The 72,089-nt window shown below is 38.2% G+C and overlaps 4 protein-coding genes and 1 pseudogene across 8 annotated transcripts; 4 read left to right on the top strand and 1 right to left on the bottom strand.

Annotated features, from left to right (window-relative positions):
* The first annotated feature begins 38,211 nt into the window (after positions 1-38,211).
* Positions 38,212-39,020, top strand: LOC145139996 (uncharacterized). The gene is made up of 2 exons (XM_079073625.1): positions 38,212-38,237; positions 38,327-39,020. The coding sequence occupies exons 1-2, from the start codon at positions 38,212-38,214 to the stop codon at positions 39,018-39,020; spliced, it is 720 nt and encodes a 239-aa protein (XP_078929751.1).
* A 965-nt stretch (positions 39,021-39,985) lies between these two features.
* LOC145136772 (eugenol synthase 1-like) lies at positions 39,986-41,792 on the top strand. Its single transcript, XM_079070886.1, has 5 exons — positions 39,986-40,305; positions 40,421-40,555; positions 40,845-41,082; positions 41,147-41,350; positions 41,457-41,792. Exons 1-5 carry the CDS (start codon positions 40,054-40,056, stop codon positions 41,621-41,623), a joined length of 996 nt encoding a protein of 331 aa, XP_078927012.1. The 5' UTR covers positions 39,986-40,053; the 3' UTR covers positions 41,624-41,792.
* A 1,290-nt stretch (positions 41,793-43,082) lies between these two features.
* On the top strand, positions 43,083-47,623 carry LOC145135527 (protein FAR1-RELATED SEQUENCE 6-like). 5 transcript variants are annotated; one of them, XM_079069792.1, is made up of 7 exons: positions 43,084-44,257; positions 44,334-44,507; positions 44,584-44,648; positions 44,740-46,006; positions 46,084-46,236; positions 46,315-46,564; positions 46,647-47,623. In XM_079069792.1, the coding sequence occupies exons 4-7, from the start codon at positions 45,710-45,712 to the stop codon at positions 46,895-46,897; spliced, it is 951 nt and encodes a 316-aa protein (XP_078925918.1). In that variant the 5' UTR covers positions 43,084-44,257; positions 44,334-44,507; positions 44,584-44,648; positions 44,740-45,709; the 3' UTR covers positions 46,898-47,623. The 5 variants fall into 5 exon arrangements, 4 of the variants coding, with proteins under 4 accessions (XP_078925918.1, XP_078925917.1, XP_078925916.1 ...); XM_079069791.1 differs by having other exon boundaries at positions 44,334-44,648; XM_079069790.1 differs by having other exon boundaries at positions 44,584-46,006.
* Positions 47,624-65,652: 18,029 nt separating this feature from the next.
* LOC145137158 (phenylcoumaran benzylic ether reductase POP1-like) lies at positions 65,653-67,384 on the top strand. Its single transcript, XM_079071298.1, has 5 exons — positions 65,653-65,856; positions 65,976-66,110; positions 66,339-66,576; positions 66,659-66,862; positions 67,004-67,384. Exons 1-5 carry the CDS (start codon positions 65,674-65,676, stop codon positions 67,168-67,170), a joined length of 927 nt encoding a protein of 308 aa, XP_078927424.1. The 5' UTR covers positions 65,653-65,673; the 3' UTR covers positions 67,171-67,384.
* Positions 67,385-69,998: 2,614 nt separating this feature from the next.
* On the bottom strand, positions 69,999-71,000 carry LOC145136265 (uncharacterized; annotated as a pseudogene).
* Between the last annotated feature and the right edge of the window lie 1,089 nt (positions 71,001-72,089).

Genomic DNA, 72,089 nt, shown 5'->3' on the forward strand with positions numbered 1-72,089 from the left:
CGCATTTCATAGCAGCCAACGGGAAATGGTCTATGGATAAACTTGCGAATTCTTACGTGAAGGGAATTATGAGGCTTCACGGTGTTCTGATAATGATTGTATCTGATCGTGATAGCCGTTTTACCTCAAGGTTGTGGAGGAGTTTATAAGAGGAATTAGGTACCAAGTTGTGTTTGAATACAGCTTACCATCCGCAAACCGATGGTCAGAGCAAATGAACAATTCAAACCTGGGAGGATATGCTGAGAGCATGTACCCTGGAATTCCAAGGTAACTGGGGTAAACACTTACCTCTTTTAGAATTTTCCTATAATGATAGTTTCCACTCGAACATCTAGATGGCACCTTATTACGCTTTGTATGGGGAAAAGTGTCGAACGCCGTCATGTTGGCTGGAAGCTGGGGAAAAGCAGTTTATGGGACTTGAAATAGTCCATCAGACTGCTGAAAAGTTGAAAGTGATTAGGGAAAGGATGTTAGCTGCTCAAGAGAGCCATGCTGACAATAAAAGACAACCAATATCATTCGAAGTTGGAGATTCGGTTTTACTTAAAGTCTCGCCGTAGAAGGGACTTATAAGATTTGGTAGAAGGGTAAAGTTGAGTCCAAGGTTTTATTGGACCATTTAAAGTTCTTCTGAGGATCGGGAATCAAGCTTACAAGCTAGAATTACCGGAAGAACTAAAGGGTATTCATAACACCTTTCGTGTGTGTTATTTGAGAAAATTCACGGGAGGAGTGCCCGACATAATTCCCATTTCTGAATTAAGGTTGGATGAAAACAGGAGGTTAATGGAAGAACTTGAGGCAATCGTTAACCGTAAGACTAAAAAGTTGTGACGCAAGATGGTCGATTTAGTGCTTGTGCGTTGGAAACATACGAATGGGCCAAATCTCACCTGGGGAAAAACGGAGAGTGACATGATGAGTCGCTACCCGTATTTGTTTGCCGATGTGTGATTCCGGGGACGGAATCATCCTAAGGGGGAGAGAATTGTAATGCCCGTGTTTCTAGGCTAGGCATTAATATTGACATTATAGTCTAGGTTAACCTTTGTAACTCATTTTGAAGAAATGAAAAGGAATTATGTGAATATTATGTGAATTATGTGTTTTATGCTTAATTATTAGGGTTTAATTAATTAAGAATAAAAATGAGCGTCAAAAATTAAATTTTAGATAAAGCCTATATCTATTAAGAAACTTGTAGTGGGCGTGACAAGGATTACAGATATATAAAGAATGCCGAAATCCGAGTTATAACGAAGAAGTTATGACCTGTCGAAGTTTCACGATAAACCGGCACGGTGCCGAATGTCGTAAAAAGTGAGTTTTTGATAAACCACTTTTTAGCCTTAGTAATCTAAATGAAACTCGTAGTGTTCGTTAAACCGAGAGTAGGTATAAAAAGAACGCCCAAATCTGACTTCGTATGAGGAAGTTATGATTTTTCGAAGTTTCAGCTTAGCAGTTGACAGCTAAAAACTCGAATTTTAAATCGAGTGATTTTTAGCCGACACGACCTAAACAAGAATCGAAGGTCTCGTTATTAGTAGCACAACGGTAAAAAGTCTGACGAAAACGAACGTCGGATGAAGAAGTTATGATTTTTTAACGGATTTCCTGTCCCGGTCTGTTAAAAATAATAATATAAAAATTAAATTCAAAATTAGCCGACGAAGTCTAAACGAAAGTTGTAGCGCGTAATTTTACCTACGCGTGCATATAAAGAACGTAAAAAACGGAGCTCGTATGCGAAAGTTATGGATTTTAGAAGTTTTGGCGCGAAAATCGAGGAATAATGACAAAACCGGGAATTTTCGCACACGTGGACTTCGGCCACGTGTCCTCGCCTCGCATGTGCCACGTGTCCGAAATGAGGCTGAGTCATCCAAGCTGCTGAAGCGGTCGAATACCTGTCCGACGCGTGCCCTTATCACGTGTCCGAAGCCCTCGCAGCGAGCCACGAACCCTCTACCTCGGACCACTAGGCCTCGGTCCAATCAGGAGCTGCCAGCAGCCACTTCGCACGTGCAGCCCATGTGCGAGCACCTGCGCACCCTCGCCTGGGGACCCCACCTCCCTAGCCGACTTCGGACCCTATAAATAGAAGGGGTATGCGAGCCTTCTCAGGTAGTTTTGGAGTTTTGCCACTTTTAACCCCTTTTTCCATATTTTCTTCATCTTAACATTCCCCAAAGCCCCGATATCGATTATAACCCCCGGAATACGCCACGAAGTGCCCGAGAAGCCCAAAAAATTTATCTTTTCGGTTTCGAAGCCCGACCCTCGCAGAGCCCGGTTTCTCAATAAAACTCCCGGTTTTATTAGAAACGATCGTTTTAGGAAACGAATTGCTGCCCGATTTTCATTAAATCAAGTGAGTGTGTAGTTACTTTCACCTTACACATAGATATGAAGTATTTTACATAAAATACGTGCTGTGTGAATATATATTGTCTGTTTATTTGAGATGGATGTTGAAGAAATGATTTATACAGGTTTTTAAATAATTTAAACTGTATATGTATTTTTATCTACGAAATATGTTGGGTAAAACATGGGTAGATGAAATAGTGGGTGTGATGAAAGGTGAGTTGGATAGATGAGATGATCAGTGATAGAGATCATGAGTTGAGAGTGAGTGGTGAAATGAGATCATGAGTTGATAGTAAGGGGTGAAATATGAGAAAAGCCCTTACCCAAACGTTGGCGTGAGTGGTGCAATATGAGAAAAGCCCTTACCCAAACGTGGGCCCCCGTCATTCAGCAGAGTATGGATGACAACCATGGACTATTCTAGACAGTCTGTGGAACACTAGACGACCCGCAACCTGTAGGTGTAATGAACTATATGTTCATTTACTGTACTCTAAAAACCCATTGACATGTATTGCAGGGGGGGGGGGGGGGAATACCTGTAAATAATACTGTCGATAAATAAGAGCTATGGACTTAGCATATGTTGAATAAACCTTGGCAGCTATCGACTTAGTGCCCATTGTATAAACCTCGGTGACGAGGTGACTTTGTGTCTATTCCTTAGGATGAATCCTAAGGAAGGAGTGATAGTTGATTCTTAGGGTAAACCCTTAAGAAATAAATAAGATAATGGGGTTGGGGTAATTCGGTTGATTGATTGATGTTTAAGCATATTAAATTATGTATTGTGGGTTGAAAACCCTATATGCTCACCAGGCTTCCAAGCCTGACCCACTCAGCTGTTTATATTACAGGTAGAGGACCCCGAGCATAGTCGGATGATGATGATGAGTGATTTTTGGATTATAGGCCAGTAGTTATAAATAACTGTTGTAAGGCTTATAACGTCTTGTTTATGCTTTTGATCTGTATCGGAACATGACATCCCGAGGTTTTGATATAAAAGGAAATTATATATTTCTTAAAGAAAGGTTTTGACAAACTTTTATCATGTATTGTTTTGGGGACCAATTCCGCAACATCTTTTAAAAAGATTTCTCTGATTTTATTTTAAAAAGCATAAATTAAATCGGTCTTTTCTGGTCGAGAAATTAGGGGATGTCACAGTTGGTATCAGAGAATTAGTTTAAGCGAACTAAGAAATTGTAGGATTTCTAGACTTAAACTTAGAATGCTAAGTGATGATTGGGAGATGAGTGTCTACCATAATTTAGACACGAGCACTAGTTTATTTTAGGAAAGATGCCTAAAATGCTTTTATGTGCTAAATGCTATATGTTTGCCATATATGCCTTATTTGTTCGGATCTATGGTCTGTTGCCGACCGGATCTGGAAACCTTATGTGTGTAGGATTCTAAACGTATGATTACGATATTAGAACTAACATATAAACGTTTCGGAGTAATAACGAAGATTTAACGTCTATCGAAATAAAGATTTAAATTCACCTACGATTGGTGTATAGATCGAAATGGAGAGTACGCAAAGTGAATTTGGAAACGATAATCCGCAGCCTGAGCCAATCACGATGACTGGGGTGCAGGTAATGGTGCGTACGATGTTAGATGAACAGATGGAAGAAACTAAACCTTTACTTCAACAAAGTAAGGATGAACTTACTGTGCCAGTATGTCAGGCATCTGTTCTTGAGGAAACTATTAGGGTTGCTAAGTCTATTGAAGAAATGATCAATGACAGAACCGCCAACAAGGTTGAAGTTGACAAAAAGAGGAAACTTGAGGGGTCTTTAAGGCCCAAAAAGAGCAACATATCCTCAAAGTCTGGCAAAAGAAGAGATAAAGGAAAATGGTGCGGGAAGTGCAAAAATAAACACTCTGGGAATTGTGACGGGAAGGTGAAGTGCTTTAGGTGTGGAGAAATAGGGCATTACGCCAATCAGTGTACGATTCTCAAGGGGGTGTGTTATATATGTAAAGAAGAAGGCCATATTTCTAAGAACTGTCCGAAGAACAATGAAGTAACAAGGCCAAGTGCACCGCCAACGCCAAGGGAATTTCAGAATATCCTTGACGAAGCGATTAATAACGCTAGGAAGTAGAAGTAAAGACTTGATACCCGAAGATCAAGTTACGAAGTAGTAATGTAAATAGTAACAAGTGGTTTAGCCTATTAGAGGCATAGTATAGGGTAAACTTGAACCTTTGTGTAATCGTTTCAAGGAAATAATATAAACCCTGGTTTTGTCATCTGATGAATGGAATGATTGGTGTAATTCTTGAAGTTGTCCCATCGTCTGGAATTTCCATCACCAACCAAGTTGAAGTAGAGTTGATCATTGAAGATACGCATGGAAGAAGTCCTAGTAGAGTCTAGGAAAATTTTATGATTAATTGGACACATTCGTATGTGTTAAATTGTTTTGTGATTTTAGGACTTGGGGACTGCGAGACAGTACTTGGGACGAGTATGAGTAGGTGTGAATAGTAGTAGAGATCTATACTACTGGAAGCACAAGACTCACACTTGGATCAGGGAAAGTCACAAGGTTACCAAGGAACTAGTAATTGACTCCGTCTGATTCTAGTCTGTTGTTACCATCATTTCGGTAAGGACTAAGAAGATGATTGTTATTCCGACCTTAGAGGTCATATCGAATCGAGTCCGACTAAGATGAGTGTGACACGTGGTTCCGAGAACCAAGTTCGATGTAGCATTTGACTTAAGCCAAATGATTGAAGTGAAAGATGATCAAAGCGATCAATAGAAGTATCACACTCATTGTTGAAGAAGTTGATAGTTAGAAATGATACATGTTGAACTGTGATTGTATCACATTAGAACATGAAGGTAGGTATAGTTTGTTCTGAAATTTGTCCCTAAGAGATCTGAGTCTAAGTAGTGCATTATACAATGAGAGATCATTAGAACATGACCTATCGGTCTGTTACAATAAACGAAGGAAAATACTTATTCTAAGAAGAAGAAAGAGTCCTCAATAAGGATTTATTTTGTAACTCGAATGTTACAATTGAAAGTCCTACGGAGATCTGAAGCTTTTTAAGATTCGTCAGATATTACCGAAGGTTTATCCAAGGCTTTTCTTCGATCGCGACTCCATTAACAGCTTTGACCCACAAAGGAGTTGTTTATACTTGGAATGAGAAGCATAAGGAAGTTTTGAGAAGTTAAAGAAGATGTTGTGCGAGGCACCGATTCTTTCTTTACCTGAAGGAGTTGATGACTTCACATTTTATAGTGATGCCTCTGGAGTTGGGTTAGGTTGTGTTCTGACCCAAAGGGATAAAATGATAGCAAATTCATCGAGGCAATTGAAGGAGTATGAAAAGAACTACCCTACTCATGATCTGGAGTTGGCAGCAATAGTATTCGCCTTTAAGATATGGAGGCATTATCTTTATGGTACTAAGTGTAAACTTCTCACTGATCATAAGAGTCTTCAATATCTCTTTAATCAGAAGGAGTTGAACATGAGACAACGGCGTTGGCTGGAACTACTCAAGGACTACGACTGTGAGATACTTTACCACCCTGGCAAAGAAAATGTTGTTGCTGATGCTCTCAGTTGGAAGGTAAATCTTGAAAAGAGAAGGCCAAGAGCGCTGAGAATTGAAGTCGTCTCAACAATTGTGGAAAGTATAAAGAAAGCTCAGGAGGAAGCTTTAGAAAAGAATGACCGAAAGGAGGAACGTTTGGGAAAAACGTTGGTGTTTGATACAAACGGTCATGGATTGAAGGTATTCAAAGATAGGATTTGGGTACCTAAGACGGGAGGAGTAAGAGGTCTTCTGATGGAAGAAGCTCACAAAACCATGTACTCGATTCATCCCGGCAGTACGAAAATGTATAGGGATCTAAAAACCCTATTACTGGTGGCTGACGATGAACCTCGATGTTATTAAGTATGTGGCTGAGTGTGTAACTTGTGCTAGGGTTAAGGCACAACATCAGAAACCGTATGAGAGTTTAGAACCTTTACCTGTACCCATGGGTAAATGGGAGGACATTACCATGGATTTTGTGACTAAACTGCCCAAAATAAGGAACGGTCACCACATGATTTGGGTGGTCGTTGATCGCTTCACTAAGAGTGCGCATTTCATAGCAGCCAACGGGAAATGGTCTATGGATAAACTTGCGAATTCTTACGTGAAGGGAATTATGAGGCTTCACGGTGTTCTGATAATGATTGTATCTGATCGTGATAGCCGTTTTACCTCAAGGTTGTGGAGGAGTTTATAAGAGGAATTGGGTACCAAGTTGTGTTTGAATACAGCTTACCATCCGCAAACCGATGGTCAGAGCAAATGAACAATTCAAACCTGGGAGGATATGCTGAGAGCATGTACCCTGGAATTCCAAGGTAACTGGGGTAAACACTTACCTCTGGTAGAATTTTCCTATAATGATAGTTTCCACTCGAACATCTAGATGGCACCTTATTACGCTTTGTATGGGGAAAAGTGTCGAACGCCGTCATGTTGGCTGGAAGCTGGGGAAAAGCAGTTTATGGGACTTGAAATAGTCCATCAGACTGCTGAAAAGTTGAAAGTGATTAGGGAAAGGATGTTAGCTGCTCAAGAGAGCCATGCTGACAATAAAAGACAACCAATATCATTCGAAGTTGGAGATTCGGTTTTACTTAAAGTCTCGCCGTAGAAGGGACTTATAAGATTTGGTAGAAGGGTAAAGTTGAGTCCAAGGTTTTATTGGACCATTTAAAGTTCTTCTGAGGATCGGGAATCAAGCTTACAAGCTAGAATTACCGGAAGAACTAAAGGGTATTCATAACACCTTTCGTGTGTGTTATTTGAGAAAATTCACGGGAGGAGTGCCTGACATAATTCCCATTTCTGAATTAAGGTTGGATGAAAACAGGAGGTTAATGGAAGAACTTGAGGCAATCGTTAACCGTAAGACTAAAAAGTTGTGACGCAAGATGGTCGATTTAGTGCTTGTGCGTTGGAAACATACGAATGGGCCAAATCTCACCTGGGGAAAAACGGAGAGTGACATGATGAGTCGCTACCCGTATTTGTTTGCCGATGTGTGATTCCGGGGACGGAATCATCCTAAGGGGGAGAGAATTGTAATGCCCGTGTTTCTAGGCTAGGCATTAATATTGACATTATAGTCTAGGTTAACCTTTGTAACTCATTTTGAAGAAATGAAAAGGAATTATATGAATATTATGTGAATTATGTGTTTTATGCTTAATTATTAGGGTTTAATTAATTAAGAATAAAAATGAGCGTCAAAAATTAAATTTTAGATAAAGCCTATATCTATTAAGAAACTTGTAGTGGGCGTGACAAGGATTACAGATATATAAAGAATGCCGAAATCCGAGTTATAACGAAGAAGTTATGACCTGTCGAAGTTTCACGATAAACCGGCACGGTGCCGAATGTCGTAAAAAGTGAGTTTTTGATAAACCACTTTTTAGCCTTAGTAATCTAAATGAAACTCGTAGTGTTCGTTAAACCGAGAGTAGGTATAAAAAGAACGCCCAAATCTGACTTCGTATGAGGAAGTTATGATTTTTCGAAGTTTCAGCTTAGCAGTTGACAGCTAAAAACTCGAATTTTAAATCGAGTGATTTTTAGCCGACACGACCTAAACAAGAATCGAAGGTCTCGTTATTAGTAGCACAACGGTAAAAAGTCTGACGAAAACGAACGTCGGATGAAGAAGTTATGATTTTTTAACGGATTTCCTGTCCCGGTCTGTTAAAAATAATAATATAAAAATTAAATTCAAAATTAGCCGACGAAGTCTAAACGAAAGTTGTAGCGCGTAATTTTACCTACGCGTGCATATAAAGAACGTAAAAAACGGAGCTCGTATGCGAAAGTTATGGATTTTAGAAGTTTTGGCGCGAAAATCGAGGAATAATGACAAAACCGGGAATTTTCGCACACGTGGACTTCGGCCACGTGTCCTCGCCTCGCATGTGCCACGTGTCCGAAATGAGGCTGAGTCATCCAAGCTGCTGAAGCGGTCGAATACCTGTCCGACGCGTGCCCTTATCACGTGTCCGAAGCCCTCGCAGCGAGCCACGAACCCTCTACCTCGGACCACTAGGCCTCGGTCCAATCAGGAGCTGCCAGCAGCCACTTCGCACGTGCAGCCCATGTGCGAGCACCTGCGCACCCTCGCCTGGGGACCCCACCTCCCTAGCCGACTTCGGACCCTATAAATAGAAGGGGTATGCGAGCCTTCTCAGGTAGTTTTGGAGTTTTGCCACTTTTAACCCCTTTTTCCATATTTTCTTCACTATAAACAATGCTCTGCTACCAATCTGTCACACCCCAAAACCGGAACGGCGGAAACGTTCGAGGGTGGAGGACGTCATGTTTAGTATCACAAGGCATGCATCATAGTAATCAAAGTAGTAAGCAACCATTTCATTAGAAAGAAAGTGTTTACAAAGTATGTGGTTCACATAACATAGACTACAAAGTAAATAACAAAACAAGACATGAAGCTATACTACTCCATCTTCTGAATCCCAGTGCGCGTACCTGTCTACTGGTCTCCTGAGAATACAAGTTATTTTGAAAGAGTAGATCAGCATTTAAGCTGGTGAGTTCATAAGAATTTAGTGATGTAAGTAAGTTGTAAGAAAGTTGTAGTAAGTTGTAAGTTCTGTTTAGAAAACTTCGCCTGTTCCTCCAGAAAATCCTATATTTCCTGCTTTGATGAAAGATAAGTAAAAATGACTCTACAATCCTTTCTATGAGTACTAAATGGATACAAGTTATATAAAACCCAGATTAAACAAACAATCGGTTGAGTGTATCTGCCCTAAGCCCACAACCAAACAAGGAACAGGAAATGAAGCGGAAAGCACACATCCCATTGGTTGTTAGATCATCGTTATATATAACCCTTGCATATTCACTTGGTACTCACGGAGTTAACTGTAATAGTTCCTTTGTATTTTATGAAAAGTTTCTTTAAGAAAACACTTATTTCTTTTAGTAAAAATGGTAACCACAATAGTTCCTTCTATAATCACTTAGTTTATACTAGCTATATATAATCTAATATCGAACAGATAGTTAGTTGTGTGAATCTGCCCTAAGCACACAACCAAACAAGGAACAGGAAGTAAGGCGGAAAGCACACATCCAACTACCTATCGGATATTAATTATATATAACCCTGATGTATAAACTAAGGTATTATAGAATTAACCACCTAAGGTCCTTTAAGTTATACCGGTTTAATAAAATGGATTAAACTTTTACTGGTATGTTTCTAGTTTTGACTACCGAATGTTCTATTTGAAAAGTATGTTTTGTACTAGAAAACTGTGCATTGAATTAGTGTCCTATGACCTGACCTATACCTGGTACCCCTTATGATTACTTGGTGTATACGAAATATATATATATATATATATATATATATATATATATATATATATATATATATATACACAAAGTATAATGCTTCTAAAGTTGTGCTACCATGAGTCAGTAGCTGCGACTGTATGACTTAGTCTTATACCTCTTATTATTATTACAAGAATCACAAACTGCGGTAGTACAAGGATTACACCTTGCGGTAGTACAAGGATTACACCTTGCGGTAGTAGAAGGATCACACCTTGCAGTAGTACAAGGATTTAACCTTGCGGTAGTACAAGGATTACACATTACGGTAGTACAAGGATCACACCTTGCGGTAGTACAACAGCTATAATTAGAATTAAAACCAGTTTTTATCTTGACATAAAACCAATAACAACAACATATAACATACCTGGTTTTATCTTGACATAAAACCAACAATAACAACATACTTATCAATTAACATATAGAACTTCCGAGTATAACTCTGGAACTATATCGCACACAACACATATATATATATAGAATCCTAAGTATAACTCAAGATCTACATCACTATACTACTATAACAATAACACGCTAACAACTTTACGATAGTTGTATAATTTCAGATACGAAATAACTATATCCCGGTTATTATAACTATCTACGTTGATACTAATATATTATCATATAGATATAATAATAACGTATATATAATATTTAGCATGCGTTTTCCCCCGAAAATATTAGAAAGTGGGGCCGTGAAACTCACCTTATTAGCGTGATTATAGAATCTAAACGGTCAGAGGCTCGTCGTTGTCAGGCTCGAGAAGGGAAAACGGCCTTCGGAAACGAGAGAGAATGAAAGGAGAAGGTGTAAGGATTGAATGAGCTTTGATCGCTATTTATAGGGTGTTCTGGGGCCATTCACGTCGTGAACATGATAGGTTCACGTCGTGAACTTCCATGAGTCACCCCATAGCCTTAACGCGTGTTTTCTAGCTCCGATTAGTGTCTGTTGACTCCTCACATCGTGAATTTTTGATGCTCACGTCGTGAGTTCAGTCAAATTAGGGTTTCTGACAGCTGCATCTTCGGAAGGCCATAAGTTTTGCATACGAACTCCGTTTTCGGCGTTCTTTATATGCACGTGTAGGTAATTCCGAGTACTACGACTTTCTTTTAGACTCTAATAGCTAATTCTAAGTCTATTTTAAATCCCTCTTGTTATAAGGCATTATAGTGTTAGAATTTATCATAACTTCTTCACGCGAAGTCAGATTTAGATGTTCTCTATATTTTTCGAATCGTATGGACGTATACTTTGAGTTGTATCATGAAAGTTAATACTTTAGCATGAATTACATAGTAAGTTTATCACATTACTAGTTTAACAAAATCACATTACATGATTGGCATAATCACATGTGATTGTTATTGACCTAATTTTGACGGGTGTTACAATATATATATATATATATATATATATATATATATATATATATATATATATATATAAATCATGGCATATTGTAGATGCACCATATATATATATATATATATATATATATATATATATATATATATATATATATAACCATTATACTACTTTTATTATCACCTTTTATTTAGAACAATGAGTTAGTGATACGTTCCCTTCCTAGGTTACCAGGAATCCTTAGTATAATTAATTTAATCATGATTTGTTCTTCTGTTATAGTATCTTAGTATGTTCTCTTTGTATGGTGTATAGTATGTCTCTCTGTTGTATTGTATCTACCTCCCTGATTCTCTTTATAGTATGATCTAGCATCTAGTATGAACTGAACCCCTAAACTATACCTACTATAGTTTACTAGCATGTTTACTTGAACTGTTATTGATAAGACTCATTTATCTACTAAGTTATGATTGTACTTTAAAAACGGAGTTTTATTAACTATAAAGTAACATAACTTAAAAAGAGTTTTTGAAATGTTTTGATCACTTATAAAAGAAATAAGTAATCTTTTGAAAGATGTTTATAACAAATATTTACACAATTATAATTGTGTTCAACTTGTATTCCTCCCCTTAAAAGCATTTAAAACAGTTTAAAAGATTGATTATAGGGGTATGAACTCACCTTATGTGGGTGATTCAAACGAATGTGCGCGTAAGGATGACAAGTTCCACGAATGAAGTCCCGAGATACAAACGAGTCCTAAATGACATATATGGAATGTATTTGCATGAATATAGTGTTTATAAGCAACTAACATGCAAGGAAACACCCTTAGGGACTAGGAAACACTTGGACCAAGTGTTAGAATCACATGTGTTGGGATTAAAACCCTAATTGTGATTTGATGAACAAGATGCGGAAAATAAGAACAAACACAAATAAAGAAGATATGTCGAATGATCACTTGATTTATTCAAAACATGAGGAATAAATTACACTTTCAGCATAGACTAAAGAATCTAACACTACATAAGAAACCTCACAGCGTGGCGGCTACATTTTGCCTCACTCTTTTCCCTAATTATGAATAATACATGACTATTTATAGGGAGGAGACAAGTCTTGGGCTTTTAAACTACACTTCATCAAGGGACCCATTGCCATCATCCATGGAGTGCTTTGAAACCCTACAATCTCCCCCTCAAAGTATGGAATGGATGACAATACTTTAACTTCCAAAACAAGCATCTAGCAAATAAAAAGATCTTGCAACGAGGAATAGATGAAGCAATCCACGAATCTTGATTCTTCAATAGTCTTTAAACACGGGCTCTAGGATATATAAATCAAGCACTGAAGTAATGTCTTTAAACTTCATTTTCGAATGTAATCCTAAAAAAAATCTTCATGAAAACCAAACCCGCCATAAAAACCCATTTCAGAACAAAGAAACCAAATCACTTCTTGTCTTTGAAGAGCTCCCCCTCCAAGTCACAATGATCTTCAAATAAGCTAATGATATAAGCCACCAAAAATTATCATGTAACAACCCAAATTTTAAGATTCGTAACGCCACTTGATCGAGAAAATACTAGAAGTCGGAGACATAACAAGTCCTTAGCCGAGCTCGATTAAGAACTTCTACTGTAAAGGATACTTCTCTGTAAAAGCTTTAGCAGAGCTCGATGAAGAACTTCCACTGTAAAAGCTACCTTCATAATTCTACTACAAGCTTTATCAAAAATCTTCAAATTTGGAAAGTCACAAATCCAATTAAGTCACAAATCCAATTTCGAATGGCCATACCAAATTCTCCCCCGATTTATAATCGAAAACGTGATTATAAAGCCTTCAAATGGTCATGAGAATGGTCTTGAATGGATAAAAAATTAATGTGCTCCCCAGCGACAAAATGATATATACAATGAAGTATAAAATCCGAAAAGTCGTGAAATTTTGACATTATCACGAAAAACGACTTTCCGAACCGCCAAGACTTGATGGAATCTTTAGTTTTTCTGTTCACGAAAAAATATGTGCGTTAAAAAATCCAAAACTGTTCACCAGCCCTTAAAATTGCAAACTTTTTCGAAAAATGGGCTGAAATTGTCACTTGCTGAAATTCAGGGGCTGGAATGGTAATTCTGCATAAATATACCCCTTTATTTGTTACAAAATCTGGAAATGGTCCAAAACTGCCAAGGCATGAAAGGTATAGGGACCAAAAGAGTCAATTCGCTGAAGTTGCAGGGACCATTAATGTAACATAAGCTTTCTTCTCCACTTTACCCCTGATTATAAGAACGCAACGACTGATTAAACGAACAAACGGTGACTGGAATGGCGACTTCAAACGGATGTTCGCATACGAGACCACAAATCCAAATAATCAACACCCACGAATTACACTTTCGTTCCAAGAATGAAGATGCAAATCCGAGCATTTCGTAGTCGATTCCAAGCCGGATCACCACAAAGAACAGGTGCCAAATTGTTACAGTCTCGGTGCGAAACCCAGTCAATAGGTTCGCTTTCGGTCCTCCCCTCTTTCGTTCCAAGCTCAAGAATAATTCACCTGAAGCGAACCCAACCGAAGGTTGGTTCCTTTCGTTTCTATTTCCATTTCAAGAGCCTTCAGGTGAATCACCCTTTCGCTTTCGGTTCATCCTTCGTTCGCTCCAACCATTAACAAGAGAACCCAAGTTCATTGATACAAAAGCGAAACCGAGCATCACGATGAGAATAAGGAGCAAAACCTTAGCCAAGCCGAACCATAGGGTCGCTTTCGGTCCTCCCCTCTTTTGTTCCAAGTGCTTTCGTTCCAATGTTCACAGTCAATTTTAACTTTTCGTTTTGACCCTTGTTCATCCCAGTTGAGATAAGATTTCATTTGTTCGTAGGTAAAGGCTTTCACAGCAATTTTGACTTTTCTTGTTTGACAATTCAAATCGAGATACGGAAAATGTATTTGTTCCGATTCCTTCATTTTGATTGCGTTCGTAATCCATTCCTTCCGATCACAAATAGACACCCTTCGTTCAGATCGCCTGCGTTCCAATTCCAAGCATTCAATTTCATTATCGTTGCGAATTCAAACAAAATTTTCACAATTTCGATTTAGTCTCCAAATCGTAAATCAAATCAGATTCCTTTATTGAATCTTGAAAAACGTTGGCCATCGGAACCCAATACTTGAGAAACACCAAATTGATTTTCACAAATCGATTTAAAGATCAAACATCACTTCAATCGAATTTATCACCATCTTCATCTGTTCTTGACAGTACTTCATCTGTTCTTTAAACTCAAAAACATCGGATGACAATTCTGGACCCCAAAATCACAATCGATCTTAACAATAACAAGAGATGATTCACGTTTAATAACATCCAGAAAAATCATTATCAATTAGAAAACAAAATCGATGTTAAGACAGGGTTGATTGAATCAGATCTAAAATCTCGAATGTGAACAATTCATGATCAGATAGATACATGAAACCAGAATTAAGAACAAATCAATTGGTCAATCGAACAAGATTCGTGAACATGTTATCAAGCAGGAGAATCGCTTGATTTGAACAAAGGATTTTGAGATGTCTTGACTTGCGTGATTCAGAACTAACGATTTCAAAGAACAATAGATGGGCTTAAACATATGAACAGTACAGCGACAATAATGGGCTCATGAATCAATATAGGATCGGCTGAATAAATATGAATAAAAAATTGGGCTAGATGATTTGGTTTAGGGTACGAATTCAGATTAGATCCAAAGACAAATGAAAAATAACAGGAGAATTGGATCGAAATTATACCCAGATGAACAGTAGATGAACAGCATAAATCCCCATGAACAGTAAGTTGAACAGAAATCTTGATTCCAAACAACCAAAACACCAAAAATCTTCAATAACTTGTGAAGAAAATCATCAAATCAAGAACCGATACTTCAAAAATCAATAGATCTTCAAAGACCCGCTCTGATACCACTTGTTGGGAATAAAACCCTAATTGTGATTTGATGAACAAGATGCGGAAAATAAGAACAAACACAAATAAAGAAGATATGTCGAATGATCACTCGATTTATTCAAAACATGAGGAATAAATTACACTTTCAGCATAGACTAAAGAATCTAACACTACATAAGAAACCTCACAGCGTGGCGGCTACATTTTTTTTTAGGCTAGTGATTCTACTAGGTGGCAAGTGTCTTGGGCTTTTAACCTACACTTCATCAAGGGGCCCATTGCCATCATCCATGGAGTGCTTTGAAACCCTACAACATGTGATACCACTTGTTGGGATTAAAACCCTATTTGAGATTTGATGAACAAGATGCGGAAAATAAGAACAAACACAAATAAAGAAGATATGTCGAATGATCACTCGATTTATTCAAAACATGAGGAATAAATTACACTTTCAGCATAGACTAAAGAATCTAACACTACATAAGAAACCTCACAGCGTGGCGGCTACATTTTGCCTCACTCTTTTCCCTAATTATGAATAATACATGACTATTTATAGGGAGGAGACAAGTCTTGGGCTTTTAACCTACACTTCATCAAGGGGCCCATTTCCATCATACATGGAGTGCTTTGAAACCCTACAACATGTGATTCATCAAAGGGGTGTTTACGGCCAAAATGAAGAGTATACGGCCATGGGTTTACGGTCTAGGGAGTTTACGGCCAAGGGGTTTACGACCCTATGTGTTTACGGCCAAGGGAGTTTACGACCGTAAAATCCTGGAGATCATACTCAAATCGATTGTTCCAGGTGTTTAGGCTAGTGATTCTACTAGGTGGCAAGTGTATGGAAGGAATACTCACCTTTGGGAGGATTTATGGAGTTCACAGCTACCAAGAACAAGTGGGTGTTCTTGGTGTTCTTGGTCAAAGATGAAGATCTTGAAGATCTACCCAAAAAGATGATTTCCATGGATGAAATCAAAGGGTGATACTAGATTAAGAAGGATAACAACAAACAGATGGAAGAAACACCTACGTTTTTGAAGATCAAAGTGAAGAACTCGATGACACTTGAGAGAGAATGGGAGTTTGCGGCTAGGACTTGAAGAAATGAAGAAAAAATGAAGTAGACTCTCATATATGGAGGATAGTTTATGGCCACCAAGAGTTTACGGCTGTAAACTCCTAGTTTGTGGCCGTAAACTCCTTGTCATGTAGTTTCCAGCTTGATTTCAACTCGAAGAACTTAAGCTGATACAATCCTACACCCAATCCTTAAGTGTACTAGGCTTAGAACCCTTAAACAGACTCTAAACAATGCTAACTGATAGCAGAAACGGGTCTGACACTCGGTTGAATTGAATGGCTGGACTTACGAGGCCATAATTTTTCGGATTGTCACACATCACTAGCTGAGTATGTACGGGGTTCCATGACTCATCAGTAGCAGGACAGGGCAGGGCCCAACTTAGGCGAGGCCTTAGGACATGAAATACATTTAGAGTATGTTTTCTTTATGTGCTAGTATGATTATATGATATTGTTGTATGTGTATTACGGGCAAGGCCCAGAGACAGGTGGGGCCTAAGATAAACAAATATGTATACCGAGCGGGGCTCGATGTCAGGCGGGGCCTGATGCCGGGCGGGGCCCGATGCCGGATTCGTCCGATGCCGGGCGGGGTCCGATGTAGCGGGCAGGGGCCCAATATAGGTGCTTATGTGTATGGTATGTGGTAGCCTGGTAGGTTGGGGAACTCACTAAGCTTCGTGCTTACGGTTTTCAGTTTTGGTTTCAGGTACTTCCAGTTGCAAAGAGAAGAGCTCGGGATGGCTGCATTTCACACTCCAAGATGTTTTAGCCTGGGATGTTTACTCTGATGTTTTGAAACTCTGGTAACAATGTTTGAGATATTATAACTTATGTTTTGATGAAATGGGTTGATAACTGTGGTTTTATTAATGATTTAAAACGAAATTATTTGGACCGTATTTTTGGGATGTTTCAACTGATATGCAAGCTTTTCCATCCAAGGGCTAATTCTGCCAATAACTTCAAAATGCCATAACTCACTCATCCTAAGTCCCTTTCCAACGAACCTTATATCCAAGAAAAGGTGGCGAGAAGCCCTACACTCCTAGAAATACCCCCAATCCTTAAAACCTCCCAAACAAAACCCACACTCCATAAAAGGTCGGGATATCAGATTACGATTATACCCTTGGCCTCTGAAGACACAATCGAACACTAGGACCACTCGTACAATGACACCCACATCCAAAATGGGCTAGATCCTTCCTTTCCCGAAGCCCTAAACCCCATGACAACTGATGATTGGGTCGCAGCCCCAAGCAACGAGGCAAATCCGAAACCGAGTGTTACAACTCTCCCCTACTTAAATTAGATTTCGTCCTCGAAATCGCTCCTTATTCACACCCCTAACAAAAAACCAATCTGAGGAACGCAACCGAAGATCCTGCGCATAGGACAACTTTCTCGAGACAACCGAAACCCCAACCGAAATTCCATCCTGAAGAAAAACAAACTGTGAGCCTCCGAAGGAAACCACATCTACCACTCTGAAAACAGAAATCCACATTTTCCTGAATTCCTGATAGACCACCCACACTGAACTTTACCATGCTTAGCCCTCATCGAATGACCGACCAAACACACACTTCCACCCTGATTATCTCGATGCTACCAACAGAACCAAGTCAATGACCAGAAACAGCTGTAGAACACTTATACTTAACAGAAGGCTCAAATAATCCTTCGAGTAGAAGATTCGTCCCTGCAATGGTTAGACTCAAACAAGAGCTGCACAACAGGGTCAAATCAATCACTCTGAGATTATTTAATCCAAGTGCAAGCGACTTAGCAATTTCGACCCACACGCTACTCCACACACACAATACTCCAATCACTACTTTTGCCCGAAACATCATGCTACCTCTTAGCTACTTTCCAAGTGAACCGAGACCTCCATGGTCTCAACTTATCTACCAACTATCTGGAATACCATATTCCCACCCGGCTTCCGAGCCAACGAACACCCTCACAGTCGCCCCACACAACTTCCGAAAGAAAACTTTGGCCGAAAATAGCTACCCGAACCCTCTCAGCACCAAACCCGATACTAAGCTGAACGCTTATAGGACCAACTGTGGTCTTACCTCATACCCGGTCTCGCACGACCTATCAATCCATGATTCCAAACACGTTGTGGCCCTCCCACAACCTTGCGAACAGATTCGCCTTGGCCTAAATCGTCTGAAGAAATCCATGATCAAGTCACAGATTTACTGAAATCTCACCGCTGAACCGAGACCGGTGAATGCTACGGCCACCCCGCAGTCTTACAACACTCCCATACTAACTGAACACTAGTGAATGCTATGGCTACCCTGCAGTCTTATTGTTGGAGATAGTGTCTAAGTCCATAACTATATTTGGTATGTACTTGACCCGACCCGACATGGTCCATTTGGGTTGCACTTCACCCGAACAATTTACGGATAATCTTTTGAGAATAGTATAAGTTATGATTTATTAATATATTATAAGTTCTAATATATTAATATAAAATCATATTATTTAATTAGTGTTGATCTATAATTAATTTAGAATTAATTTAGAGATCAAAAGTATGACTAATTAAATATGAGCTCTTGTATTTATATAGTGTGGGATAATGTTTATTTGGAATGGGCTAGGCTTGCATGGAAAGTCCATGGATACTCCATGGAGCTTTAACCCATGGATCTCATGGAAATGAAAAGACATGGGTATTAGGGTTTACATGGATGTAACCCTAATCCACCACACTATATAAAGGAGGCTTTGGTTCTTGAAATAACACTAGTTGATGTGTGTAAACTAAGAGGGTTGATTTCAAGAAGTTTGTGACTATTCTCTCAAGTTTCCAAGTTTGTGGTGATTTGTGACTTCCATTTGAGGCATCCACATTATTGGTGCTAGGCTCTCAAACTCCAAGAAATCAACTACTACTACAAGGTAAGTAATTCTACTAGTTTTATTTGATTCAAGTACCCCATGCCATGCTAGTTAGGATAAGAACCTTGAAAAAATAATTATTTGCATGTATCTTAGTCAAACATAGATCCAAGGTTTCTAGGGTTGCATGTACACCATAGGAGTGTTAGAATGCTCAAAACCCATCAGTGGTATCAGAGCCTGGTTTGTTTATTTGATACTTGATGCAAAAAAAAAAAAAAACTTGAAAATCGAAGTTTTGTTCAAAAGCTCGTATCAAAATTTCAAGTTTTGTATATGTACTTACGATTCTTGAAATTTTTGATATGAACGTTCATAAACATATGAGTTTAGAAGATCATAGAAATTATGTGCTAATAATTGATTAGATTAATTCTTGATCTTTATGTGTTTAATGGAGTCCATAACTAGTTCTTAAGTTATGGATAACCAAAAGTCACATTTATAAATAACCATTAAAAGAACACATAGGTTACAAAAAATGAAGAGTCTTCATTTTTAATAACCATTAACTCATAAGTTATGAGAAATGAAAAGTTTTGAAAGTTTACAAAACTTGCCCTCAAGTTTTGGAACATGTAAAGTCATATTAAAAACTTTAGTTCCAACCCCTAGAATTTTAAAAGTTAAAATTCAACCCTTATACTTTATAATATTATAAGTTTAATAATATTTATATATGTATAAGATCAAGTCGTCTTACCGCTAGTACGCCTCATTCACGAAGCCGGTCTATAAGAGAGGTATAAGGTTGTTGCCTATAAAATGGCAACTTAATGGGTGTCCACTCTCACCCACCGCTTCCTTGATCGGTGGAGGGTCGTTAGCCGAACGGGTAGGACAAGGACTTATAAATTCTCATTAAAAGTATAATGATAATACTAAAATTACTAAACTTTATTGAATTCCCAATCTTAGTTATTTTAGGAAAATGTGAATAAGGTGCTAATCCATGAAATTACACTTTACACTTTGTTTAAGTCGTTAGTGGAGTGTGTGTGGTTAACCGGCACACTAACTTGAACTTAACAAGGTAGGTAAAGGGTGACTTAATGTTTATCATAGTATCGACGGAGCGTGTGTGGTTAACCGGCACATCGATTGAGGGGTAATACATTAAGGGTACCAAGTAATTTGCATGGTTACTTCACACCTTGTTTTGTGATCCTCGGCATCCCAGTCACAAAACTTGAAGGGCACACTCGAGATTGAAACATGTCATTGAAGAAAGTTCAATGAATCTCAAAGAATCTAGGAGTTTCTAAACCAATTAAAACCTAATTAAATATTTTGTTTTTCATGGTGGAAATTGGTGAATCGTCATTCACCTACCTTCAAATATCTTATAGCTTAGATTATGGCATCCCTCTTCTAAGTTATAAAATATTGTGTTGGGTCCTAGCCTTAATATTACATTTGGGTCTTTTGTTAAGGACTATCTCTATATCTCTATATCTAATCTAATCTAATCTATTCCCTCTTCTTTTCAGATGTCTTCCAATAACAATGCTTCTGGCTCAAACCCTACTAGCTCCTTCTCTCTCATGAATCTTTGTGGGAGAGTCATCTTTGATGGGTCCAACTTTACAGATTGGATCAGAAACATCAGGATGGTCACTCGGTATGAGAACAAAGAATATGTTCTCGACAAGGAGCTGAAGGTACCCGAGCCAACTGCTACTCCTGAAGAGCTTGCTGAATATGAGGTACATGAAAGAGATGCTACAAAAGTGGCATGCATCATGATGGCCACCATGACAGCCGAGCTCCAAAAGTCCTATGAGGACTATTATCCTTTTGAGATGCACCAGGACTTGATGGACCGCTACCATCAAAGTGCTCGTCAAGAGCGATATGAAATAATCTCCTCCATGATAACAAACCGAATGAAGGATGGTGAACCCATCACGGGCCACATGCAGAAAATGCAAAGGTATGTGGACCGTTTACTGAAGTTGAATGTGAACTTCCCTGAGGAGTTAGCAATAGACATCATTTTGCACTCCTTGTCATCGTGTTATGATCAATTCCGCATGACATATCACATGAACAAGGAAGAAGACACCCTCAGCAAACTTCAAGGACTCTTGAAGACCGCCGAAAGTGGTCTAAAGGGTAAGTTGGTTGTTACAACTCCTACTCCTACTCCAACTGCGGCCAATGTCTTGGCAATCGGGCATGGCAGAGGGAAGAAGAGAAAGAACCCTTCTAAGGGTACCAAGGGTAAGACCCTTGAAGGCTCCTCTTCAAGCAAAACCAATAAAGGTTTTGTCACTCCTTTTGCTAACCCTAATGAGGCTGAATGCTTCTATTGCCATGAAAAGTCGCACTGGAAGCGAAACTGCCCAAAGTACCAGCAAGATTTGAAGGATGGGAAAGTAAAACCCAACCATGCAGGTATATACACTATATTGTCTAATAACTCACCTCATTCTAAGTCTTGGGTCCTTGATACAGGTTGTGGTATTCACATATGTTGTGATTTGCAGGGACTAAAAAGAAGTGAGAATGTGGAGCAGGGAAAGATAAACTTGATCATGGGAAACAGGAAAGCTTCACCTGTCACCAAGATAGGAGTTTATTCCTTAGTGCTAAATAGCGGGTTTACATTAGATTTGAATAAACGTTATTATTCGCCAGAAATGGCAAGAAATGTTATTTCCTTTCATGCATTGTATAAACAAGGTTTTACCTTTTATTTTGATAATAATAATGGTAGTATTGATGCTTTCTTTAATAATGTTCTTTATTTTAAAGCATTACCTTGTGACGGCGTGTATGAAACTGTATCTGTTGTAGATAATCTAGGAAATAATGTATTGTGTATTAACTCTTCCACTAGCTTAGATAAAGCATCCTTATGGCATTGTCGTCTTGGACATGTAAGCAAGAAACGCATAGGCCAACTCCAAAAGGATGGAGTCTTGGAGTCATTTGACCTAAAGTCAGATGATAGTTGTGAATCTTGTTTGCTTGGTAAAATAACAAAGTTACCTTTTACTGGCACTTGTGCTAGGGGTGAAGGTTTGTTGGACCTCATACACACGGATGTGTGTGGACCCTTCAGAACCGCCACAAGAGATGCTAATCGGTTCTATGTGACTTTTACTGATGATTTTAGTAGATATGGATATGTCTACCTAATCAAGCATAAGTCAGAAACCTTTGAGAAATTCAAAGAGTTTATGCAAGAAGTGGAGAATCAGTTGGGCAGGAACATTAAGATGCTTCGATCCGATCGTGGTGGTGAGTATCTTAGTACTGAGTTCCTTGACTATCTTAAGGAATGTGGGATTGTCTCACAATTGACACCTCCTAGGACACCACAGTTGAATGGTGTAGCTGAGAGGCGCAATCGGACCTTGTTGGACATGGTTCGTTCCATGATGAGTCGAGCTTCGCTACCAATCTCATTTTGGGGGTATGCCTTAGAGACTGCCGCCCATATCCTTAATCTAGTCCCTACAAAGAAGGTTGCCAAAACACCTCACGAGGTGTGGACTGGAAAAGTTCCCAATCTAGACCACATCAAGATTTGGGATTGCGAGGCTTTCGTGAGACGTGAGACTCACGATAAGCTCGAACCCCGAAGCGAAACGTGTATTTTCATCGGCTACCCACAGAAATCCTTTGGTTACATCTTCTACAGACCCAGTGATAATGTGGTCTTTGTAGCAAGAAGAGGATTCTTTCGAGAGAGAGAATTCATGAGCCAGGGAGACAGTGGGAGGAAAATTGACCTTGAGGAAATTCAAGAGTCAAGTGGTGAAGGAACCTCAAACCCTAGCCCTCAACCTGAGGAGGAAACTCCTGTTGAGCCGACTGAAGAATCTATACCTCTGAGGCGTTCCACCAGAGTTAGGAATGCACCTGAGCATTATTATGGTTTTCATATTACTGCAGAAGGTGAGACACTTATCAGTGATAACACACTGGTAAATCTGGATGAGCCTAACAGCTACACAGAAGCTATGGCAGGCCCTGAGGCTGCTAAATGGAAAGAGGCTATGGATAGCGAGATACAGTCCATGTATGACAATCAAGTTTGGAACTTGGTTGACAATGTACCTGATCGTAAGATAGTTGGGTGCAAATGGATCTTCAAGAAGAAGACCGACATGGATGGTAATGTACACACTTATAAGGCACGACTGGTTGCAAAGGGTTATTTTCAAACTCCGGGAGTTGATTATGATGAGACCTTTTCACCAGTGGCCAAGATTAAGTCTATTAGGGTTCTGTTAGCCATTGCTGCATTTCATGATTATGAAATATGGCAAATGGATGTCAAAACCGCTTTCCTTAATGGAAAGTTGGCTGAAGATGTTTACATGGTTCAGCCAGAGGGTTTTGTCAGTACAGAGTACCCCAGTAGAGTGTGTAAGCTCGAGAAATCCATTTATGGATTAAAACAGGCACCTCGCAGATGGAATCTTTGCTTTGATGAGAAAGTCAAAGAATTTGGCTTTTCAAGGAGTGAAGATGAATCTTGTGTCTATATCAAGGCTAGTGGGAGTATAGTCAGCTTTTTGGTACTATATGTGGATGACATACTACTCATAGGAAATGACATCCCAACCCTGCAGGAAGTAAAGTCCTGGCATGGGAAGTGTTTCACTATGAAGGACCTTGGAGAAGCTGCCTATATCCTAGGGATAAGGATTTTGAGAAACAGGAGTAAAAGACTAATTGGACTTAGTCAAAGCACCTATGTGGACAAAGTGTTGAAAAGGTTCAACATGCATAACTCCAAGAAAGGAGAGTTACCCATCCAGAGTAACGCCAGATTGAGTAAGACACAAAGCCCTAGTACTGAGGCTGAGATAGCAGAAATGAGTCGAATACCTTATGCTTCAGCTGTAGGATCGATCATGTATGCTATGACGTGTACTCGACCTAATGTAGCCTTTGCTTTGAGCATGGTTAGCAGGTATCAGGGGAACCCTGGCAAGGCACACTGGACTGCGGTAAAGAATATCCTCAAGTACCTACGGAGGACTAAGGACTGGGTCCTTACCCTCGGTGGCAGTGAGGACTTGAGAGTTGTAGGGTACAATGATGCTAGCTTTCAGACTGACAGGGATAATTTCCGCTCTCAGTCGGGCTGGGTCTTTACTCTAAACGGAGGGGCAATTACTTGGAAAAGTTCCAAGCAGGAGACAGTGGCTGATTCCACTTGTGAATCAGAGTATATAGCAGCAAGCGAGGCAGCAAAGGAGGCTATATGGCTAAAGAACTTCATCGGAGACCTTGGAGTTGTACCAGCTATAAAGGAGCCAATGGAGATTTTCTGTGACAGCAATAGTGCGATTGCCTTAGCCAAGGAACCAAGAGATCATGGGAGATCCAGACACATTGACAGAAAATATCACTTCATCAGACATCGAATAGAAGAAGGAATCCTCGTGGCAAAGAGGGTATCATCGGATGAGAACCCAGCAGATCCCCTCACGAAGGGACTGACTCGGGCTAAGCATCTCCAGCATGCTCGGAGCATAGGGCTGAAGGATGATATTAGTTTTAGTAGTTAGATAATCTTGAAATTTGTAAAATGTAATTGACATTTGATGATAAATAAAAGCTATTATTTATGAGTAAAGTGTTGCTATCTCTTGTCAATCGTTTACTATTATTTCTTTTTGCATGTTTTGACTTCCAGAATAATTATGTTATGGTTTATATCATATTATTCAAACTCTCCACAGTCGGTCATATGTTGGAAGTAGATATGAATCAAGACTGTCATGGGTTGGCTTGTAGAGGTCTAAGATGTTAGACAAAGTGGGGCTACAACACTCATGAGTGCTCATAAGTTCTGAGTACTGGATTCAACCCACGCTCACTTGTATCACTTCATGGAATTTATCTCGAGTGATCGTGAGACGGTAATATCATATAAGTCTTCAAACCTAGAGATATGATTTCTTGCTTATGAGTTGGTTATGCATTGATTGCAAGAAAACGCATTGGTAACTCGATGTTATAAACCGTGCTTTTGTGTGTAATTCAACAAGTAGTAGAGCAAACATATGAGTCGAAGTTTATCTGTTTCTTCTAGAATTAGAAGCGATATCTGGGCCCCTCGATGATTTTGTTTTGACCTATGTACCGGGCCCGGTCAGAACTAAATTGATGTGTTCAGTTAAGTTCTATGTCAAACAAATCGGAAATCGGGAAACAAATGCTGGACAATAAGCAAGACCATGTTCCATGTATTTGTCCGGCTGATATCTAGAACAGAGGATTATATGATCACTTATCTAAAATGGCGCTTCATAGTTCAACAGAGTTTTAAGAGCTACGATTGCTGATCGGTTCCTAAAGTCATACTTGCAACTATAGTTATTAGACTTATCCAAGTGGGAGACTGTTGGAGATAGTGTCTAAGTCCATAACTATATTTGGTATGTACTTGACCCGACCCGACATGGTCCATTTGGGTTGCACTTCACCCGAACAATTTACGGATAATCTTTTGAGAATAGTATAAGTTATGATTTATTAATATATTATAAGTTCTAATATATTAATATAAATTCATATTATTTAATTAGTGTTGATCTATAATTAATCTAGAATTAATTTAGAGATCAAAAGTATGACTAATTAAATATGGGCTCTTGTATTTATATAGTGTGGGCTAATGCTTATTTGGAATGGGCTATGCTTGCATGGAAAGTCCATGGATACTCCATGGAGCTTTAACCCATAGATCTCATGGAAATGAAAAGACATGGGTATTAGGGTTTACATGGATGTAACCCTAATCCACCACACTATATAAAGGAGGCTTTGGTTCTTGAAATAACACTAGTTGATGTGTGTAAACTAAGAGGGCCGATTTCAAGAAGTTTGTGACTATTCTCTCAAGTTTCCAAGTTTGTGGTGATTTGTGACTTCCATTTGAGGCATCCACATTATTGGTGCTAGGCTCTCAAACTCCAAGCAATCAACTACTACTACAAGGTAAGTAATTCTACTATTTTTATTTGATTCAAGTACCCCATGCCATGCTAGTTAGGATAAGAACCTTGGAAAAATAATTATTTGCATGTATCTTAGTCAAACATAGATCCAAGGTTTCTAGGGTTGCATGTACACCATAGGAGTGTTAGAATGCTCAAAACCCATCACTTACAACAATTCCACGCTAACTGCTAACTAGTGAATGCTACGGCTACCCCGCAGTCTTACAACACTTCCACACTAAATGAACACTAGTGAATGCTACGGCTACCCCCACAGTCTTACAACACTTCCACGATAACTGCTAACTAGTGAATGCTACGGCTACCCCGCAGTCTTACAACACTTTCGCGCTGCCACATCCGCTGCCCACTGCCGTACTGCTAATCTATTTATCCGAACACTATCCATATTCTAACACGCGCTTGACCCACTCCCAATTGAACTTTAATTATGATTAGAACCCCAACCTGGGTCCCCAAAGACTGCTATCTGATGCCAAGAAAAAGGCACGAACCAAATGTTGGAAAGTTTTCCGAACTCCCAACTCACACAATCATCAATCTAGACGGCCACTCGACCGCCTTCCTCCCTGACGGGGATGCGAAACTCATCCTAGTTTCACACCTATTTCTGCTCCTGAATACCTGATCGATTCTCCCCTCACTTGGATTCGAGTAAGTCTTCACGACACGTGAGAATTGAAGGATTCCCAATCCTTCTTACTCTCTAATAATCAAACGGTTGACAACCTGCGCTTACCAGTGCTAGCGATCCATTACTAGCAAAACTTAAAATACCATACAACCCCTGAAGACTAGATGAACACTTTTTGAATCCCAACAATACTGGTAACTCCAAATGCCTTGAAATGATACTACACTCAAATCTTGAAGTCCAATTAACTGATGCTCAGAGCAAAACTTCAATAATAGACCACTTCCCTTGGCGTTTCCAAAAACCAACCCAAGCACAATGGCTGAAATCACCGAATCCTGACGATAATGGACAACCAACCCAATGAACCCTGACCGCAGACCTTCCACATAATGCCTCTGAACCGATCTCGACCATATACCAAGATAACACTGAACACTCCAAACCTGCTTTTTGGGTCAAAAATATGGTTTATACTTTGCTTTTCTAGGAAAATGTATTTTTATGTCTAGGACCGTAAACAGCTCAGTGTTTACGGCCATATATGTGTTTACGGTCGGTGTTTACGCCCGTAAACAGGTTTACAACCGTAAACCCATTCACGGCCCATGTCTACTATATATAGGGTGAGGAGTGCATACTTTCCATAGAATAGAGGAGCTTAAGTGTGTGCATTTGAAGGTGTTCTACAGAGAGAGAAAAGAGAGTGTGTGTTAGTGTGTGTGAATCTTGTATCCGGATCTTCATTCATATCAATACATACAAGATTCATCATCTTCTTCTTCTCCTTCTCTTCTATTTGATCTGGCATCATCCGTTTGATTGGGATTCCGCACCATCAAACAGATCTGATTGATACACAACAAGATTGGGGACTTACAATTGGTATCAGAGCTTGGATTGTATCAATCATTTTTGTCAGATCTGGAGCTTATTTGATCTTATTTTTGAAGGATTCCTGCGTTTTTAGATAGATCTCTAAAAAATAAGGGGGGTTTGTTCTTCGCGTTTTTGATAAAAACGAGTTTTCGATCGAGTTTTGGAGCAAAAAGAGGTGAAAAACGCTGTTTTTCACGTAATCTGCGAAGAGTTTACGGTCGCCAGAGTTTACGGTCGGCGGCGGCAGCGGCGTTTACGGCTAGGGTTTCCCGGAGTTTGCGGTCGCCTGACTTTGCGGTCCAGATTACGGCCCTCAGAGTTTACGGCTCGCACGTGTTCGATCTCGTTTACGGTCAGCAGCATCCTCACACCTCGTCCTCGCATCGCTTCTCAGCCTCGCATAGGATACGAAGTTCGCACAGCATCTTAATTAAAAAAAACTGAAACGAAATTGAGGGTGCCGGGTATCGAACCCGGGACCTCTGGTTCATAAACTTAGCGCGTTACCCAACTCGACTAGCTGATTCCTTGTGTCACTCCTCTCACATTTAATTCATAAGGCGTCTTTCTCGGTTCATAATTTCGCAATTTTGTCATTTTCAGCCCAAAAATCAATTTCCTTTATTTTCAAAATCCATTTTTAACCAAAAATTTTAGCTTTTAAATTTTGACTTTTATTTTTGACTTTTTACTTAAAATTTTGACTTTGACTTTTAAAAAAATTTGACCTTTGATTTTAAACTTTGACTTTCTCATTTAACTTTTAAATTTTCAAATTTAGCTTTTTGGTTTGACTTTTAAGTTTGACTTTTCAAGTTTGACTTTTTAAATTTGACTTTTCAGGTTTATAGTCAAAGGGTTTGACTTTTAAGTTTGATTTTGGCTTCTAGTTGTGTTTTTAATGGCTTTTGAGGTCAACAAGGGAAATGAAGACATGAAAGAGAGTCAGGATATGTTAAGACAAAAATTCAACATGTTCAACTATATCCCTGGAGAAACCCTGGAAGCTTAGTTGCAGCAATTTACTACACTTACTACTGAGATGAGTATAGCTGGGATTTTCTTGACTAAATCTGAGATAAATAAAAAGCTGCTGAATGCACTTCCAAAGTCGTGGGATATGAACGTGGATGTCATCAAGAAGACAAAAGATCTCAATCGTCTTAGTCTTGCTACTGTAATTGAAGAACTTGACGCTTTGAAGTGTGGAAAAACAATGAGTTCCGCAAACATTCCGGTCAATGAAGTTTCATGTACTCCATCTTGTGAAGATACGATTAAATTTCTTCGGGTTCAAATTGATTTATTAAAAAGAGAAGTAGAGGATCTTAGATATGAGGGTTATCAACTTAGAAAAGGACAAAAACCCCTAAAGGCCCAGTTAGAAACAAAAATAAAGGACTTTAAGAGAATTCAGGAAGACTACAGTAACAAATGTGAACATTATGATTATATCAAGAGACAGAATGATGAGTTAATTGCTGAGCTTGATACATTAAAAGGACAATTTGAATCTGCAAATTTTGATTTTAAAAGATTTGATGTATCAAGCGAGGTAGTTGCCAACATGATTGACCATTGTCTGCAGTTCAAACGAAACCAGCAAAAGGGTTTAGGATACGATAATGTACCTCCTCCTTTTAATCATACATATCAGTATTAACCTTTGTCTAAAGAGGAGATTGCCAACGAACCATTCATGGTTTATAGCAAGCCATCTGATTTTGTTTCAGGAGGATTTATTAATGTTGAAAATACTAACGTTTCTACTTCCCCTGCAGATCAATCCTTAGATCAGTCAAAGCACGAAGTTGAAGGATCTGTTTCTGATAACAAAACTGAGTCTGAACCTAATGTTTTTGTTTCAAATGAAAAACCTTTTGTTTCCGATGTTAAAAATGACAATGTTTTTTGTGATACTTCTGCATTTGCTCCTGCTGAATTAATTTTTTTTGACATATTTGATGATTTGTTTGAAAATACTGATGTTCCTGTTTCTAGCACATCTACTTCATGTGCAGGTAAAGTAGCAGAGGATGAGAACAAGGAGAACACCATTGAACAAACCAACACCTCCTTGAGCTCTGAATCTGTTGCTACGAACTCAGCTGCTTCTGATCAACCTGCTGTTGAGAAATACAGGCCACCAATTCCAGTGAAACAGAGTGCCTGTTGTAATTGTGCTTGTGGGAACAATAAGAGACAAGGCAAGGATACGCCACCAGGGGCAGGAAGAAACAACTTCACGGTGAAGAAAAAGACATGTTTTCACTGTGGAACACCTGGACACATTGCCAGAAATTGTCCTAATCGCGCATATGTTCCCTACGATGCACAAGGGTGGCAGAACGCGCCAAGAGGGAGATACTCCAAAAGAAACCCCTCAAGGTCACGTTTAGACAATGGTGACTGGAACGCGCAAAAGGCCAAGAATCAAACCCACAAGGCCAAGAATCCGAATCCCAAAGGCAAGAAGGGAATGTCGGCCAAGAAGCCCAATCCAAGAGATGCTCCAGTGAAACAAAGACCGGTTAGGTCAAAGTCATCTCAACGGCCGACATCAAGATCAAAAGCAAGTACTGAGCCACCCATCAGATCGAAAAAGAAATGGGTTAAACCCAACTACAAATGGGTTCCAAAGGCTCACTCTCCCAAAACTTATAACGATTCTAATATTTCTTCATCTTCTGTTTGTGATAAACAGGATATGTCATGGGAGAGAGTATCGTGCAAGGATGAAAAAGGTCAACCCAGTTTCAAAATGGACTGGGTTCCAAAGACCAACTGATCCCGCTCTGTGTCGAAGCAGCTATGGAGGCATATCATCAGACTTCGGGTTGTTGGTAGTGGCTGTTCCAGGCACATGATAGGGGACATCTCTCAACTGTACAACATTCATAACTTTGTTTGGGAGTATGTGTCCTTTGCGGGAAAGGAAAAAAAGAAGGGATCACACATGGGTTTAGTGCTTAATGACATGAAGAATTTTCGGATCTGTTCTGAGATTACGCGTGTTGTTCTCAGACCTTCTGGATGCAAATTCAATCGGTGACTTACGGTTTGAGTTTTCTTCTCGATGCTCCTGAGTTTTTCTTAAGCTGATTCACTTTAAAGACTAATTTTTGTTTTAGGATAGTTTAAATTTGCGCATTTACTTTCGTTTCTCTTCTATGCACAAATTTAGGGGGAGAAATAAAAACAAAACAAAAATTAGAAAATTTTAAAAAATCCAAAAACATTAGAAAATCAGAAAATTCAAAAATATGTTGGTTATGGAATGTGCTTGCAGGTGATGTGATGGGAAGTGATATAATCATGTGATAACAGGCAATCTGAATCTGTGTAAGGGACTGAATCTGAATTGTCTAGGCTCTGTGTTCGATGCGCTGGTAGGAACGAGAGATTAAAATGGACTTGACTAGGCATTAATGAACTTAATGAATCTAGAGACTTGAAAAATCTTGACCTAGATAGATCCATTTAGCCTGACAATACGACGCTCAGATAGGTTGAGCAGGGAGATATACATGATAATCCACCGGTCACACTAAAATAATCTGTATCTAGAACCGTGGTTTAACTCTTCCTCGATGTACGGACTTTGTCCTTAATTCCGGTATTGATGGGGCGACTGGGGAATTCTGATAAAGTAGGTCTGTAGGAAATTATTTTCTTGCTTTCTTTCTGTTAGTCATATGTTGCCTCCTCTGCGTGATTGAAATACATCCGACCTGGACTGCAACATATGCAACTCTATTTCTATGCATCTTCTATCTATGCAATTTTTCCTGCCTGTTAGCCATATGATGTCTCCTTTGCGTGATTAACCATCCGACCTGGTACACAGCATATGCACCATTCTACTTCTCAATCCCTCTAAATCTGGTTAGTCATATGTTTCACCCTCTGCGAGATTGGAAGAGATCCGACCTCGGTGTATAGCATATGCATTCTAAATCTGACTTCTCTCATAATAATTGTCTGCTCGCCTAAAGTAAGGAGTACTTTGGAAGTTCCTGATTATTGGGGTATGTCAGGAAGCGGGAAACATGTTCTAGTACATTTAAAATTGAACAATCACTAGGTTGTCTGTAGATCTCACTGCTCAATTTAGGTGGACAACAATATCTTTGGTCGTCGTCGGCTGAATGGTCCTTTAGGAATATTATCTAGGAACATAGGATCACATTGTCTTGTCACTTATAGTATGTCCTAATTCTGTCACAATCTCTCGTGTTTAAGTGGACCACAATACCGGCGATTGACCAGATCTATTCATGAAGGGAGAGGTACTGATAAACAGATAAAGGCTGTCTAAAAACTTTGATCCCAAATCACTCTTAAAGTTAGATATCATTTTTATTTTTGTTAAATTTGTTCATAGTTTTCTTCTAATTTAAATATTAGGGGAAACTTAAATATTTTGAAAACCAAACAAAAAAAAATTAATTAAAAATCTAAAAATAGTGTTATATTCTGTTTTATTTCTTGCTCAAGAAAATCAAAAATCCAAAAATATTTTTGTTTCTGTTTTATTTTTTTTCAGGAAATATGAAAAACCCAAAAATATTGTGTGCTAAGTTTCTTTTAGTTTTGTTTTGTCTTGAAAAGTGAATTCAGGTGTAGATGAGACTCATGGAGACTGTATCGAGATTTCTGAGCCAAGGGTTCATCCGTGAGCATCGAAGAATTCTCATTCGAAGGAGCAAGAAATGAAGATTATTCTTTCAACATTCAATCCTTCAACCCCAGTAGCAAGGTGAAGCTGTACTTGAAGATTATGTGACAGATTGCATTGAAGCCTCCTTAATCAGTCTGCTGCTATCTTGAACCTGCTGAAGTGATCCAGAAGATTTGTTCTCTCTGAAGATTCTCAAGATGAAAGTGCTATCTTTCAAGAATCTGTACAAGAAGCCTCCTCGCCCAATGTGCGTTCAATGTCAAATTCTGAAGAAATGCCCAACTGCTCAAGATGAAGTCGTTCATTGAAGATTCATCAAGTTCATCTTGAAGTTGTGAAGAATTTGAAGATTAATGCTGAAGCCAAGCTCTCGATGAAGATTGACAAGAAAAGCCAGCTACTTTTTAGGGGGAGCTTGTTGGGTCAATTAAGAAAAGAAAGTTATAAACCAAGGGGGAGATTGTTGGGTCAAAAATATGGTTTATACTTTGCTTTTCTAGGAAAATGTATTTTTATGTCTACAACCGTAAACAGCTCAGTGTTTACGGCCATATATGTGTTTACAGTCAGTGTTTACGGCCGTAAACAGGTTTACAGCCGTAAACCCATTCACGGCCCATGTCTACTATATATAGGGTGAGGAGTGCATAATTGCCATAGAATAGAGGAGCTTAAGTGTGTGCATTTGAAGGTGTTCTACAGAGAGAGAAAAGAGAGTGTGTGTTAGTGTGTGTGAATCTTGTATCCGGATCTTCATTCATATCAATACATACAAGATTCATCATCTTCTTATTCTCCTTCTCTTCTATTTGATCTGACATCATCCGTTTGATTGGGATTTCGCACCATCAAACGGATCTGATTGATACACAACAAGATTGGGGACTTACACCGCTAAAAGGGAAAACAACCTTTCACTAACCACTAACACTTCACGGCATGCAATTGGCATATAAATTCTTCGAAAATATGACCCAAACACAAGCAGAGGTAAAAACCCAAGGATACACTTACCCAAGCTGATGCAAGATAACAACCCCAAAATACAGATAGGATTGAAAAGAAGCAAGAGATACATACCCGCAAACTCATCTGAAGAAGCCTCGAATCCCCCTTCCTGCCGAAGTACCTATAATGAAACCTGAGCTGCCCCAACCACTCAGTGGGGGCAATTTGTTCTGACATGACCAGGTTGATGACAACGATGACATAACTCTACTTCTAAAGTGCAATTTTGGCATTTGTGACCCTTCTATCCGCACCTGCCACACTTAGACTTGTTTCGCACATCTTCCCGAGTCCCCTCATCCCTTGTGCAACCATCTCGACCCATCAGGTCTCTGACACCAACTATGGCAACGTCCAACTGCCTAGATTGTCGAGCCAAACCAGAAGTCCACTTCCTCTTCCTCAACTGACTATCTAAACCAATCTCCTACTCTCGGGTTACCCTGACCACCTCATCAACCGCCTGAATAGCTGAGGTCTGCCTCTCGATCCAAGCGACCACTCTATCGGTGACACACCCAATGATGTCGGGTAACTCCTCGCGGAGGGCTCACGAAACATCTGCGACAATCCAATCCTGTAGTTGAATCTCCTGAAGACATGGTGCATAACTCACCTCTAATCCCAAATGACAAAATTTAACAATAGGATCCTCCTTCCAGAAGGATCCCAGATGTCCACAAGCTTCGGGCTCCAGATAAGCCCCCAGCTGTCCTGCTACAATCTCAGCCCGAAAGGCCCCGAGACGACTATCTAATACCTTCAAAATCCCCTCCTTGACTGAACCAAAGATCACAGGAGTCTGCTCCAAAATATTGCGGGTAATCTCTGAAGAGATGAACTCCCGCATCTGCTCGCTGATCGGCTCAGCGCCTGCACCTGAGCCGGAACCCGAACTAGAACCAAAACCAAAACCAAAACCAGAACCATAATCATAACCATCTCCCTGAGTTGTCATCTCCAAACTGAAATACGTCCAACCAACAATCAAAACATGCTCAAGAATCCTCCTTCCATAAGATTCTTAGATTCTCCAAGATTCTCACCGAATCGAGTATGGATCTTGTGCTTTCAGTAGTACGGGCCCAATACTACCTTCCACACCTATCCATACTTTCCTCAGCAATCCTCCTAAATCCTCTAAGTCACTTCCACCAATCAATGTTTCAGGATTCACTTAACCGCTCCACTAACCCACTGAAGCACATCCTAGGATTTCCTAGGTTCGCGACCCCACCCAACCCTCAGCTGCTGAAGGACTCTCACCAACGTCGACCAACTACGTTATGAATACAGTCACATGCAATAGAGATATGATAATCCTTTGAGTAAAAGACTCAACCCTAGAATGGTTGGACTCAAACGAGAGTTGCGCAATAGGTACAAATCCATCACTCTTAGATTATTTAACTTGTACCACATATGACTTAACATATTCACTTAGTAGTTGAACCACATCATTAAGAATCCCACAAATCACAAAGCAATCAACATTCAGGCAATGGAAAATCTAACCAACATACTCTAATCAAGCCATTCTATCCACTTATCTGAAATCAATACTAGCATGTAATTCTAACGCTCATACAATCAGGCATATAAAGGAATCTCTACTATCACATAATACTGACCATATCCTTAGTCCTAACTTAGCATGCAATTCACATAATCATAACATATATCATAAATAACATGTATTGGTATTTTGGGAACCACTTACTTGAGCTCGGTCGATTGCACACATCACACCCCTTTCTTGATTATCAATTCCTTTTTAGTTAGATGTTTATTTTATAAAAATTTTCACCAAACCCTCAGTTTGAGTTCAGGCACACCCGAGAGCATGCCCGAATCCTTCAAACCAAGGCTCTAATACCAACTTGTAACATCCCAAAATTTAGAGCCAAAAATTTCATTTTTAAATAAGTAATTATAAAAACCAATAGTCTGAAACATCAATAATGTTAACTCATTTCAAAATCAAAAACCAGTATTTCGATTAACCAAAACACGTCATAGAAAAGTAATATCAGAGTACAACTCCCAAAGATCTCATAATGCGGAAATCATAGTGTGATGCGCTGCGATCATGCCGGCTCCTTTCCTTTCGAAGAATAAGTACCTGAAACCAAAACTGTAAACCGTAAGCACGAAGCTTAGTGAGTTCCCTCATCATACCACATACCATACAATAACATACTGTCGAGCATATCCAGGTGCTGGCCTACCCCTTCGGTCTCTTTCAACAGGTAACTGCCTAGCATATCAGGGTGCTGACCTACCCCGTCGGTCTCTTTCAACCGGTAACTGCCAAGCATATCAAGGTGCTAGCCTACCCATTCAGTCTCTTTCAACCGGTTACGGGAACTATTTCACCCCTACCACTACCACATAATAGCATACATAATCATACTGCCAGGCATATCTGGGTGCCCGACCTACCCCTTCGGTCTTATCGACCTGATACGTGGTATATTTCACCCCTACCACTACCACATAATATCATACATAAAGCATCAAGTAATACATGCACAACTGACAATTATCACACAGACAATCATCATACTATAACATACAAGTGGTTCGGCCTTGATGTCTTCGACCCACGCATTCTACGAAGGGAGACTCACCTCGAATGCAGGAGCTTACTGAAAGAAATCCCTAGCTGCTGCTCTGACGCCTTCCCGAGCTATCAATACCAAAATATCACCCAATTAGCATTTGGGTTCCAAACCATGAGCCATAATCCAAACTTGGGGTAAAATGACCATTTTACCCCTGGCCCAACAAGACTCACAACTAAAGCCCAAGCCCAAAACCAACAAGCCCAAACCCACAAGATCTACAAAAGCTCACTAATAGCCTAATTTCCCAAATTGGGCCCAAACCCTTCCATAGGCCTTTCCCTAAATCCCATTTACTTTTTCTGAACTAAAACACATAATCATAGCTAGCCCAACAAAACCCGATGCAATACAAGCCCATAAGATAGCTCGAACCCGGAATGGCACCACAAGGCCCAATAAGGTCCAATTACCCAAAATAGGCCCAAATCCATCATTGACCTATCCCGAGAAGGCACAATATCCAAAAAGGCATGAAATACAGAATGATCAACCCTAGTTAACCCCTGGTCCAAGGTCCAAAGCCCAAAAAGTCAACAAAACAAGATGACTCAACCAGGCCGAGTACGCTCTGCGTACTCATCAGGTACGCCCAGTATACACCCTTTTGGGCCAGTACGCGCAGCGTACCAGGTGGGTACACCCAGCGTACTCCCCTGGACTCAAAACTTCTTCAATAAGCACTTAATCACTTCAACCCTTGCTCAAACTCTCCAGTATGATACCTATGGGTGACTTTTCAAGTAAAGTTGGCAACTTTACTAGCACGCATGTCTTAATGGGCTCTAGAGCTCAAAAGAGCTTAATGGATGGTCTTAACTCATGCATGAACTCAAAAACTCCATAAAGCTTGCACCTTTATGAATAAGGGACCCTTAAAATGTCTAGATCTACTAGATTGAGCTCCTAAAACAAACTTACCTCACCAAGACCAAGCAAAAGGACTAAAATGCCCAAAAATCAACCCAAAGTAGTTCTATATGATGAATAGCCAAGGTAGAGACTTTATACCTCAGAAGTCTCAAAATGAAAATGCTAACACTGTATCTCTAAGCTTTTCCCTAAAAGTTGAGTCTTTTACCTTCTTCTTTTCTTGCACAAACCACCAAAAGTCTTCTTCCAAGCTCCAAGCTTCACCCAAGTTACTCTAGGGTTTCATGAACGACAAAAGAGGTGGTGGTCGACTTAAAATGACCAAAAGGGTGGTATAATGTTGCTTATATAGGGTAGGAACCCTGAATTTAGGGTTTTGGTCTGAAGGGAGTGCGCCCCACGTACCCCTTAGTACGCCAGACGTACTCATGAACCACCCGCGACCATTTATCCTTATACGATGGGAGTACCCCAGCTTACGCTGGGCCTACCCAGCCAACACACGCATGCATCCTCGCGTGCATGGGACTGATATGCAAGCTTTTCCATCCAAGGGCCAATTCTGCCAATAACTTCAAAATGCCATAACTCACTTATCCTAAGTCCGTTTCCAACGAAACTTATATCCACGAAAAGGTGGCGAGAAGCCCTACGCTCCTAGCAATACCCCCAACCCTTAAAACCTCCCAAACAAAACCCAAACTCCATAAAAGGTCGGGACATCAGATTACAATTATACCATTGGCCTCTAAAGACACAATCGAACACTAGGACCACTCGTACCCTGACACCCACATTTAAAATGGGCCAGATCCTTCCTTTCCCGAAGCCCTAAACCCCATGACAACTGATGATTGGTCCGCAGCCCCAAGCAACGAGGCAAATCCGAAACCGAGTGTTACAGCCAACATCAAGGTGTTCAAAAAAGATTTCTTGATATAAATTCAAGAGATTTTTATATGCCTTGTGGATGTCATAGTCTTAATTTAGTTTTGTGTGATATAGCAAATTCTTGTCATAAAACTAAAACTTTTTTTGGTACTTGTCAAACGATATATAATGTTTTTTCTAGTTCTACAAAAAAATGGAGTGTTTTACTGTAGTATGTAGATGAACTAACACTTAAATCATTGTCTGCAACACGTTGGGAAAGTCACAGTGAAAATGTTAAAGCAATAAAAACTCAACTTTTTCAAATTAAAAAAGCTTAAAAAAAATTAGCTAAAGTGAGTGATTATGGAAAAGTTTGTAGAGATGCTGAATCATTAATAAATGGTGAATTTTCTAGTTTTGAATTTATTTTAAGTTTAGTAATATGGCATGATATTTTATTTAGAATTATTTTGGTAAGTAAAAAGTTACAATCCAAAGAAATAATTCTTGATGTTGCGGTAAAAAATTTAGCAGGGTTAGTTAATTATTTTGAAAATTATAGGGAAAATGGGCTTGACTATGCTATTAATGAAGCTAAAGAAATAACACTTAGTATTGGAGTTAAACCTGAATTTCCTATTAAACGTATTACTTATAGAAAAACACAATTTGATGAAGTTCTAAATACTGAAAGAGAACTACAATCTTCTAAAGAAAATTTTAAAATGGATTATTTTATTGTTCCAGTGGATATGACCCTTACACAATCGAAAAGTAGATTTGAGCAAATGCAACATTTTGAATCAATTTTTGGATTTTTGTTTGATGGTTCAAAGTTAAAATCCTTACTTGATGATGAATTAAAAAAATATTGTATGAAACTTGAAACTAGTTTGACAGATGCTGAGGAACTTGATATTGATGGAGGAGATTTATTTATTGAGTTACAAGTTTTGCAGGTAATGTTGCCGGATGAAGCATACAAATGTGAACTTCCTTGGACGGCTATTCAAATTATGGAGTTCACAAAGAAAATGGACATGTTTCCTAATGTGTTGGTAGTATATAAGATTTTGCTGACAGTACCGGTTACAATAGATACTGCAGAAAGGAGTTTTTCAAAATTGAAGTTATTGAAATCATATTTTCGAAGTACCATGAGTCAAGAAAGATTAAATGGCTTAACAATATTGAGTATCGAAAGTCACTTTCTACAAAGTCTTGATTATCATAAAATTAAGGATGTTTTTGGATGATTTTTTTGTATGTTTTTGTTTGCATAACTTTGATTTAGTTTGATTATAAAAATTTATTTCAATTTTGCTATCGCTTTTTTTATATATAAGGACATTTATTTAGTATATCGTCCCGAGCATTGAAAGTCAATGGATCGACCCTACAATCCGAGATGATACAATTGATCGATTGCTTGCTTGAAGGAGCCGAAGGTCAAGTACTCACGAGTTAGTTAGTCACGACAATAGTTTGATCGATTGTTGCAATTTTTTATTTCGTTGCTCGCATGATGACCACATGAGGGAAGAACGAATTTGCTCAATTTGCTTTTTGTCCAAGGATCACGACTAACTTCACAAGTGAAGAGAATCGATCCTAACTTGACTTTTCAATTTTCCGGTTCTGATTAATCCGTCTGAAAACCGATTTTTTTATACGCAGTACCGGTTTATCCGATAACCTGTTCAGAGGATATGTGGTGACCGGGAATCGGCCCAAACCATCCTTATTCGGTTATAACCAGTTCCGGTCCAAAAGTCCGGCCTTAATATCAAGCATCGCCTAAATCATGTCTTCGAATTCTCGACCATGATATCTTGAAACTTAAACCATTCAAACATGGTTTACGGCCAACCTAAACCATGATATCTTGAAACTTAAATTGTACCATTCAAACATGTACACCTCTTAATTGCGTTAGCATTGTTCTATAGAATACGTCACCTTCATGGCATCTCACTATTCGTATATAGTTTCTTAGATACTTCAATCCCTTGATTGAAAAAATCCAAATATATAGCCCAAAATATTATTAGAGGTGTGAATCTAACCATTTTCTAGAAGAAAAGAAAAAGTGAGATGCTCCACCTAAAGTAATCAAAAATGAATCCGGACATATTCATGGGCATAATCACTTTTAAGAAAGAAGGATGTATATGTAATAATCCAAAAGAGAAAGGGTCTAACTATAAATTCATGCTTCTTGAGCCTCGATCACCATGCTTCCCAATCCGCTATAACTACTCGCTTACCAAACTCTACTAGTCTACTTGCATGCTTAAACTCAATTGCTCCCTTTTCTATCGTATCCGATCACCTGGAAATCGTTGTCGAAGAAACAAAATGGCGGAAAAGAGTAAGATTTTGATCATCGGAGGAACTGGTTACATCGGAAAATTCATCGTCGAGGCCAGTGCCAAGTCCGGCCATCCTACTTTCCTTCTCGTGAGGGAATCCACGCTCTCCAACCCTGCCAAATCCTCCCTGGTCGAATCGTTTAAGAAATCCGGCGTTACTTTCATCACTGTCAGTAATAATTGTTCTTCTTTAAGTAACTAGAATTTTTCCAATTGTAGGTTTGTAAAATGATCGAATTGATGTTTTTAGAGAAATTCCTGATAATTGTGTATACTTTTGGCAGGGAGACTTGTATGATCACGCGAGTTTGGTGAAGGCGATAAAGCAGGTAGATGTGGTGATCTCGACGGTAGGTCACACACAACTCGGTGATCAAGTTAAAATCATTGCCGCCATTAAAGAAGCTGGTAACGTGAAGGTAATTGAAAATCTATAGACGAAATCAATTTCTGCAGCCTGTAGGTCGTTCTTATTGTTCGTTTCATTCGATTGTAGTACAGATCTACTCCGTCTGTAGATAATTTCAATCTTTTCAAGTTTGATTATCGAATTATTTTAGTTGAATTTACTCTCAAATGGCATTCACACCATGAAAAGGCATATATGTTTTCGTTTGGATATTTGGAGATTCAAATCCGTTAAAAAGTTCACCAGGGATAAATGTTGCTACGATTTCTAACTTCTTCCATTGTTCCTGTATTACAAAGAAATTTTACCCATCGGAGTTCGGAAACGATGTGGATCGTACAAACGCCGTGGAGCCAGCCAAATCAGCTTTTGCAAACAAGGCGCAGATCCGCCGCGCCATTGAATCCGAAGGAATCCCGCATACCTACGTCTCTTCCAATTGTTTTGCTGGATATTTCCTCCCAACATTAGCACAGCCAGCAGCCACCGCGCCACCAAGGGATAAAGTCGTCATCTTAGGAGACGGAAATGCAAAAGGTAAATTAAACCAATTTCTTTCTTTCTCTTCAAGCTACTTTCTAATAATCTGTATATATCGCAGTGGTTTTCAATGAGGAACATGACATTGGAACTTACACCATTAAATCCGTCGATGACCCAAGAACTCTGAACAAAATCGTTTACATCAAGCCTCCTGGTAATATTTACTCATTTAACGAGCTGGTGTCGTTGTGGGAGAAGAAGATCGGGAAAACGTTGGAGAGGGTTTATCTTTCCGATGAACAAGTTTTGAAGAACATACAAGGTACTGTAACTCTGTAACTCTGTTTTATGTTCATTACCTGAAACACCTTCTTCTTCATCATCATCATCTCCAAATCCCGATGACTCATTTGTTCATTATTCTGCAGAATCTCCGGTTCCGTTGAACGTGGTATTGTCGATCTCTCACTCGATCTTTGTGAAGGGCGATCAAACAAACTTTGAGATCAAACCATCATTTGGGGTTGAAGCTTCTGAACTTTATCCTGATGTTAAGTACACTACAGTTGATGAATTTCTCAGCCGTTTCGTCTGAAATGTCAAGCGGCGGTGGTTTCCGGTGACTGATGGGTGGAGCTATTATAAAAAGTATGGTTATTTCGATCTATAGATGGATATATTTCGTGTTTGGGTGTTTTCTATATTTGAACTTTTTATTTGCCAAATATTGAAAGAATAATAAGCATTAACAAAACTTTTCGAGAGTTCTTGCCGTTAAAGGGAGTATATGGTATTGTTGCTATGGTCCTAAAAAGCACACTATGCTTAATTTCGATAAAGTTCTTGCCGTTAAAGGGAGTATATGGTATTGTTGCTATGGTCCTAAAAAGCACACTATGCTTAATTTCGATTTTAAAAAAAAAAAAAAAAAAGTGATTTTCTTTTTTGTTCATATTGATATGTTATCGATGGGTCTTTGAATTAGCGGTGAAAAAGTGATTTTCTTAAATGAGGTGTGGTGGTTAAAGTCTCGTTAAAAAGACAGATGATATTTACTGTTTCGATTAATTTTACATTTCAAAAAACACTAATATTATAAAAGCCCTAAATTTTTAATGCGTAATTGGAAAAAACCCTAATATTTTTATTATTATTGCTATGATCACAACTTTATCGCAGAATTATCACTTTAGCCCACTTAACGAGTTTTATGGTTAACTTTTTTACAAAATCAATCCTAAAAAGTTTAAATTTGGTCCCTGGGGTTTGCAAAAAATTACACCACATGGTTTTTTAACCATTTTTTTCGTTTTTTGTATACTTTATTTATTTTCGGTTTTTTTTAAAATATATACATTTTTTATTTTCTTTTTTTATATACTTTATTTATTTTCATTTTTAACTTTTTTTTCAACATTTTTTTTTTTATCTTTTTACCTTTTGTTTTCTATTTTTTTTTTCCTATTTTAGTTATTTATGGGTTTTCTAATGTTTTTATTTAATTTGATTCAAGTAAACGAACTTGAATTCAGTATAAATTACTATAACAAGTTTCTTTTATAGACACCGACTATTATTTTTATTTTTTTGTTTTTTTTAGTCTATTATCAAATTGAAAAATATTATCTTGAATTTATTCTATTGATATCACATATAGAAATATGATGTAATTTGCAAGTTATATAACACATTGAAACACTAATTCTCAATAAACAAACAATTTTTTTTTTTTTAATTTTCATTTTTTCGTAACATAAATATAATAGCACTAAAGAAAAAAAGAATAAAAAGAAAATAAGTTGGACCGAAACTACAAATATAAATATAATTATTTTATTTACTTGAATAAAAATAAAAAAATTACAAAAACTATAAATTATCAAGATTGTAATATACTCTAATATATTAATACATTTTATATTTTTTGAAAAAAGATCAATAAAAAGATAAAAATACAAAAAAAAAACAAATAATTGGAAAACAAATAAGAAAAAAATAAAAAAAATTAAAAGATGAAAAAAATTAAAATATAATACGAAAAGAAATATGAAAAAACCTAAAAAAACTCTAATATATTCTATATATACACTAAAAATAGAAAACAAAAGGTAAAAAGGTTAAAAAAAATTGTTGAAAAATAAAGTTAAAAAATGAAAATAAATAAAGTATATATATAAAAAGAAAATAAAAAATGTACATATATTTATAAAAAAACCGAAAATAAATAAAGTATACAAAAAACGAAAAATAAAGTTAAAAAACCATGTGGTGTAATTTTTTGCAAACCTCAGGGGCTAAATTTGAACTTTTTAGGACTGATTTTGCAAAAAAATCAACCAACTTAACCATGAAACTCGTTAAGTGGGCTAGAGTGATAATTCTGCGAGAAAGCTGTGACCATAACAATAATAAAAAAATATTAGGGCTTTTTCCAATTACGCGTTAAAAATTTAGGGCTTTTATAATATTAGTCCTTTAAAAAACAAAAGTTGTTGACATTTTAATAATTATGGTCCCACTTTTCTTTCTTAAAATATAAGGATAATGTCTTAAAAATATATTAATTTTTGTTTTGTGTAAAAAATATGTATTAAAAAAAGAGAAATTGAGTTATCTATCCATAATGAAGAAAATAGTTTTTCTAACAAAAATTTATTTTTTGGTTTGATATTTCAAGAATAAATCTGAAATCCGATAAACAATTCTGAAATTTCAAGAATAAAAAATTTGTTTTTAATTAAAATCTAACAATAGGTTAAACAAACATATTAATAGGAAATATATACGATGATATTGCCAAACATTTGAGTGAAAAATATGATCATAAACACTACAGTAAATTACTGAAATGGTCCATGTGGTTTAGGTAAAATTGTGTGTTTAGTCCCTAACTTGTTTTTACACTCGTACAGTCCTCAAGGTTTCATTTTATTACGCGTCTGGTCCCTATTGACGTTTTTTGTCACTCTTCTCCGTTAAGTATATCACATGTCTGGCACACTAAGGGTATATTCGTCCTTTTACACATGGCGCCTAAATGGCTATGCCAAACGTTTCTTATATCTTCCTGATCATCTTTCTCGTTTACGTTACACATACCACTTCTCTCAACTAAATCACGTAGAAAACCCTAACCTACTCGATTTCAATCAAGATTTCCTAAAGGCAACAATGGTGGGGTGGAGGATTCGAGTAGACATGGCGGAAATAGACGTTGGACGAGTTTACAGTAAGTATTTTTGTGTTTAATACTCTTATCTAAAGCACAAACTCTCAAAACCTAAGCTTCATTCTCGTTCTCGCAGGGGGGAATCCGTCAATATTCTCGATTAAACTGTTTTATAATGGAGTTTTTACAAAGTTTCCTAGAAGGAGACACATAAAGGGAAAAGTAAAGTATGTTGATTTAGTGGACATTGACGAGTTCTCTTTTCATGATATTGATGAAATTATGGACATCCTTGGTTGCGTAGAGGAAGGTAAGCTATTGTATTATCACTTCAAAAGACCATTATCAGATTTGGACACTAGTTTGTTTGCTTTGGTTTGTGATAGTGATATTAACCACTTGAGGACATATGTGGAGAAACATAAACTTATTGAAGTTTATACAGAGCATGGTAAGACAATGTTAAAGACATATTTAATGTCCCCTAACCCTAGTAAAGTTAGGATTGAGGAAATTATTGAACCCCTTGCATGTTCTAAAAGGCTTTTCTTAGAATGGAAGACATCAACAACAGGGGATTGTAGTGGTTCTACCATACTAGAAGTTGAACAATGTGGAAAACCCCCAAATGAGCCTCAATTTCAAACACAAGGTTTTGATCAAGACTTTGATCATTGTGAAAACCCTCCAAATGACTTTGATCAAGACTTTACTTCATTTGTACAAGACTTTGATCAAGACTTTACTGCATTTGTACAAGATGAGGTCAATCAAAGTGAGGACATTGGAGTGTATGGTGATGATTTGACTGATAGTGAAGATAGTGACTTGCTATTAGACGAGGATAACATGATTGAGGAGCCTGATATAGATATGAAAGATTTTTTCTTGAACATTAACCAAAATACAGAATGGATGGGTGACATTGGAGGGTTAAGTGTGAATGTAGAAGATGGTAAGGAAGATGAAGAAATTGAGGTGCTTAATAATGACATATTGATATCTGAGTCGTCATCTGATGAGGGGGGGGGATAAAAGTAGAAGAAAGTCAATTAAAGCAATACGAGAGGCAGAAGAAAACAGTGAAGCGCGTGTTACTGATCCCTTTTACTTGTATCAGAGTTTTGGTTCATCTGAAGAGTTGAAAAACAAAATAAAACAACATGCTGTCGAGACTAGAAGAGAGATTGTCATAATTAAAAATGAAAAAAATAGGGTAAGGGCTGTTTGTAAAGGTAGTATACCAGACCTTATTGAAGTAGGTGTTGGTGGGCCTGTTGAAGAAAGGAAGTGCCCGTGGGTCCTATATGCAAGCAAGTGGAGTAAGGATGCAGATTGGGAGGTTCATACGTATGAAAAAAACATGTATGTCTACAAACGAGGACTGTGAAAGCTTGTACTTACAAGTTTTTATCCAAGCAAATTGTGCAACAAGTGGAAAGTAACCCCACAATTCCTACAAGAGCTTTACAAGAACAACTCCAACGCCAATATCAATGTGACATTTCAAAGATGAAGGTATTTCGGGCAAAAACCGAGGCAAATATTCATGTGAGAGGTGATTATGCAGGCCAATACTCTATACTAAGAGACTATATTTTGGAACTTCAAACACGAAACCCAGACACCACCGTGAAAATTGAGGTTGAAACCGAACCCAATCCCCACTATGAATCAAGAATATTCAAGCGGATATACATATGCTTAGGGTCATTGAAGAAGGGTTTTGCAACTGGAAAACGAGATTATGTTGGCTTGGATGGGTCTTTTATGAAGGGTCCTTATCCAGGAATAGTCCTCACTGCAGTGGTAAGTTTACACTTTGTTTTTTTTTTTTCTCATCTATTTTTAATGTTTTTAATTACTAACTTAATATTTGTATTTAGGGTCTTGATGGAAACCACTGTACTTGTCCTTTGGCATATGCTGTAGTAGAGGCCGAAAACATCAATTCGTGGACTTGGTTTTTAAATTGTTTGGGTGATGACCTCGACTTGCACAGTAACTCCAACTTTACATTTATATCTGATAGACAGAAGGTGATCTATTTTTTGTGTCATCTTTATAACTACACATGTATAATTCAATTTGATTTTATTTATGTTTGTATTTGGTAGGGACTGTTGCATGCAGTAGGTACACTTTTTCCATGTGCAGAACATAGGTTTTGTCTACGCCATATCCACGAAAACATGAAAAAACAGTGGAGGGGAAGGGTCTTTCAGGACATGTTATGGAATTGTGCAACTATAACAACTGTGCAAGAATTTCACCATGCAATGGAAGAGTTTAAGAAATTGAACAATGATTGCTATGAATGGGTTAAATCTATTCCACCTCAACACTGGGCTAGGTCACACTTCACAGGTTTGTATCCTTTTTTAGTTAATGTACCTTTATTTTTGTTAGTTACTAAAATATGTTAACTTAAACTTCAATTGTAATGCAGGGAGGGCACATTGTGATGGTCTTCTAAATAATTTGTGTGAGTCTCTTAATAGTCAACTTCAAAAAGCACGTGAACAACTGATCATCACTTGCCTAGAATTCATTAGAGAGTACCTAATGGTAAGGATAGTCACAGTGAAAAAGGTAATCGATAAGGCATCTGGACCTTTGACTCCAACTGCAACAACTGTATTGGAAAAAATAAAAAATGAGACATCACATTGTATTGGTGTTTTTTTGTGGGAATGGTAAATACCAAGTCACTGGACCATGGATGGACCAGTGTGTTTTTGACATGGTTCAACATACATGTTCTTGTAGGCAATGGGAACTCACTGGCATCCCATGTAAGCATGCACTAGTTGCAATATGGGATATGAGAAAAAACAACAAAGATGTGGGGTTGCCTGAATCATGGGTTCATCCCACTTACTGGCTAAAACATGGAAGGAAATGTATCCCTTCAAGATTGAACCTATTAATGGAAGAAGAATGTGGGAAAAATATCCTTGCCTGTCACACCCCCAAACCTGAACGGCAGAAACATTCGGGGGCGTAGGACGTCATGTACAGTATCATCACAATTGAATAGTAAAGAAAGTACACACCACCATAACATATATTTGAAAAGTTTACATGATAGTTGTATTACATGTTTCAAAAGTCAAATACAATATGATGTTCCAAAAGATATTACTAACGCCAGAGCATTAGTCTCCAAAAGCAGTTGCTAACTTGGTTTAGCGATTTCCTGAGAATACAAGTTATTTCAAAGAAAAAGTGTCAACATTTAAGTTGGTGAGTTCATAAGTATACATTTGTGTAAATGTATGCCATTCGAAAGTTTGTGTTCGTTTTCCAGAAGATCCGATATTTTCTCATAAAAGGAGTTATGAATCTTTGTATGTGTTGAATGAATGTATCGAACCACTAAAAACCTATATTTTCCTATCAGTGAGGAGTAGTCTCAATTGTCCAAGACTATGATTTTGTAAGTAAATATGTAATACTTAAAATAATGATGCATAATTTTATTAGTAAACAAAACTATAAGAAGTTTGTAATTTCACGTAAAAATAATTGTAATATTACTTTTCCCGCAAAAATATAAATGTCATAATAATTGTCTATCCTGAATTATGAACATGCTGATAATACCCTATTATATAGTAATTACCCCCCGAGCATGATTGAGTTATGTATTACTACGTGCATGAGTCATTGTTTCCGCGTGTTGTGAGTTCCTCATAACCATACTAGACGTAGTACCCAATGTTGACATTTGTCACCCTGGGGACTGTAGCTAACAGTCAGGGTGCGAAGTCGTCAGCCCCGTATAGATCTATACACACTTGTCACGCTCTCCCTCCAGGAGACTCTGGTTATAGGTGGGGACTTTCGTTTGGTACAAACAAAGCCATATGACATCACATGATTGCTAACAACGAGTTCACGAGTAATATGATGAAAAACCTTTTGTATGAAATGATTACCCTTTCTACAGTGTTAACAAAGGCATAATAACGAGTTATATTTTCTTGTATAAACATGATGTTATAGTTGAAATAGCTACCCTTGGTATGATGTAGTATGCGGATATATAAATAAAACATATTGTATCCCATGAGGGTAAAGTTGCGATGTATGATGTTTTGCATGTTAATGACTTCATATGATAGTTATAACAATAGTAAGATAAGTATAGCAAAAGATTGATGTTTTTCACACGAGTTTAACCGTGTGTTTACTTGTATTCCCCCCTTAAAAGTGTTTAAAAGCATTTAAAAAGCATTTGAAAGCGTAGTGATAGGGGTATGAACTCACTTGGTTGAAGTGGTAGCTTGAAGAAGGTGAGACAAAGATCGAGCAGAACTTTGAATGGAGAAAGCTGATTTCTCGGGATTCTCGGGAATCTCGGGAGCGTAACACTTACTTCGAGACTTGGATGTGCAAACCGGGATGGCTTCGAGGGGTTAAACGCAGAGCATAAGCACGAGAAAGAGAGGAATTGAGCATTAAACCCGGAACCCCTTGGGTTCTATTTATAGGCTGTGATTTGGGGTCCCACGTCGTGGGCATGGGCTTGCTCACGTCGTGAGCTTTGATCTTATCCTCTTCCAAGGACGCGACGTCTGCTACCAACTCTGGAACCCATCAATCACAGGCTCACGTCGTGAGCTGCCTAACAGCCTCGGATTTTGTGTCCCGAACTTGTAAAATCCGTAACTTTCGCATACGAGCTCTGATTTCGACGTTCTTTATGTGCACCCGTAGGTGAGATTATGCTTTACAACTTTCGTTTAGACTCCGTCGGCTAATTTTGACTATATTTTTAATATTATATTTTTAACAGGCCGGGACTGGAAAAGTCCGTTAAAAATCCATAACTTCTTCATCCGACGTCCGTTTTTGTTTGTCTTTTTACCGTTGTATTACTATTAATGAGATCTTCGATTCTCGTTAAGGTTGCGTTGGCTAAAAGTCGTCTGATCTCTATTTCGAGTTTTTAGTTGTCTACTGCTATGTCTGAAACTTCGAAAAATCATAACTTCCTCATACGAAGTCAGATTTGGACGTTATTTTTATGTATACTTACGGTTTAGTGATATCTACGACTTTCATTTATATACTTAAGGCTAAAAAGTATTTTATTGCAATTTCGTGTTTTACGCTTAACAGTGTTTTGCCGGTTTTGTTGCGGATTTTCGATTGGTCATAACTTCTTCGTTATAACTCGGATTTTTGTGTTCTTTATATTTTTGAAAACCTTGTTACGATATCTACCACTTAGTATACTCAATTATGGTTACTGAGCAAATTTATTTTTGACCTAATTTTTGCTGGTGTTACATCATCCCCCCGTTAGAGAGAATTTCGTCCCGAAATTCGCATTTTGACTGGGACTTCAATTGTTGAGGAAAGATGTGTGTACTTCTGTTCCATTTGAATTTTATTGTTCTCTAGTGAGCCCAGATCCTAGTGTGGGTGTTCCTGCGGACCTTCATTACTCCGTCTATTGCTTCGACCGGTAGAGGTCGTGTGGATTTTGGGTTTGTTTGACTATGTTCATCTAAAATGTTAGCATTGATCACTCGTAATACAGGTCGTTTTGTTTTGAAGTTCATGGTTGAATTCTTACCTGGTCCGCTTATCACTGCCTTGTGTATACAAGTTGCATACACATTTGTAGTGATAGGTTAAACGTAATCATTCCTAGCCTCTGCGTTTGAACTTGACTCGTCGCACATGTGCTATTCCTAAATAGTCTGTCGGTAATAATTTGGGAAGGTTGCAAAGGATATAGTACTCCTCACATGAGTGCTACGGGATTTTGAAACTAGAAACGATTTGGGAGTTGTGTCGGGTTTGTCGTTATAAATCGATATAGTTTCGTTATCCAACGGTGAAAGTGAAGGGTCTTTTTTTTAATCTATCTTTGTTATTACTACTATGAAGGTTTTGCTTAAGGATTGGGGTGCTTGTTTGAATAGATTTTTAAATTTGTGACTCACGAAACTCCTCTCCGCTCCATTATAAAATAAAATGCATGCTAATGTGCTATCGAGGAAGAACGTACCCGGGATAACCGTGGGGTCTGCAATGGCCTCCTCTTGGCCCATTGCGAATACTCGGCCTCCTCCACCAGCATTCTTGTTGTTTTCCTTCGGGCAGTCCCTTCGGAAGTGCCCCGTTGCTCCGCACTCATAACAAGTACGGTCTACTACGATATTTGTGGCTGGAGCGGTTGGTTGGGTTGGTTACCTGCAGTAGCGGACGGTGTGTCCCTTACTGTTGCACCTAGTGCAATGCATTTCACGGCAGGGTCCATGATGATGAAAGTTGCATCGGTTGCACTTAGGCTGGTTGCCGTTGTACGGCCTTGTGGGTGTGGGTGTGGTAGGGACAGTAACAGCGTGAGCTGTCACTAACTGTTGCCTCTTGGGGTTCTCTTGCATGGTTTCCCCCTTTCTCTTATTCCAGGGTTTCCTTCGGTCCTCTATATCCTTTGGTGGCTCCGAAACAGCGGTAATAGTACCCTGTTTAACACCGTGATCAATCAATCGTTGAACCAAGCGCTTCGCGCTGTCAAACGTGATTGGGTTAGAGGCCAGGACATGTCCCTGGATCTGGGGTGATAATCCCCAAATGTACCTCTCCACCTTCTTCGATTCCGGGTTTACCATACCTAGGCACAAGGTTGACAAATCACTGAACCTGGCCGTGTAAGCGACTAGGTCCGATCCGGTCATCCTTAGGTTCCATAGCTCATGCTCTAACTTTTGGATTTCGCCCCACGGGCAGTATTCTTCCAGCATCAAGATTTTGAGATCTTCCTAGCTTATGGCATTAGCAACTGGGAGAGATAGGGCTTTCACATGGCCCTTCCACCAGGTGAGGGCTCGATCAGAGAAAGTGCAAGCGGTGAACTTGACTATGCTGGTCTCCGGGCATGCACAGATCTCGAAGACCGTTTCGGTCTTCTCGAACCATTGCATAAGTGCAATGACCCCTCCTGCCCCGTTGAAAGTCTTTGGTTTCGTATTCGAAAATTCCTTGTATGTGCATTCCCTGGTATGACCATGGCCAGTGCCATGATTCAAGTGGTTGGTACTGCTTCCAGTTCCACCAGCTCCGTTAGTGTTTATTTGCGTAAGAGCAGCTGCTACTGCTACAGTGATAGCAGCATGTACCATGACGGGATCATATTGTGGAGGTGGTGGTGGTGGCGTAGGTGTTGCGTTGTTGACGCGGCGTGCAGATCTACGAGGCGGCATCGCGCTGCCAAAGAAGTAACAATGAAGACAATAAGTCTTTAATGATTGAGAGCCGCGTGTTAATGAGTTAGCTATTTTAAACATTTCATGAATTGGATTTGACCTAAACAAGGTTTTGAGTTTGATTCATAATGAGAGCTTATATATTAATAGATAAACTTATGAATTGGAGTGACAACCAATAAATTTTACACGCAACGCAAATGCGTTAGTATATATATATATATCGTGGATACATCGAAATGTTGGGAAAATTTGACCTTATCTACAGGTCTACAGTACAGAAAGTTAATACTTGAGTCTATACAAAGACCTAAATTATATCCAAAAGACAGAGTAGAGTAGACTCTACTTGCAAGGGGAATTGTTGTGATTGGTACTTGATTCAGCCCTGGCTTCAGCCAGCTGCTGTTCCGCTTCCCATACGCATCTGTGCGAGAATAGGGATATAAGAATTATCTAGAACTAAGGCACATAAGGTTGAACATCAAAGTTAAACTATTGTATGCATAAAATACTCCTATAGTATTCTAAATGCTATGTTTGATTCTAAGGTTTATAAGTTTGGTAAGTTTTAGACTTGTTGTCCACTGTAGCTATCCCCTGGCATATGCTGGTCGGCTCTCGGACAAATATAGTTGATCAGGCTATATTCATCCCAGTCCCGATTACATATTCCAAGGCATACCTATATTGCACAACTCATCTATAATACTTCTATATTGTTTTCATTATGATACTGGCCCTGTTATATAATGAATGCACGTATACTTTTGTAAAAGATTTATTTTTAAAATGTATAACTCTTAGTCAGAGTGCTTTTGCCCAGTTGTGTTTATAGTTGCATATCAAAAATGGTTTTGATATACTTAGTTCACTATAAACAATGCTCTGATACCAATCTGTCACACCCCCAAACCTGAACGGCGGAAACATTCGACGGCGTAGGACGTCATGTACAATATCATAACAATTGAATAGTAAAGAAAGTACACACCACCATAAAATATATTTGAAAAGTTTACATGATAGTTGTATTACATGTTTCAAAAGTCAAATACAATATGATGTTCCAAAAGATATTACTAACGCCGGAGCATTAGTCCCCAAAAGCAGTTGCTAACCTGGTTTAGCGATTTCCTGAGAATACAAGTTATTTCAAAGAAAAAGTGTCAACATTTAAGTTGGTGAGTTCATAAGTATATATTTGTGTAAATGTATGCCATTCGAAAATTTGTGTTCGTTTTCCAGAAAATCCGATATTTTCTCATAAAAGGAGTTATGAATCTTTGTTTGTGTTAAATGAATGTATCGAACCAATAAAAACCTATATTTTCCTATCAGTGAGGAGTAGTCTCAATTGTCCAAGACTATGATTTTGTAAGTAAATATGTCATACTTAAAATAATGATGCATAGTTTTATTAGTAAACAAAACTATAAGAAGTTTGTAATTTCACGTAAAAATAATTGTAATATTACTTTTCCCGCAAAAATATAAATGCCATAAGAATTGTCTATCCTGAATTATGAACATGCTGATAATACCCTATTAAAAGTAAATAATATTGAAGGTAACTGAATGACGATTCACTAATTTCACCATGCAAAACAAAAAGAATTAAGTTTTAAATGTATTTGAAAATTCCTAGATTTCTTTTGAGATTCATTGAACATTTCAATGGCATGTTTAAATCTCGATATGCACTTCAGATTTGCGACTGGGATGTCGAGGATCGCAAATAAGTTTGTGAATAACCATGCGAATCAACATGGTGCACTCAATGTCTTCATCACCTAATCAATGTGCTGGTTAGCCACGCACGCTCCATTGATCTATGATAAAACCTCGAGCCACCCTTTGTCACCAATGTCAATCCCAAATTAGTGTGCCGGTTAACCACGCACGCTCCACTAACGTTTGACAGGGGTACAAAGTGTAATTCCATGGAGTAGCATCATTTTCACATTTTACCCTAAAGTAACTAAGATTGGGAATTTATAAAACAATCTAGTTACTTTAATATTTCCATTATACTTATAATGATGAATTAAATGCCCTATCCTATCCGTTCGGCTAACGACCCTCCACCAGTCAAGCAAGCGGTAGGTGTGAGTGTACACCCATTAAGCGCCATTTTATAGGCAGCAACCTTATACCCACCTTATAGATTGGCTTCGTGAATGAGGCCTACTAGCGATAAGACTAGCTTATTCTTATACATATATATTAATTAATCTTGTAATAATATAATAGCATAAGGTTGAATTTTAAACTTGTAAAATTCTAAGGGTTTGGAATTTAAATTATTCAAATTAAACTTTTAATCACAAAATTCAAATTTCAAAACTTAAGGGCAAGTTTTGAACTTTTCAAAACATAAGGGATCAAATAACACATAATTTAAATTAAACAATTAATTTCATAATTATCTATATTTGATCTAACTTTATTTAGTCATTAGATAATTACCAAATAATTTTAAATAATCCATATTTATCATATAAACAACCAAGATTCAAAAGATTTGAAATTATCTGTTGTTTTGGCAAGGATAATCATTTAATTAAGATAAAATTCGGATTTTAACTTCAAAAAACGATTTAGGCATTATATCCAAGTCAAAACAGCAACTAAATCCCGAAATATCCTCTGTGTGACGCTCCAACTCGCCGAGTCAGCTCTGAACTCGCCGAGTAGGGGCCAACTCGCCGAGTCCAGATACTGACTCGCCGAGTTGAGTCGGGTAGAGGCAAAAAACTCGATTTTCAGCAAGCAAAACAGTTAAGCATCACATACAATTGAAACCAATCAAGGCTCTGATACCACTGATGGGTTTTATGCATAAGAAACAATCCTATGTGCTCATACAAACCCTAATGCTTGGATCTAGGTTTCTCTATTGTACATGCTTTGAATCCAAGTCTTGCAAACCCTAATCTAGCATACATATTATCAAAATAACAAACAACATCAGATCTAGATGTTTACCTCTTCAAATAGCTTGAATCTTCTTTGCTTGAGCTTAGAATCATAATTGTAATTCCTCTAATGGATCACAAACACCAAGTAGCAAGAAGGCAATAAGAGAGAGGAGGGAGGATGCTAGAAATCGGCCTAGGGTTTCTCTTGGAATAATGTCTAGCCGATTTCCATAGCCTAGGGGTCATATTTATACTTGCAGGCTACTAGGGTTTCAGTCTAAACCCTAATGGACAGCTTGGCCACCAAGCAGCCCAAGGAACCTTCTGGAATGAGGCCCTTGGACGAAAATATGATGGATACCCATCATAATTTCGTTCCCCCTTAAGTCCATTAGGATTTCTTAACCCAAAATCTAACTATCACACTTTTGACAGTTTATACCCCTTTATTTAATTAATCTCTTTTAGTCACCAAATTAATTCATAATTAATTTATGACTAATACTAATTAAATAAATATGATTTCTCCTTTAATATATTATTCTTATAATATATTAATAAACCATAATATCCTCTCTCTCATATCAAATTACCTTGTCAAGTTGCTTTGGTGAAGGCAACCCAAAAGGACCATGCACAACCGGGTCAAGTACATACCAAATATAGTTACGGGCTTAGACACTAATCCAACAGTCTCCCACTTGGATAAGTCTAGTAATATATCTCACATACGTCTTCAGAATCCGATTAGCAATCGTAGCTCTTATACGCTTCTGTCACTCTGATCAAAATCCTGTCCTTCAGATAAGGGATCCTATAATCCTCTGTTCTAGATATCATGTAGACAATACTTATTGTCTAGCATTCTGTTTCTCGATCTCTGATTCGTTCGACATAGAATTCAGTTGAACACATCAACATTATCCTGACCGGGCCCGACACATAAGTCAAACCAAATCATCGAGTGGCCAAGATATCGCTTTTATCCTCTTAGAATAAAAGGATCAGATAAACTTCGACTTATATGCTCTTATTATCTACTAGCTAAGTTACACACAATAATACGTTTTATAACATCAAGTTACTGATGCGTTTTCGTATTATCAATATATAATCAACTAGCAAACAACAACCATATCTCTAGGTTTTAAGATTATATGATATTATCATCTTGCGATCACTTATGATAACATTCAAGAAGTGATACTAGCAAGTGCGGGTTTATTCCAATGCTCAAAACATATTTCATAAGCACTCATAAACTTTGCAGCAAACCTTTGCTATGTCTAAAACCTTTTAGACAATCTACAAACTAATTTATGACAATCTTCTTTCATATCTACTTCCAACATATGATCGATTGTGGACTGTTCGAATAATCTTATTATTCAGGAAGTCAAAACATGCAAAATTGAAACAATAGATAAATAATCAACATAGGATAGTAACTTTCTTATAAATAAAACACCTTTATTTAATCATCAAATGTTGAATATAAAATTATCTATTACAAGTTTCCTACCTATCTAATCTAAACTAATATCGTCCTTTAGCCCAATGCTCCTAGCGTGCTTCAAATGCTTGACCCTACTCAGTCCATTCGTAAGGGGATCTGCTGAGTTATCTTCTGACGATACCCTCTTCACAACGAGGAGTCCCTCTTCTACCCGATGTCTAATAAAATGATATTTCCTGTCGATATGTCGAGATCTGCCATGATCCCTTGGTTCCTTGGTCAAGGCAACCGCTCCTTCATTATCACAGAAAATTTCCATGGGCTCCTTTATGGTTGGCACAACTCCAAGGTCTCCTATGAAGTTCTTCAACCATATAGCCTCCTTTGACGCTTCGCTTGCCGCAATGTACTCCGATTCGCACGTTGAATCAGCTACGGTCTCTTGCTTGGAACTCTTCCAAGTCACTGCTCCTCCATTCAGGGTAAAGACCCAGCCCGACTGTGATCGGTAGTTATCCCGATCCGTCTGGAAACTAGCGTCACTGTACCCTCGCACCCTTAAGTCATCACTCCCACCGAGGACTAGAAACCATTCCTTGGTCCTTCGTAGGTACTTAAGAATATTCTTGACAGCAATCCAATGTGCTCTACCAGGGTTCCCTTGATATCTGCTGACCATGCTCAAAGCGAAAGCCACATCAGGGCGAGTACAGGTCATAGCGTACATAATCGAGCCAACTGCGGAAGCGTAAGGTACTCGGCTCATATCTGCTATCTATGCCTCTGTACTTGGGCTCTGAGTCTTACTCAGTTTGGTATTGCATTGGATTGGTAACTCCCCTCTCTTGGAATTTTCCATACTAAAACGTTTTAGTACCTTTTCCAAGTATGTATCCTGACTGAGTCCTATCAGTCTCTTACTTCTGTCTCTCACTATCCTTATTCCCAGAATATATACAGCTTCTCCGAGGTCCTTCATAGCGAAACACTTACCAAGCCAGGACTTTACCTCCTGCAAGGTTGGGATGTCGTTTCCTATGAGTAGTATGTCATCGACATACAATACGAGGAAGCTCACTATACTCCCACTGGTCTTGACATACACACATGACTCATCCTCGTTTCGTAGAAAACCAAACTCTTTGACTTTCTCGTCAAAACAAAGATTCCATCTGCGAGATGCTTGCTTTAATCCATAAATGGATTTCTCAAGCTTGCATACTCTATTTGGATGCTTCACATCGACAAAACCCTCTGGCTGATTCATGTAAACATCCTCATCCAACTTCCCATTTAGGAAAGCGGTTTTTACGTCCATTTGCCAGATTTCATGATCATGAAACGCAGCTATTGCGAGCATTACCCTAATAGACTTTATTTTGGCAACTGGCGAAAAGGTCTCATCATAGTCAACTCCAGGAGTTTGAGTAAAGCCCTTTGCGACCAATCGCGCTTTATAAGTGTGCACTTTCCCATCCATGTCTGTCTTCTTCTTGAAGATCCACTTGCACCCGACCGTCTTATGACCTGGTACATTATCAACCAAATTCCAAACTTGGTTGTCATACATGGACTGAATCTCGCTATCCATTGCCTCTTTCCATTTACCAGACTCTGGGCCTGCCATGGCTTCCTTGTAGCTATTAGGTTCGTCCATGTTTACTAGTGTACTATCACTAATAAATGTATCCCCGTCAGTAGTAATATGGAAACCATAAAACTGGGGTGGAACAACAACTCTACTTGAACGTCTGAGAGGTAAGGACTGGTCAATTGGTTCAACAGGAGTTTCCTCCTCAGGTTGCATGCCAGTGTCAGAGGTTCCTTCATCTCCTGACTCTTGAAGCTCTTCAAGGTCAATCTGACTCCCACTGCCTCTTTGACTTATGAGTTCTCTCTCTCTGAAAACCCCTCTCCTAGCAACAAAGACAACATTGTCACTTGGTCTATAGAAGAGATAGCCAAAAGACTTCTGTGGGTAGCCGATGAAATAACACTTCTCACTACGAGGTTCTAGCTTGTCGTGAGTCTCTCGTCTTACGAAAGCTTCACAACCCCAAACCTTGATATGTGCTAACGAGGGAGCTTTCCCTGTCCACATCTCGTGAGGTGTCTTGGTAACCTTCTTAGTGGGAACTAAGTTAAGGATATGGGCGGCAGTCTCTAAGGCATACCCCCAGAATGAGATTGGTAACGAAGCACGACTCATCATAGAGCGAACCATGTCCAACAAGGTTCGATTACGCCTCTCAGCCACACCATTCAATTGTGGCGTTCTAGGAGGCATCAATTGTGAAACTATTCCACACTCTTTTAGATAGTCGTGAAACTCAAGACTTAGGTACTCTCCCCCTCGATCAGATCGAAGCATCTTGATTTTCCTGCCCAGCTGATTTTCCACTTCATTCTTAAACTCTTTGAATTTCTCAAAGGTTTCTGACTTTTGCTTAATCAAGTAGATATATCCATATCTGCTATAATCGTCTGTAAAAGTCACGTAGAAGCGACAAGCGTCCCTTGTGGTGGATCTAAAGGGTCCACATACATCTGTATGTATGAGATCCAATACACCCTCACCCCTTTCACATATGCCAGTAAAGGGTGACTTGGTCATCTTCCCAAGTAAACAAGACTCACACACGTCATCGTCCCTTAGGTCGAATGACTCCAAGACTCCATCCTTTTGGAGTTGGGCTATGCGTTTCTTGTTAACATGGCCAAGGCGACAATGCCACAAGCATGCTTTGTCCAAACTTGTGGACGAATCAATATTCAAAACATCATTTCCTAAATTACCAATAACTAACACAGATTCATAAATCCCATTACAAGGTAATGCATTGAAATAAAAGACACCATTCAAATAAGCATTAATAGAACCATTACTATTATCAAACGAATATCTGAAACCTTGTCTAAACAATCCATGAAAAGAAATGATGTTCCTTGCCATATATGGCGAATAGCAACAATTATTTAAATCTAGTCCTAACCCATTACTCAACACTAAGGAATAAACTTCGATCTTGGTTACTGGTGAAGACTTCTTGTTTCCCATGATCAAGCTTATCCTTCCATGCTCCACTTCCCTACTTTTTCTTAGCCCCTGCAAATCAGAACAAATGTGGTAACCACATCCTGTATCAAGGACCCATGAAGTAGCAAGTGATGAGTTATTAGATTTAATTAAATACATACCTGCGAAGGTGGGCTTTATCTTCCCATCCTTGATATCCTGCAGATACTTGGGGCAACTTCGTTTCCAGTGGCCCTTCTGGTGGCAGTAGAAGCACTATGCTTCCTTCGGGTCAGAAGAGGGTTTAATAGAACCTGCTTTGGTCCCACTAGAAGAGGAACCATCTTGGGTCTTACCCTTATGGTGGCTCTTGGAAGGAGCCTTCCTCTTGTTACCCTTTCCTTGGCTAATTGCCAACACAGGAGCAGCTACAGTAGAGGATGATGCAACAGATTTGTCCTTGAGGTTGCTCTCAGCTGTCCTCAGGAGCCCTTGGAGTTTACTCAGGGTGACCTCTTCCTTGTTCATGTGGTAGGTCATCCTGACTTGGTTGTAGCAGGAAGGCAAGGAGTGGAGGATGATGTCGATAGCCAAATCCTCATCAAACTTAACATTAAGTTTGTGAAGACGATCAACATACCTTTGCATTCTTTGCAAATGAGATGTTAGGGATTCTCCACTTCCCATCCTAGCAGTGATCATGTTGGTGATGATCTCATAGCGCTCTTGCCTCGCGCTCTGGTGGTACCTGTCCAGCAAATCTTGATGCATTTCATATGGATACATGTCCTCATAGGACTTTTGGAGTTCGAGGTTCATGGTGGCTAACATGATGCAATGAACTTTCGTTGCATCACGCTCGTGGGCCTCAAAGGCGGCCAGCTCTTCAGGAGTAGCTTCTTCTGGGTTAATCTTCTCTAGCTTCTCGTCGAGGACATATTCTTTGTCCTCGTAGCGAGTTATCATGCGAATGTATCTCATCCACTCGTTGAAGTTCGAGCCATCAAATGTCACCTTTTGACACAGGTTCATCAACGAGAACGACCCAGAAGTGTTGTTGTTTGCGTTTGCATTAGACATCTGAAATAGAAAGGAACAAGGTTTGATTAGAAATGAATCCCCAATTAAACACCCAAATGAGAAATTAGGGCTAGGATCCAACAACATTATATACAACTTAGAAAAGTGATGCCGTAATCTAAAAGTAAATAATATTGAAGGTAAGTGAATGACGATTCACTAATTTTCACCATGCAAAACAAAAAGAATTAAGTTTTAAATGTATTTGAAAATTCCTAGATTTCTTTTGAGATTCATTGAACATTTCAATGGCATGTTTAAATCTCGATATGCACTTCAGATTTGCGACTGGGATGTCGAGGATCGCAAATAAGTTTGTGAATAACCATGCGAATCAACATGGTGCACTCAATGTCTTCATCACCTAATCAATGTGCTGGTTAGCCACGCACGCTCCATTGATCTATGATAAAACCTCGAGCCACCCTTTGTCACCAATGTCAATCCCAAATTAGTGTGCCGGTTAACCACGCACGCTCCACTAACGTTTGACAGGGGTACAAAGTGTAATTCCATGGAGTAGCATCATTTTCACATTTTACCCTAAAGTAACTAAGATTGGGAATTTATAAAACAATCTAGTTACTTTAATATTTCCATTATACTTATAATGATGAATTAAATGCCCTATCATATCCGTTCGGCTAACGACTCTCCACCAGTCAAGCAAGCGGTAGGTGTGAGTGTACACCCATTAAGCGCCATTTTATAGGCAGCAACCTTATACCCACCTTATAGACTGGCTTCGTGAATGAGGCCTACTAGCGATAAGACTAGCTTATTCTTATACATATATATTAATTAATCTTGTAATAATATAATAGCATAAGGTTGAATTTTAAACTTGTAAAATTCTAAGGGTTTGGAATTTAAATTATTCAAATTAAACTTTTAATCACAAAATTCAAATTTCAAAACTTGAGGGCAAGTTTTAAACTTTTCAAAACATAAGGGATCAAATAACACATAATTTAAATTAAACAATTAATTTCATAATTATCTATATTTGATCTAACTTTATTTAGTCATTAGATAATTACCAAATAATTTTAAATAATCCATATTTATCATATAAACAACCAAGATTCAAAAGATTTGAAATTATCTGTTGTTTTGGCAAGGATAATCATTTAATTAAGATAAAATTCGGATTTTAACTTCAAAAAACGATTTAGGCATTGTATCCAAGTCAAAACAGCAACTAAATCCCGAAATATCCTCTGTGTGACGCTCGAACTCGCCGAGTCAGCTCTGAACTCGCCGAGTCCAGATACTGACTCGCCGAGTTGAGTCGGGTAGAGGCAAAAAACTCGATTTCAGCAAGCAAAACAGTTAAGCATCACATACAATTGAAACCAATCAAGGCTCTGATACCACTGATGAGTTTTATGCATAAGAAACAATCATATGTGCTCATACAAACCCTAATGCTTGGATCTAGGTTTCTCTATTGTACATGCTTTGAATCCAAGTCTTGCAAACCCTAATCTAGCATACATATTATCAAAATAACAAACAACATCAGATCTAGATGTTTACCTCTTCAAATAGCTTGAATCTTCTTTGCTTGAGCTTAGAATCATAATTGTAATTCCTCTAATGGATCACAAACACCAAGTAGCAAGAAGGCAATAAGAGAGAGGAGGGAGGATGCTAGAAATCGGCCTAGGGTTTCTCTTGGAATAATGTCTAGCCGATTTCCATAGCCTAGGGGTCATATTTATACTTGCAGGCTACTAGGGTTTCAGTCTAAACCCTAATGGACAGCTTGGCCACCAAGCAGCCCAAGGAACCTTCTGGAATGAGGCCCTTGGACGAAAATATGATGGATACCCATCATAATTTCGTTCCCCCTTAAGTCCATTAGGATTCCTTAACCCAAAATCTAACTATCACACTTTTGACAGTTTATACCCTTTTTTTTAATTAATCTCTTTTAGTCACCAAATTAATTCATAATTAATTTATGACTAATACTAATTAAATAAATATGATTTCTCTTTTAATATATTATTCTTATAATATATTAATAGACCATAATATCCTCTCTCTCATATCAAATTACCTTGTCAAGTTGCTTTGGTGAAGGCAACCCAAAAGGACCATGCACAACCGGGTCAAGTACATACCAAATATAGTTACGGGCTTAGACACTAATCCAACATCATCAACATAGACACCAACAATAAGAATTTTGTCTTTCAAGTTCCTTTTGTAAACGGTTGGGTCTTGTGAACTTTTTGTAAAACCAAGCCTTTTTAAGCTTTTATCCAAACTAATGTTCCAAGCTCGAGGAGCTTGTCGTAGACCATAAAGACCTTTATAAAGCTTGAACACCTTGTGACTGTTTGCTTTATCAACATACTCTTCTGGTTGGGTAACATAGACATCCTCATTGAGATCACCATTGAGAAAGGCCGACTTGACATCGAGATGGTGGACAACCCACCCATGTTGAGCTGCTAAGGCAAGGATGAGCCTTACGGTGTCAAGTCGTGCTACCGGTGCAAAAACTTCATCAAAGTCGACTCCTTCCTTTTGTACAAATCCTTTTGCTTAAGTCGAGCTTTATGCTTCACCACTTTTCCCAAGTTGTCTTTCTTCACTTTAAACACCCATTTCAAACCGATAGCTTTGTGCTCGGGTGGAAAATCGGTAAGTTGCCATGTCTTGTTCTTCTCGATTGCATCCAACTCTGTTTGCATAGCCTCCTGCCATGCTTTAGAGGTTACTGCCTCTTTAAAATTCAAGGGTTGATCCGCTGCAATCATCAACAATTCTCCGGGTTCAAGGAACACATTTTCGGTTTCAGAATAAATATCGGTTAACGGACACGACTCCCATTATGACCCGACTCCCTTCCTCCATCATTTGTCCAAGACTAATAATATTGTTTTTTTGACTTGGAATGAAATATACCTCATTAAGGAGTCTTTGGTCGCCATTTTTGCTATCGAATAAAATCGACCCTTTTCCCAAAATATCGACGGTCGAACCATCCCCAAATTTCACATGGCCCGTAATGTGCTCATCTAGTTCGCGGAACTTTGAGCGGTCTCTGGTCATATGATTGCTAGCACCGTTGTCGAGATACCATACCTCGGACTCGACTCGACTTTCTCCTGATGCAAGAAGATTAACACAAATCTTCTCTCTTAGAGACACCTTTTTGTGTACATATTATTGTGAGGCTGCCATCATCAAAATAGGCTCTTCTTCGTTGGCTTGAGTGAGGTTCGCCTCCTCACCTCGATTCTTGTTTGGACACTCCGAAGCATAATGACCAAATTGTTCACAAGTAAAACATTTGATTTTACTTTTATCCTTTCAAGACGGATTATGGTCATTCTGATTTATATTGTACTCGCGACCACCTCCTTGGCCATGTCCACGACCTCGTCCTCGTCCCTGGCCTCGGTTACCATGTCCTCCTCGTCCTCTTGAAGTGTTTGACGAGTTTCTCTCACCAGTTTGCTTCGAACGAGATGCCCACTCAGCATGTGTAAGCAATAGAGAAGGTCCTCTTTCTTTTTCTCCATAGCTTCGAAGTCTCTCTTCATGGGTCTTAAGACGACCCACAACTTCTTCCACCATCATATTCTTCAAATCTCCGAATTGCTCGATAGATGTTACGATTTGTATAAATCGTATCGGTACGGCTCGCAGAAACTTCTTAACAACCGTAATTTCTTCAATCTTTTCACCTAGAGATCGAATACCGGTTACGATAGTATTCAATCTCATTGAAAAATCATCTACTGATTCACTGTCTTTCATCCGGATCACCTCGAAGTCACTTCTTAAGGTTTGAGCTTTAGCCTCCTCGACCCGATCGGCTCCCATGTGCATCATCTTAAGCGTTTCCCATGCTTCTTTAGTCCTTCTCAGCTAACATTAGAAGTACGTCCTTTGGAATTGCTTGATAAATAGCCGCAAGAGCCATCCGATCTTTACGTTCGTCCGTTTCTGCATTTTTAATTACATCCCATACTCCTTGTGCTTGTAAATTCACTCGCATTTTTATGGCCCACACCGCGTAGTTCATCTTCGTGAGCATTAGATAGTGTAACGTAACACTACCGTCTTTCCCGGTCCTTTGAATACTTTCAACTTCAGCTTGAGAAGATGACGAGGTTGGTGTAGTCATTCTTGGCATATACTTGGGCATACACGACTATGATTTTTTTTGAAGTACGGGGACCAATATGAACTTTTCAGAAGTTCAGGGGGTAAACAGAACTTTTACAGAAGTAAAACAGGGGCTAAACTGAAATTATTCTGAAAAACTGGACCAAAATTGCAATTTTTCTGAAAAACAAGGGCTAAATTGTACTTTTCGGAAGAACAGGGGCTAAACTGCAACTTTTCAGAACTTTGGTCAGCTGCCGACGTCACTGATGACGTCACTGCTACAGTGACGTCTTCTCCGACGAACCTGGTTTTTCCGGCCAAATTTCCGGCGATGTTTGACCAACTTTGACCGGTAATTTAGAGGCCTTCCAGTGATCGAAAAATCCAAAAAAATATATTTTCGGAATCCTCGGAACGAGACCTTTCCAACAGTGTACTCCAAAATTGATTTTGAGACAAAAAAATTTTCGACCAAAAATTAGAGAATGAGCCCCTGGAGCTAAACCAAGCTCTGATACCAGTTATTGGGTTGAAAAACTCTTTTATTCTGATCTGGAACAAAAGAAAGGAAATAACACTCTCTATTACAAGAAAGATAAACAACCCTCTAGGTAATAATACACACTCTAAGTATTACACATTACACTCTGTTGTTATTTTTTGGTGTCTTACAACTGAGGTTAGAGCCTCTATTTATACTTAAACAAGCCTACAATTACTACTGCTACCATTTATTGTGTTCATTATGTGAACATACGAAGTTGCCCTTTGAGTTCTTATTGTCAACATAGATGGAGGTGCAGCTACTGATGTCTGGTTCACACCAAGTCAGGTTTACACTCACATTATAGTCTTCACTTGCACTTTGGTCTTTCTAACTCTTGTGATTATTGTCATCATGTTTGTTTTCCGTGTTTTGTGGTAGCTTGCAAACAAGCGCCGTTTCTATTATTACCTTAATCTGAATTGTGATTAGGCGTTGGATTCTGGCCCAAGAAAGCAGCAACAAAGTTTGAAATGTCATATTAGGTATGTCATTAGGCATTGGTACGTTCATCTAATCTAAATTGTTATTAGATAGTTTGGTGGAATTTAATGATAATATAGCATGGTGGTGTGAGAACCGACACGGAAGTTGCCGGAATTTACTCCGGATGATAGTGACATGGAACTGTGGTGGTTGTGGTGGTGGGAGACGGAGGTTGTCGGAATTTAATGAGAGTGGTGGTGGGAGACGATGGTAATGGTAGGTATGTAATTCATTAGTTTGTACAGAACCTGGTAACATGTTAATAAGGGTTACCTTCCCTTTATTAGCTGGTCATTTCTTAGTTTATGCCCATAACCAAAACTAGTTTGGTAACCTTTTAATTTTTTTGTTTTGTTTTGCAAAACCTCTAAACATGAACGCAATATTATTAAATAATGATTGTCACCATATATTTTCATAATACAACCTCATTACATGGTATTACCAACTCTTTTAGTTTCAAAATTAATTAAAAAATAAAGTGGTTTAAACTCATTAGTAGAGTGTTGTCTCTCACTCTTAATTAGGACTAGTTATAAATTTCACGCTTCCTGCTGCAAGAGCCACCGTCCTTACTAGACTCCGTCTCCCATTTTCCTGTCATTGTAGAAAGAAAATGGCGGAAAAGAGTAAGATTTTGATCATTGGAGGAACTGGTTACATCGGAAAGTTCATTGTGGAGGCCAGTGCCAAGTCCGGCCACCCTACTTTCCTCCTCATCAGGGAATCCACGCTCTTAAATCCATCCAAATCCTCCATGCTCGACTCCTTTAAGAAATCCGGCGTTACTTTCATCACTGTTAGTAATAATCTTTCGTTTTCATTTTTAAATTAAAGCATTATGAACTGTAACATGATATTGATCGAATCAAGCATTTTTTAGAGAAATTAGTCGTAATATATTCGTCAGAAATTCAGGGCGACTTGTATGACCATGCTAGCGTGGTGAGGGCGGTAAAACAAGTAGACGTAGTGATCTCGACAGTCGGTCCCGCGCAATTTGGCGATCAAGTTAAAATCATCGCCGCCATCAAAGCAGCGGGTAATGTCAAGGTATTGAAATTTACAAATATAATGCGTTCGAATCCGATTCATCTTATAATTAATATTTACTCTTAGTGATTATATGTTCTTTCATTTGGAAATTCCTGTATCTAATTCGTTCAAAAATTCACCTAGAATACTTTCGGTTTAGAATTACCTAAACTTGATTTGCTCCAACGTTGCTAATAGAATTTTGACGATCAAACCTTTTTCTCTTTATCTATTTGAATGATGAAGAAATTCTACCCATCGGAGTTCGGAAATGACGTGGATCGTACTCATGCAGTGGGTCCGGCTAAAACAGCTTTCGCAACTAAGGCTCAGATTCGTCGTGCCATTGAAGCCGAAGGAATCCCTCATACGTACATAGTTAACAATTGCTTTGATGGTTACTTTCTTCCAAGTTTGGCACAGCCTCAAGCCACCGCTCCTCCGTTGGATAAGGTGGTTATCTTCGGCGATGGTGATACAAAAGGTAAACAGTAAAAACAATTGTTTTTCATATACAAAAGGTAATCATTACGGGTTACATATATAATCATCTACATAATTCACAGCTGTTTTCAATGAGGAACATGACATTGCAACCTACACCATTCAGACTATTGATGACCCAAGGACCCTAAACAAAATCGTTTACATCAAGCCTTCGTGTAACGTTTACTCATTCCATGATTTGGTGTCGTTATGGGAGAAAAAGATCGGAAAAACCTTGGAGAGGGTCTATCTGTGTGAAGGCCAAGTTTTGAAGAACTTAGAGGGTATGTGTTGTAAGTTTGTTCAATACTAAAGCATCCCTTTTCATTAATATTAATATGTATGTTGGAGTTTCTCTCTTTCCAATAGTTATTTTTGGAAGAAAATGAAGGACTAAGATAAAAAATTTGTTGGTTATTCTGCAGAATCTCCTGCCCCACTAAAAAAGAATTTGTCGATTTGGCACTCCGTCTTTGTGAAAGGAGATCAAACAAACTTTGAGATTGAACCATCAGTCGGGGTCGAAGCTTCAACGCTTTATCCAGATGTTAAATACATTACAGTTGATGAATATCTAAGCCGTTTTGTTTGATACATTATCGTTAGTACATACTAGGGAAGAATCCCCGCCTTGCGGGGTTGGATACGCCAAAGAAAACGACAAAACTGGAAGATTTTATCAACTTACATTGAACTGATTACATTAAACTTGTTTTCTAGTCGACAGGTTCATTTTTATCACACACTTATACTTTCCAATCCTTTCGTGGATATATCCTATCATGAAAGCTAAATTATCTTCAATGGAGAGGTCATCGGTTTTGGTTTTGTAGTCTGTGATCTTTGTGGGATTTCAAAAATGACATTTCTTGGATGATAATCACCTGAGAAAGTTGAAAAAGAAATATGAAATAACAAAAATGAAAGGTGTAAGAACCTTTGAATAAAGATACCTAATCTGTCCTAAATTATTAGAAATTTCAAACAAAACCAGTTTGAAGATTTTCATTTTGAATCAGGCAACCCTCGAGTCATTCAAGTAAGAATAGAAATGCTCTATATACTAAAAAGCAAGTGCAATCTAGCATACAGTTTTTGAAACCAAGTTGCCACTTACCCACTTTCAATTTGTAAACATAGGTAGAAAAATAATAATAATCTTCACTATCCTTTTGAAGTGAGTGGGGCCAAAAAGTATATATCAGACCTGTAGAACAAAGACAACGAAATTAAATGAGTATACATTTTACAAAACAAAGCCAACATGATTTTGTTATCTTTCGACAATTGATCAGTACAGTAGGGTCATTAACAGCTTTAGGTTTGTTTCTGGAACCCAATGTCCATCTAATTAAGAACTTATAAGGGTTAGTTAAAGGAAGTAATAAAGTAAGAATGACATAATTAAAAATAAAGGAACTTAACAATTAGAAATGTTAGCAGAATCGTTAGTAACCAACCTGTGATGGCTCAAGTTTGATTGCAAACAAACATATTTGTCACTCCACATATGCTCCAACGTTTTGAATATACATCATTGTGGCCCATCTTGCTTCTCTGTGGGAATGTGCCCTGCACATTTATTTTTCGTTTATTAACTTTCTTTATTAAGGGTAATAACTCTTAAGTATTTCCCCTTTAATATCAGTTGTGCAAGACTTTTCATGACAAAATCAACTTACTTTTAAAAAATCAACCTAATTACAATAAGAGGCAAACCGCATCCATCTAAAATGCACCCTGTTAAAGTCAAACATAAAAGCCTTGTAAATATAAGGGTTGTCATTTTCACTCAAGAGTATATGTCTGCTGTTAAGGACTCATTTTCTAGGTTATAAGTCATTTTTGTTGTGACTATAACATAGCATATCATAAACATACAAAGGAGAGTACCTGTTTCTGTAATTCCAAAAAGTGGCGCTCTTTTTCTTGGACATGTTCTTTTTAACTCGTGGACTTTTTGAAGATGTTGAGCCCTTTCAGCTTCAGAATTATCACGTTCTCTCCTACAAAATAATATCTTACCAACTTATGTTACCTTCATCAAACATAAAACCGGGAAGTAAACTGTCACTATTCACTAATGGATATATGTTCTAAGAAATACGGAAGGTTGCGACTTCTTTGTGTTGCTCTCTTATGAGGTCCTCTTTAGCCCATGCATGTACCAATAGAGAATAGCAGTTAAATTAAACAATGACAGCTAAAAAAGAAGAAGGAAACGAATGTTTACAGTTTACAACATAATGGAAAAAGCTTAAAACCCAAATAGCTTAACCATATACAAAATATCCTTGCATAATTGGGTTAAAGTACAATGTAAAGTGTTAAAAAATGATACAGTGCACCATTTTGAGCATCGATTATGGATTTGTTTTCATGGTCACGAGACTCAATTTTAAGAAATACAAAGCCTACAAATTTACAGGTATGTCTTTATCGCTTTTAATTCCTACTTTGCATTGAAATTAGCTTTATTAAACTTCTCCATGTTTTTCCTAATCAGCAGTTTGTACAAACGACAATATACGGGCACTGAGAACCTAAAGGATCATAAAAACCAATGAATAGCAATTAAGAAAATGGGCAGATAGAGCACCAACAAAAGAAGAAAATGGAACAAATTAAGACCCTTTAGCATCCTTCTTAAAAAATATTATATCCAAAGTCCAAACCCACAAACAAAAATACAATATATAAACTCCAAGGGATATCTCTATTTCTATGGAGTAAAAGCATAACCCAATATGAGAAACTTCCTCTTTTTACTGCATGAAAGATTAATAGATAAAATATCATCACAAACACCCTATTCCCGAGTTTCATTTAAAGGAAAGAAAAGAAAAGAAGAAAAATATGGAGAGAAAAGAAAAGAATGGAAAGGAAAGTAAAGTGTATTTTTTTGTTCCCGAGTTTGAGAGAAAGAAAAAAAATTATTTTTCTTTGTGTTCCCGAGATGGAAGGAAAAAAAATGAAAACTAAAAGTGGACAATTATACCCTTGTCACCTTTTTTCCACAATTTCAAATATATAACACACGATTCTCTTGAAAACAAAATTATGCCTAAACTATTATTTTTTTGCCAACTATTGCCTACATCTCGACTTCTTTAATTATTTTTTTCACATGATTATTTATGCAAAAATCATTAATGCATAATTCATTATTAATCACAATTCTAGTATGTTCTTCATTTATATAACTTTTTCAAACAAAACCAATATAAAGTGAAACAAAAATCAATAAACCCAAACAAAAAATAACATAAATGTATGAATAATCAAACAAATTCATAAGAAACCAATTTAAAGTCAATGCAACAATAATCAAACAAATTGCAATGTATGAACTCAAATCAAAAACCAATAAGTATGAAGTCAAACTGATAAAAAAATCAAAAAACTATCATCTTAAGTAAGTCATTTACTTGCCCCCATCATTTTTTTCAGCAAAGTTTTTCGTATTTTAAATGGAACTCTAAATAATGTCCCCGCATCAGATTGATTTCGCGACAAAAACATGAGAGTTTTTGCTAATTCATCGGGTTCCAAATCCATTGGCTCTAACTCTTTATAAATTTCATCACCAGTATAAACCCGATGATAAGAGTTTTCGAAGATTTTGTTACCCTCCCTCATAGCAGAAGCCACATCTTTAACTGCACTCATAATAACCTTTTCAAACGATTCAGGTTCAACTTCAGGTTCATCTTCATTTTCAATTTCATGTTTCCTTTTTTTTTTTACTTTTGTACTTCTTAGAACTTGAATTTTGCACCGGTGAAAAGCATGTAGGAGATAACACTTGAATATCATCAAGACCATCATCATCATCATCATTTTTTTGTTGTTTCTCAAGTGTTATGTCATTGCTTGCTAGTAACTGATCCACTTCTTCAATTGTTTCTAATTTGATATCCCCAGTCCTGTTCAATCGAGCATTCTTCTCTTTCGGGGTTTCAGCATGCACCTCTGAAGCCCTATCTTTCGCAAACAAAGCTATCATTTCATTGTAGTTTGGTATTTTTTTGGACTTCAATGAAATTGCCTCTGGCTTTGACTGTAACACACAATCCCAAATACAATTATTGTTAAGAAAAATAACATAAATGTATACAAACTAAGTAACATGCAATAAAAGAAACTTACATTAATTTGGTTGGCCCACACTTCCTCGTCCGCTTCAATTAGTTGTGTTTCAGAATTCCAACCGAACCCACTCAATGAAGTTCCGCGGAACATGTCATACCATTGCGAGAAACCTGATTTTAATGTTTTCAAACGATTCTTTAAATGATTTTTTGTTAAACTCTTCCCGAACTTTTGATTAAGCTCCTCCACCATGTTGGTGTACGCTTGTGGGATGAAACTCCCACTAATCCTTAACCCTTTCTCATCTTGTGTCATCATAGATTGAATAAAACAAGAATCCATCCAATCTGTCCATTTTATTTGTTCTTTCTTAGTAACTTGTTCTTCCTTCATCATTTTGACCTGCATAACATCATAAATAAACAAACCATGCATTGATAACATAAAAAATACATACTTAGAGGATGTACAAATAATGAGTAAATAACATGTCCGAAAGATAAATAACACAAATAAAGTCAAACCAATAATGATTCATACAAAATCAAGTCAAACACAAAAGATCCATACAAAATCAAATTGAAATGCTATAATAAAAACTAGTAGCTACATTGACATATCTATCTCATGGTTTCAATTTGGCAAGTAATCAGTCCACATTTGATTTGCAATTAAGTTCCTCATTTGCTCTGCCGCAGCATTACCCTCACTTGTCTCTCCTATATTATGGCGCATTTCCTCTCTTGGTTCATTTAACATCTCCTGTAGGACCTCATCTTCAAGATTTTTGTCTCGATCTTCTTCTAAAAAAAATTATGTAAAATACAACATGCCAAGAAAATGTCTGATTGTGTTTCACAAGAATAAAAAGGTTCTTGTGTACTTCTAATGATAGGGAACCTTCTCTTTAAAACACCAAATGCCCGTTCTATAGCGTTACGTAATGAAGCATGACGGAGATTAAACAACTCTTTTGCATTCTCAGGGGCCCGAGCAGAATACTCTTTCAAATGATATCTGACACCCCGATATGGTGCCATTAGTGTAGTTGTATGAGGCAAACCAGCATCTACCAAATAGTATCAGCCTACAAATAAGTTGTAATTAGTTATGTAATCGATGCACATCCGGTGCGAACCATCCTTTTTCTTGACAAAAAGGACCGGAGCTCCCCACGGCGAACTGCTCGGTCTAATGAACCCCTTCCCCGGCAGCTCCTAGAGCTGAGAGAATAAATCTTGCATCTCTGATGGCGCAAGGCGATAGGGTGCCTTGGCAATAGGTGCCGCACCCGGAATCAAATCAATCCGGAACTCCACCTGCCTCTCGGGAGGCACTCCCGGCAACTCCTCGGGGAAAACATCCGCAAACTCACACACTATCGAAACCTCAGAGATAGAACTCGGTCTCTCAGTAGCA

Source organism: Lactuca virosa, chromosome 9, assembly GCF_052849685.1.
Source record: "Lactuca virosa cultivar CGN04683 chromosome 9, Lactuca_virosa_CGN04683_v6, whole genome shotgun sequence".
In the NCBI taxonomy this organism is placed as follows: domain Eukaryota; kingdom Viridiplantae; phylum Streptophyta; class Magnoliopsida; order Asterales; family Asteraceae; genus Lactuca; species Lactuca virosa.

What these genes read in the sequence shown, in the direction of transcription:
- LOC145139996 (XM_079073625.1), top strand. Translation starts at nt 38,212, where the DNA reads ATGATATTTTATTTAGAATTATTTTG. An exon ending in TTTTATTTAGAATTATTTTG is followed by an intron (nt 38,238 to 38,326) that starts GTAAGTAAAAAG and finishes TGAAAATTATAG; the next exon opens with GGAAAATGGGCTTGACTATG.
- LOC145137158 (XM_079071298.1), top strand. Translation starts at nt 65,674, where the DNA reads ATGGCGGAAAAGAGTAAGATTTTGATCATTGGAGGAACTGGTTACATC. An exon ending in AAGCAGCGGGTAATGTCAAG is followed by an intron (nt 66,111 to 66,338) that starts GTATTGAAATTT and finishes TGAATGATGAAG; the next exon opens with AAATTCTACCCATCGGAGTT. An exon ending in AGTTTTGAAGAACTTAGAGG is followed by an intron (nt 66,863 to 67,003) that starts GTATGTGTTGTA and finishes GTTATTCTGCAG; the next exon opens with AATCTCCTGCCCCACTAAAA.
- LOC145135527 (XM_079069789.1), top strand. Translation starts at nt 45,710, where the DNA reads ATGAAGGTATTTCGGGCAAAAACCGAGGCAAATATTCATGTGAGAGGT. An exon ending in GAATAGTCCTCACTGCAGTG is followed by an intron (nt 46,007 to 46,083) that starts GTAAGTTTACAC and finishes ATTTGTATTTAG; the next exon opens with GGTCTTGATGGAAACCACTG. An exon ending in TTATATCTGATAGACAGAAG is followed by an intron (nt 46,237 to 46,314) that starts GTGATCTATTTT and finishes TGTATTTGGTAG; the next exon opens with GGACTGTTGCATGCAGTAGG.
- LOC145136772 (XM_079070886.1), top strand. Translation starts at nt 40,054, where the DNA reads ATGCTTAAACTCAATTGCTCCCTTTTCTATCGTATCCGATCACCTGGA. An exon ending in CCGGCGTTACTTTCATCACT is followed by an intron (nt 40,306 to 40,420) that starts GTCAGTAATAAT and finishes TACTTTTGGCAG; the next exon opens with GGAGACTTGTATGATCACGC. An exon ending in AAGAAGCTGGTAACGTGAAG is followed by an intron (nt 40,556 to 40,844) that starts GTAATTGAAAAT and finishes TGTATTACAAAG; the next exon opens with AAATTTTACCCATCGGAGTT.